Genomic DNA, 72089 nt, shown 5'->3' with positions numbered 1-72089 from the left:
AAATTTGAAAGCGAATATTTTTCAAGGAGCAGAATGGGAAAATGTTAAAAATAAAAAACGTGCATTGTCACTTTCCATACGACTTGAACAACAACACTCAGAAGGGAAGAATTTGTCTTTAAATGGGGACCCAAAGACGTAACGAACCTGACAAAACCACCAATTGGATATAATAGATAATATATCATCAAAATACCAGCTTAAATAATAAACTCGTGGTTATAAACCACCATCATCATCATACCACCGTTACTTCATTCAAACGCCACCTACTTCCAGTAATTAGTATATTACTGCTACTGTACGCCACTGTCAGCTCTATACTAACCTACGCACCATCAACTGTTCTTATCCTACGCACTACTTCATCCGTCATGAGGACGAATCGGACGGTGAAAATCATTCCGTTTCAGCACTCGTACGGTGACGTGGACGCCACGACGGCGGTGACGTCATCGTCGTTGTTGTGGAGATGGCGGGAGAAGTTTGACCGGATGAAGGCCGTTGTCTGGATTGAGATGCTCGGTGGATTCGGACATACAATTGGCGCGAGTATTTGCAGCCGGATGTAGTCTCCGGCGTCACCGTCGGAATTATGCTCGTTCCGCAGGTATTGTTAGTTTAACGGTTTTCGGTTCGTTTTATTTGGTTAGTTTCTCGGTTTTTCGGTATAATTACATAAAATGAAGGTGTGAGATATATGAAAATATTAATGGTTCGGTTATATGAAAATATTAATGATTCTGTTCGGTTCGGTTCAGTTAAATGGTTTTCGGTCAATTCCGGATGTTGTCTCCGGCGTTACCCTTGGAATTATCTTTTAGTTCGGCAGGTATAATTGAGAGATTAAATTATTATTATTGATATTTGTTAGATAGAGTACAAAGAGTTTCAGAAGCTGCCTAAATTTGTAGCGTCTTTGACTTGAAAACTATGCACATATTATTTGTTTGGCTAGATAGATGTTATTAGTTACCTAACTGTACTTGATTGTTTGCTTTGGACTATGGTATTATTACCACTCTTGTCATCTACAATTTTCAATTTCACTATGCACGGTTCGGTTATTAGCCTCACTTAATCTAGTTTAATAACCAATCGGTTTTCGGTTAGGTCGTTGCCTTGTCGGTTTCCTGTATTAATACATGAAAATAAAGCTATAAAACATGAAATGATTGTATATTAGCTAGAAATATATGAAGGTATGAATTGTTTGGTTCGGTTAACCGAGGGTACACAGAAAAACAAATGACCAATTTTTGGTCAATTCGGTTTTTGGTTAATTTCAGTTCGGTTTTGTTGGTTTTCGGTTAAGGGTTCGACTATTGTTCGCCCCTGAAATTTAGTATAGATTAGAATATTAGATGAATCTGGACTTGAAACTAGTCTTGTTACATTTCAAAATCAAAGTATATTTCAGTTTTGTTGGTTTTCGTTATAATACATGAAATGAAATGGAGGTATAAAAGCTAGAAATATATGAAAATATGAATGATTCGGTTCGGTTAGTTTAGGTTAACCAAGGGTACACAGGAAAACAATAACCGAAAAGGTTAATTTCGTTTTGGTTTTGTTGGTTTCAATTTGGTTTTGGTTAAGGGTTCGACTATTGTTCACCCCTAAAATTTAGTATAGATTATAATATTAGATGAATCTGGACTTGAAGCTAGTCATGTTACATTCCAGAAATCAAAGTATAACTCGGTTAATCTGTCGGTGTTCGGTATAATTAAAAAGGGGTTGCAGCGCAACTTGTTGGCCGTTTACCTATCTCTCTACTGTAATTGGATTCTTTTGATAACTTACTTATAATGAAAAATAAAAAATAAAAATATAATAATACATGAAATGAAGGTATACATACATGAAATGAAGTATAAAAGCTAGAAATATATAATATAAATATGAATGATTCGGTTCGGTTAATTTTGGTTAACCGAGGTACAAAGGAAAACCGATAACCGAAAAGGTTATTTTTATTTCAGTTTTGTTGGGTTTTCGGTTAACGGTTTGACTATTGTTCACCGCTAGCGTTTAGTATAGGTTAGAGTATTAGATGAATCTGGACTTGAAACTAGTCCAGTTACATTTCAGAAATCAAAGTATATATCCTTAAACTTATATAGTAATGAATTAATTTTGGGGATTTCATGAATCATGACTATGGATCCTTTGCAATGATTAGTGATGGATTTTTCTTTTTCTATAGATTTTTTGATCTCACACTGAACATATTATATTTCTATTTTTGTTTCTATGTGGCAGTCTATGTCATATGCAAAGCTAGCTGGACTTCAACCAATATATGGACTTTGTAAGTTGAATTTTGACTCTAACATTAAATCTATTTAGTAAACTAACTGTAGTATTTTGTTTGCTCTTTTTTACTGCAGATACTGGATTAGTGCCTATATTTGTGTATGCTGTATTCGGTTCATCACGCCAGCTTGCTGTTGGTCCAGTAGCATTGGTTTCTCTACTGGTATCTAATGTTCTAGGCAATTTCGATTCATCCGGTGAATTGTATACAGAACTTGCTATATTATTGTCACTCATGGTTGGAATTCTAGAATGTACAATGGGTCTCTTAAGGTACTCATAACTTCTATTTAATTAATGTATTTTATCTGCAACGGTTATTAATAAGAGGATCCATCTTATCCATTGTAGGTTAGGATGGATCATAAGATTTATCAGCCACTCTGTGATTTCTGGTTTTACAACTGCTTCAGCCATTGTTATTGCATTGTCTCAAGCAAAGTATTTCTTGGGATATAGTGTAGAAAGAAGCAGTGAAATAATTCCACTTGTTAAGAGTATAATATCAGGTGCAGATAAGGTAAAACTTTATTAATCAGATATATATTTTATTAATCTTTTAATACTTCATTGGCATAAATATGACATTGGCAATGGTTTTTTGTTTGTAGTTCTCATGGCCACCTTTTGTTATGGGGTCTACTATTCTTGCAATTATGTTGATCATGAAACATTTGGTACGGTATTTGGGTTTCTTCCAAATAAATTAAACTCATGTCCTTTTTGAGCTCATTAAATATTTTAACGGTTCAATTTACAGGGTAAAACAAGAAAGAGTTTGCGGTTTTTGAGAGCGGGTGGGCCCCTCACTGCAGTTGTTCTGGGCACAGCTTTTGTGAAAATATTTCATCCATCTTCCATTTCTTTGGTGAGAATACTGAAATAAAACTTATTCTGCAGTAATAGCACCAAATTCCAAATAATATAATTTTTTAAACATTATAATTCAGGTGGGAAATATACCTCAAGGACTTCCCTCGTTTTCCATCCCTAAAGAATTTAGGCATGTGAAGTCTTTAATCCCTACCACATTTCTAAACACTGGAGTGGCTATACTGGTAAGAACATAATTCTATCATAAGCTAGAAAGTTGATGGTTTTCATAACGCTTAAAGCCATGAAAAGGTCACTAACTTTACAAACATAAACAAATAACCAAACTTACAAAAAACTTGATTTTAGTTAACGGGTCAAAATGATGAGGCAGCTGGCGTGCTAGTAACTTTTGACCATGTTGACCTTTTCTTTCGCATAACGAGAACTTGTTTATATTAGGCATTTGCCTTGAACCAAAATTTTACTTAATGTTTTTTTTGGCATAAAATAAGTTGGATTACCAAAACTGAAACCAGATCACAGTTTACATTTAACGCAACTAGCGCTTTACATACTATTAATTATTAGCTGTCCATTCACTTCACTTATGCAATCAGGAATCTGTTGGAATAGCCAAAGCCCTGGCTGCAAAGAACGGTTATGAATTGGATTCAAATCAAGAGGTATATTGTATTATGTTTTATTTTTAGGTGTTACATTGTCATATAGAGGCTAACACATTGATTGCCTTTCCCCAGTTGTTTGGCCTTGGAGTAGCCAATATATTTGGGTCGTTTTTCTCAGCGTATCCTGCAACCGGTGAGGTTTCTTTGTTTCTTTCAATGCATGCATATATTGTTAGGAACAAAGCGGCGCGCGGAAGCGAAACAGCACACACATGCACAACGATAAACACGCATAAACGAAAATATAAACGACACAAGAATTTAACGTGGTTCGGTCCCCGCGAGGGGACCTACGTCCACGGGCTGCAACTAGGTTTTCTTATTAGCTCAGAACCAAGATTACAATTACATGATGGGATATATATAATAAACAAGATTAGGGTTAAACATAATTAGGAGCCAAAACCGGGCCTCCTAATAAAACCGGCCCAAAGGCCTTCATAACCCAACAATCTCCCACTTGAAGGCCTTGCGATAAATTCCAGCCTGCCATCCAAGTAAATATAACAATCTCATTCATCCAGTAACTCTAGTAATCTTCAGTAATAGAAATCTACCAAGCCTCCAGTTCGAAGAACAAGCTAAAACTTCAACAAAAGAAGTTCTCCAAGCCTCCAGTTCTCTAGGAACAAACTAAGATTTCTACCAATCCACACCCTGGTTGCATCCGCCCTTCTCATCAGTTACCTGAAAGGCCTATTGAAGCTCCCGAGAACTCCAATCCGGTCATCCCAGACCCAGCCATGACAAAACTCGCCAATGACTCATCCTCAATCTTAACCGACCCTCACTTACTCACACAACCGGCTTCAAAGACTTCCAGAGGATAAACACTCTCCAAATCAGCAGACTATACCAGGAGAGATTTTCACATTCGGATTCCTGGTCCTCCGAACCCAACGTCCCTTTGGAAACAAACCTAGAACACACCTGCGTGCTCCCACTGTTACCAAAACCCCGAACATGTTCAGACCTCCTCCGAATACGCTCAAACTAACATCACTGTGGCTCCAGGCTTCATGTCTGCAAACTGAAACCCCTTAGCTCTACCCGATTCAGCGAGCCAAGACCTTATAACTCGGAAGTTGGTTCACTTCTTCCGACGATACAAAAAAAAACTCGTATCTTCCAAAAGTCTTTAATTAAAAGATTACAATGCTTCATTGAAGTGAGTAACAAATAAAGCATACCATAATCTTGAACCCAAGAGTCGTCACCGCCTTCACTGAGTCCCAATGCATCAACCCCAGATACATTCTCAAAAGCAGAATTCCAAACCTTTCGACATCGACCCTTAAAATGTCTCACCTCTACGCAACCTACCAAGTCGACTATGCCCAGCTCCCACTGTTTCTGTTATCCCAACCCATGCCACACCAACACTCCATGAGATGAACCCCACTCGTACTATCCCGGCAAATAACTTTACCCAACACGAGATTATGAACCTCTCAAATGGTGTACCACTGATCACCACCAAACAAGATATAACTTCACAATTCCAAACGTTACAGAAGACACCGAATCTGTTTTTTGGTGATTAGGGTTGGGTAGGTCCGTCACCGTGAATAACTCTTGGAGATCGCAGGGTTAATTTCTGGTTCGTGTTCATCAGTGATCGACAGTCAAGATTGGTGGCTGTCAGGCTGAGTTAGGGTTTGACTATTTATTATCAACCGTAAATTAGGGAACCGGGATTTGTGAAGACCATTTAGGTTCGGGTTCAGATTTGTTTGCAAGAGATTAGTCTGAGGTAACTTTATATAGTTTATTTACAGTTAGTTGATTTATCGGTTATTGCAAGAGCAAATCGGTTTATTTGGCAGTGTTCTGTTGAACAATCGTCAAGTTTAGGCCCGTGCCCTTGTTGTGTCTGTTCACTGTTTTCGATTTGTTCTCGTTTGTTATTGTTATAACTGAAGACGAGGTGGTTATGATCGGAATGTTGACGGTTATGGATTTTGGTTGACTTGTTAGGAACAAAGCGGCGCGCGGAAGCGAAACAGCACACACATGCACAACGATAAACACGCATAAACGAAAATATAAACGACACAAGAATTTAACGTGGTTCGGTCCCCGCGAGGGGACCTACGTCCACGGGCTGCAACTAGGTTTTCTTATTAGCTCAGAACCAAGATTACAATTACATGATGGGATATATATAATAAACAAGATTAGGGTTAAACATAATTAGGAGCCAAAACCGGGCCTCCTAATAAAACCGGCCCAAAGGCCTTCATAACCCAACATATATATACTTATGCATATATATAATTATGAAATATGTTGGTTAGGTTCCTTTTCAAGGTCAGCTGTTAATCATGAAAGTGGAGCAAAAACTGGTTTATCAGGAATCATCATGGGCATTATTATATGTTCTGCTCTGTTATTCATGACACCGTTGTTTGAATACATACCACAGGTATATCTATATTTTGTACTCAATTCTCTTGAAAACAGTATTAGCTTTTTAAACTGTTTTCTACAACCTGTTTAATAAATGGGTCGTGTTCGGGTTGACCTGTTCAACCCATTTTAGCCACCCATTGTTTACAACCCATCAACCTGATTAACATGTATACAACTTGATCACTACACGTCAACCTGTTTGACAAATTTAGATAATCAGGCTAAACAAGTTGTGTTCAGGTTAACACGAAACTAATTTGGATTTTATCATCTTTGCAGTGTGCTCTGGCTGCTATTGTAATCTCTGCTGTAATTGGGCTGGTGAGTTTATTACTCTCTCTCACCAGAAATTCAGAATATTTATGTCATTGCCATACAGCTCAATCTCTAAAAATATATTTTATATCCCATGATTTAAATACTTTTAAAAAAGCTTGAATAATTACTATTCAACTGTGTAACCTTGTAATTCGTTACAGGTTGACTATGAAGAAGCAATTTTTTTATGGCGCGTAGATAAAAAAGATTTCTTTCTTTGGGCCGTCACTGCTGCAACAACATTGTTCTTTGGTATAGAGATCGGTGTCCTCGTTGGGGTATGCATTTATTTATTTTTCTCTTATATATGCTTTATGTCCATATATTACATTTTGTAAATTACTGGTTTGAGTTTCGGATCGTTATATTACAGGTCGGGTTTTCGCTAGCTTTTGTCATCCACGAGTCGGCAAATCCACACATTGGTGAGCAATTTTGTTTGTACAAAATATAAATCACTATTTATTTATATATTATGTTTACAAATCGTTTGTATTTTAGCCGTATTGGGGCGTCTACCTGGCACTACCGTGTACAGAAACACCCAACAGTATCCAGAAGCATATACATACAATGGCATTGTTGTTGTTCGTATAGATGCGCCTATCTATTTTGCAAATACAAGTTTTATAAAAGACAGGTAAATAAATACTAGTGATCGTGTTTTGTCGTGTTTCGTTAAAATCATGTTTTTAAATTGTCTTATTGTATGTGTTTCAGGCTGCGAGAGTATGAAATTGCGGTTGACCAATGCTCTAGTAGACGTGGACCAGAAGTTGAACAGATATCCTTTGTAATCCTAGAGATGGCACGTATGTACTCGTCGTCTCAACCTTTATATCAATCCTTAATAAATAATAATCTAGTTAAATGTCGTTTTCTGCTGTTACTTATGTGGACTCCAGTGCGGTTCAAGCTTTAAAAGAGTTGTACCAAGAGTACAAATCAAGAAACATCCAGGTACATTAACATTATAACATAACCGTGTTCACCAAAAAGTTACTCGTTTTGACACAATATGTAACGCAGATAGCGATTGCTAATCCAAACCGAGACGTTTTTGCAACTCTATCGAAATCTGGATTCATCGATCTGGTTGGTAAAGAATGGTGTTTTGTAAGAGTGCATGATGCTGTTCAAGTTTGTCTACAATACGTTCAGACCTCGATTCCTTCCCCTAAAACTCCACGAATACCTCATCATAACAGTACGAGCTTTTCAGAAAGACTGAACGAAAGACTGAACCGTAAAGAGGAGTTATCGGCGTCTGAAATGGAAGCTGGTGAACGAGAACGGTTAATAATATCCACCGATGCAGACCCGATCACACAGCCGTTGTTGGGGAGAAAATATCATAAATGATGTAGTTTTGTAGATAATTTTGTATGTTGTTACTGTTTCATAAACCCCCATAGCCCTAACAATTTTTTCAGGGTTTAATGTAAAATACTGTTTAGGCTGGATACTTTGTATGTATGTAATGAAATCTTGTTGTACTTGTATCCATGTTTAATGGGAACATGTTGGGAACCGAACCATGTTTTGAACCGATCCAACATGATTTGGAAACCGGTTTGGTTGGACCCGAACCTAACCATACTGCTGAAATTGGATTGTAAGCTTATGCTTTGAAACCGGTCAAACCACAACCTTTCCCACTCAAGAAACAGCTTCAATCTTGACCGGTTTGGATAAAAACTGATTTGACCATCATTGACCTAACCCAAACCGGTTAGAGGCACGGACCCGATTTGTACATCTCTACTTAAAGCTAACATCATAACCCCTTAAAGCTTCATACACTTTGATTATGATCTTTTGACTGGAACCCTCCACGACAAAATCATCGTTTGACTCTTCAAAAGTAACAACAAAGGAGTCACCAAAGACATGGAACCTATCTTTGCGGCTAATTAAAAGAGCTAAGCTAGCCGCGCTTGACTCAGTTCGCTGTAGCTTTCTAGTTAGGCTCGTTTCAAGCTTTATCGAAAATTCTAAGTTCACCTAGTTTCTGTTTACTAATTATTTAGTTCTTTTTATCTTAATTATATTGTTATTTTGTTATGTAATATATATTTAAATAAATAATAGGATCGCTTAGACAAGCAATACGAAGTTAGGGCTTGAGTTCATTTATTACAAATAGAAAATTTTGTAAAATAGCCTAATATCTAATTTCATATTAAACAAAACTTCTGTGTAACAAATTTCAAGACTAAAATAGTGTGCATATTAGAAAGCAAGCACATTTCAATTGCACTTTGGAATTGTTGGTGTCTTTTCAATCACCATTGCTCTCTCCAAACCATCCATCATTTTAAGAGCACCCACAACAACATTGTTATTCGCTTTTCGTGGCTAACCATTCACAATCCGTGTTTAATAATATGTTAATTTTTTGCTATATCAAGTTAGTCTCATCCGAAAACTAGAACCGGAGGGTAAACCCTTCATTTATCTTAAACGAATCCCTTTGTGTTCAAATCTAATATATATTTCCTTGATCCTATTTCTATTCTTTGCATATAAAGCTTTGAACTCGATATAGTCATCTCCACACTAACAAGACTCAACCCTTCAAATGCAAGTAATTAAGTACCATCACAATGCACGTTTATGCACCACTAAAACTATAGTTTGGAACAACTTCATGCGTTATTAACCTTTGGCGCCCATCCAGCAATCATGTATTCTTCTTTAGCCGGTTTCGTTTTCTCAAACGACTCCCTAGAGAAGAGCGACTGCATCAACATAATCACCATCATCATAAGTTGGAAACAAATAAAGTAATGTCTATACATATATAATCATAGTCACTATTAGCCACAACAAAGGGGTTGCAAGAGATGGTGTTTGGATTATGACAATCAAAGCATGTTTGACAAATTATAATTATATCATCAGAATCAATTTTGTCACATTTGCCACTAAACTGGTTATCTAGCCCATGAATAATAAGATCCTTAATTAGACATACCTTGATATAGTTATGCACATGTGTTAGACTCCCGGGAATGGTCCACTTCTTAAAATGACCAAGAGCAACCTCAAGATGATTAAGTTTTGGTGCCAAACTCAAATCAACGGCGCTGATCTTTTCTCCGTTAACATAAGGCCCCTGATACATTGACAGATTAACTTATTAACAAATTATCATCTTTCCACCATATATACAAAAACACACACTTCGTACTTACTAACAATACTCATCTTGTTCATTAAGCGCACCTTCGGTTTGTATCCTTTTGAAGAAATTGGAGTTCATCAAATCAAAAGAATTAAAATTTGAAATAAAAAAACTCGTTTGACTCGTTTACTAGAAAAACTATGAATGAATTCATTTCGATTCGAGTTCAATTCCCTTTTCTCCAGCCAAACATGTTCAAATACCAATTTTAATTCCAATACTTTTGAATTCCAAATTTCCAATGATCTAGTGTTTAGCTCGCTAGGGGTTATCGTCCCCACCGACTAGCGATTAATATGGATTAATCGAATTGGAATTTTTATGTGTAATCATTCAAAATAATTATAATTTTTTAAATACTTCAAAGATTTTACCGAGTAACGACTAGTTGCCAATCTGATTTTTACAACACAGAATTATCCAAACACCACCTAAGAGTATAAAACATACATTGTTCTTGAGGTGTTCTTCTAATGCATTCAATTCATCAAGCAAAGCTTGTTCGGTCCCATCATTCTCATCCTTGCTCTTCAAGAATCCCACAAACTTTGGGAAAATCTTTGACCCTCTACAATTTCCCAATTCCAAGAGTCAAATTTTAATAATATAAAATATTATTAAATTATACAAAAATTTATGCAACAACATGCAGAATATTAAGAGATGACATACACAGAAGCTAGTTCAGGTGGAGTAACAAGAGAAGGTTCTGGAAACTTCTCTTCAATCAAACCCACAATAACATCAGAATCAGGAACCCATTTATCATCAAACTTAATCAAAGGTACTTTCCCATCTGGGTTCACTTCAAGAAACCTAAACAAACAAAAAAACAAAGAAACACAAAAGTTGTCATAAAAAACTGGTTGCAAAAGTTGCTAAGTGCTGCAAGGTTGGTCGACTGGGAATTGCGAGTACTCGGTCTAGGCAATTAATAGTCGAGTACTCGGCGGCTCGGGCGCCTAGACCGATTTTTACAATACTTTAAAAAACACAAAAAGTGAGTAAATTTAAGATCATCAAACAATGATAGGGCCATCTCCGAGGATCGTGAAAATATTTTGGGGCGGAAGACGGAAAAAAATTTGGACCTTAAGTTAAATGGTTAATTGGGTTTAAACATTAAGAATACATATTTTTTTTTCATGAAAAATATATATAATTTAAAAAATATAAAAATTCAGGCCTAGCTTGTTGTCGTTAAGCGCTACAAAGTTGGTCGACGGTGGAGTTGCTGAGTACAGCCTAGTCAAAAAGTATTCAGTAATTACTCGTTGAGTATTCGGCCTTGACAGGAAGTAGCTGGGATTACTCGGCGCCTAGACCGACTTTCACAACACTTTAAAATACATAAAAGTAAGTAAATTTAAGATCATCAAACAAAGATGATCACCATTTTGGTTTGCTATCCAGATTAATAAGATGGGTTTTGTAAGGAACTTTCTTTTCTTCCAGAGTCAAAGTAACTCTTTGGCAAAATGGACCTGAAATAATAATAATAATAATAATATTAATAGATAAAACATAAAAAATTGAAGGTGATGGAATGTTGATTAAAATGAGATATTTGAGAGATTAATAATAATAATGATATTACAGTCTCCAAGTTCATCAGGGGCACCAGTAGCAGCCTTGACACAGATCTCAATTGCCATTAAACTCCCTGAAACTTTTAGTTTGTTGAGAGAATGAGAGAGATGATGTTTTGTTCTTAATTAATTGGAGTGAGGAGATAACAAGTGTATGTAGACGGATTATGGAGTGTATACGTTTCAATGTTTTTAGACACACATCAAATCTACCCGCATAAAGAATCAATGATTAGGATATAAAGTATAAATTATTAAAGTGTCTTTGTGAAAAAGAAGTGGTTTGTTACGGTTTATTCGAGACAACCGTCAATCTCCCAAGGACATAAGAGAAGAAGAGAAAATAGACCCAAATAATAATTTTTTTTATTCTTTTTTCTTAAACAAAGATTACTATATATAGGAAAATCAAAGACTTAATAATAAGAAAAGATAAACAATATAAGGAAACACAATTAGAGTATAATAAGGAAACTAAATGATATATAAAACTTAAATAATCATATTAAATATAATTAATATTAATGATCGTATCAATTCCCGACCCCTTGAAAGCGTCCTTGTCCTCAAGGACGGAATGCCGTTGCCAAGGCGGTCGCCACTCGAGTAGTACGACGACAAGTGGAGCGGTCTCAACGTAGCACCATGGTGGCCGCCACTCGAGTCTTCCGGTGTTATTCGGGCCAATGTCAACGGACCACAACAAGGGGCGCAACACGGGTCGCCTTATTGCACCTTTTAACGGTGTCGGCGCCAACAAGCTAATTGTATTGTTGTAAATTTGATTGGCATCTTTATTAACCATCAAATTACTACTTTGTTGCTTCTATTTACCGGTTACATGCCCACCTGATGTCATATCCCCCAATCATTGAGTAACTTCCTCATTAGCAATGGTTTCATGATCAGACTTGGCAACTGCATTGACGGAACTAGCGTGGAATTGAGTAAGCAATGCTGTAGTGAAATCATCCCATGTGAGAAAGTCTGAACTCCGAAGCCAACCATTCAACCACCAGAATGGTTCATCATCAAAGGATTCGATGACATAGGGAAAATGCTAGTCGCCATAGATCGCGTAAAAGAGAAAATACCGTTCAGCTTCAGAGATCCATAGAGTGATATTAGATCCAGTAAAACAAGGTAATAGTGGATGCTCCCACAAGAGTTCTTCCAAAGCCATCTAGGCAATGGCTCAATGAAAGCACCAATTGTTACGGTTTATTCGAGACAACCGTCAATCTCCTAAGAACACAAGAGAAGAAGAGAAAATAACCCAAGATAATAATTCTTTCTTATTCTTTTTTCTCAAACAAAGATTACAATATATAGGAAAATCAAAGACATAATAATAGGGAAATATAAACAATATAAGGAAACACAATTAGAGTATAATAAGGAAACTAAATGATATCTAAAACTTAAATAATCATATTAAATATAATTAATATTAATGATCGTATCATGGTTCAAAACTAACGTTCAAGACGGAGATTATTAGACCATCCTTTATGGTGAGGGGCTTCAAAGCCCACCCCAAAGATGTCCCTCTATGGTGTGGGGGTTTCGAAACCCCTTAAATTTATTTTTTTTATAAATTTATATAAATAACTCCATGCCTTTCATACCATACCCTCTCTCAAACACAACACAACTGATTCATGCCGAGCTAGTGGTTATAGTCGGCCGGAAGTTGCACAGACGGCCTTTCATACCATACCCTCTTTCATACCATACTCCATGCCGACGGCCACCTCTAAAACCCTCTCTCACTTCCCGCCCCTCGCCGGCCGCCTCACCACCGACTCTGACGGCCACCTCCACATCCTCTGCAACGACCCCGTCATCGAATTCTGTCACGCCACCATCACCCAATACCACGTTGACCATATTCTACTCTCCACTAGTTTCTCTTGTAATTGTATGTTCGGATTAGGTGTGCCGGAGCTCATGGTTACCGCCGGCCGGAACTTTGGAAAGGTATACATATGTATGTGTGTTTGAGAGATAGAGAGAGAGGGCCCACATGATTTCCCCATCCGCGCCGGCCGTTGCAACAATCTCACCCACCGCGCCCAACCCTCAATGGCGCCCCACGACAGTGTTTGCCGCCCACCGCGCCCCAAAAAAGACCCCATTCGCGCCCCATAGCGGATGGTCTTAGGGTCAGGTAGTGAAAAACGTCTCGGTCGTATTGTTGTTACGTAGGTGAAAAACGTCTTATAAATGATTTTACCAATCAAATATAATTAATATAATATTTAAATAAGTTTAACTAATTAAAGGAGTGGGGTGATTTATGTGATGGATATTGGTTGATTAAAATTAAACTGATGGGAAAATTACTGTTTGTGTTCCTGTGGTTTCAGGGTGGAGGCATATTGAGTCTCCAAAATTTTTTTTAAACTGGTTGAGTCCTTATGGTTTCAAAAATGAACCATTTGAGTCCCTGCCAAATGTGGAATTACTAGTTTACCTTTATTTATGATCCATATGAGTTCTTGTGATTAAGTGATTGCTCAGTTTTAGTCCATCTTTAAAAATCACCTCCAAATTACATAATTAACCTCCAAACTATAACCAATCAAGCCATAATCAACTAACCAAACCATAATCAACCAAAAATAAATGAACCGAACTTTTTTTTAACAAAAATAAAAAAAAACCAAAATTTTTTTTAACAAAAATAAACGAACTGGACTAATTTTTTTTAACAAAAATAGACGAACTAGACTTTTTTTAAAAGAAATACGAACTGAACTACTTTTTAATAAAAATAAACGAACCAGACTACTTTTATAACAAAAATAAACGATCGAACTACCTTTTTAATGAAAATAAACGAACTATTTTTTTACTAAACTAAACGAACGTAACTACATCTAAAATAAGCAATCAAATCGCACTCCACCTTGGCACAAACTACGACGATATTTTTGTTAAAAATAAGTTTGGTTAGCTTATTTTTGTTTAAAAAAAATTGGTTCATTTATTTTTGTTAAAAAAAAAGTAGTTCAATTTGTTTTTTTATTTTTGTTAAAAATAAGTTTGGTTCGTTTATTTTTTTTAAAAGTAATTATACGTTTGTTTTTATTAAAGCGCATTGTCTAGTTCGTTTAATTTAGTGAAAAAAGTAGTTCGTTTTATTTATTTGTATTATAAAAAGGAGAAATTCTCAAAATGACCATTTTTAAGAGAAAGAGTGTGGAAAATAGCCCTAAATTTCAACATATTTCCAAAATGGCCCATCAAATTTGGACTGAGGAGACGAGATCTGGAAAAATCCTTAGGCCAATAAAATTCTGACAAGTGTCAAAATCCGACGGTTTTTTTTTTAAATATTGGGGGACCACTCCATATTTTCCATTAAAAGTTCTTCTTAAAATACAGTCTTTTCCGACAGTATTTTAATGTTTCCTAAAGGGTCCCCTCAACTTCCAAAAACATGGGAAATTGTGCAATCAAATTCAGTCTTTCAAGACGCATTTATGGTGAATTTGTACCAAGAAGACGAGTTAGTAATTTATTTCCTATGTGTTGAAATCTAGTCCACACCTTCAAATTTATTACTAATCCGTCTACACCTACAATATATTATGCGATTTCGTCTATTCCGACATGATCATCCAAATAATATACATGAGTTATCTTCATCATCTTCCCATTCATACAACGTGCGGAACTGAACAATGTACTCGTTTCCGAACGTTGAGATTATGTTGCTGTCATACCCCGGCTTAGGGCATAGGCGTATGACCAGTAGTTGGTACTTGTTTTGTAAATACATCAGAATTACGTTTGTTTTAGCGGAAGACTTTGGTTATAATAAAATATTAATTTATTTGAAAACTTTTCGGATAATAAACACCCGAGAGTTTGATTTACAAATCATGTTTAAATCTTGATTATAATCTTTTAATAATTTAAAATTGAGCCATCTCTACCTTGCGAGTGTCTATCTTCATGAATGGACTATGTTCCTTGCTACCTGTGCTAATATGTTTCCCTAAAATGTGAGAAAAATACATCAGCTATATGCTGGTGAACACGTATGACTCTATAAAACATTTGAATGACAATTACAATACAATTATAGTTTCTTTAACACTCAGCAGATGCACGACCATATATGGGCTTTGTACCACTCCCCTACACACACACAATTGTTCCCCCGAGCTATATGCGTATAGCCCCGACAAGGAGAACTAGTTATGGCCATTAGCCCGCGGCCTCCCTGGCCATTGATTGATGGACTGAACAGTTATGTTTGGATCTAGACACATGTGTACTCGGTCTGAGTTGCCTTTATTTTCTGTATTGTATTATAATGTTTTAGAGAACATATAATCTCATGAAAACACTGACTGAATCGTTAGACAAACACCCGTTCATCTTATCGAGTCTAAAATATATTTTGATTGATTTGAAAAGGTTAACGTATTCACCTGTGATTGTCTGTTCTGAATGATTGGTGATCTCGTTTGAAACCTTGACTGTGATTGATTGATTGATTGATTGATGATTGACATATTATAAAATAGGTTTATATAAATATCCGGATCATCTTTTGATCCGGTTACAGACCCTTAGTCTAGTTTTGATAGCTTTAAACCTTGATTGATCATATGTTTGAATAAAATATTGAGACCTGTAGTCTTTCTGTTTATTTATTAAATCATATGATGAGTATATTCTTCATGAAGAAACATCTATTGAAGAAGAAAAATTCATTGACTGCTAGTATTGAATGTAATATCTTATGTTTCTTAATCATAAAGAAACAATGTTTTTACTAGATTCCTTGTGTATGAAATGCTATGTTTCTTAATCGTTAAGAAACTATATTTGAACTATATCCTTATGAATGAAAAGTATGTGTTTCTTAATTGTAAGGAAACATTACTATAATCTTTGTACGTTTAAAGCTTATGTAAATATATTTATGATCAAGGTTTGGGCTATAACCCTGACTATGGTCCAAGCCATATATTATAATTATAAAATAATGACTTAGGAAGAACCCCTACCTTACACGGGTATTTGGAGTTTGATTACTAAGATTGATTGAGCAGCACTTCTACTCTCTAACGCGTACTAGAGTTTAAACTGTCGGAACCTTAGAGCTTGGCACGCACTACGATGTTGTGCACGTACTTCGAGATAGATTGTCGGTTTATCTTCGGGTGGCACGCACTTCGAGGTTTCATCGGTGTATGGCACGGATTACGAGGTGACGATTGTCGGGTCGGGGCACGGAAACAGAGGTAGAGAGAGTATTTCTAGAAAGAGAAATGATTTAGGTGTGAGGAATGAATGTGCCGTAAACCCCCCTTTTGCGATGACCTGCGTTCTGGGCTCATCGCGTATCGCGATGGGTCCCTGAACACAAATTTTCACTTTTAGTCCCTTGTCTTTTGTTAGCTTGTCACTTCCGGGTCTAACTGCCATTGTCCAAAAATACTAAGGCGGCTCGCGGCGATGCGAGCATGCTAAGTGCAAAGTGCGCCATCAAAGCGCCACATTGCACCCATCGCCCTTCGCCCGAGCCCGTGCGCGTCGGGTGCTTTGCACCCTCCGCTAGGACCACTGGGTGCATACTAGGCGTATAAGAATATTATTATGGAAAATCTCTTCCTTATAAAGAGCTTCCATTTCTTTCCCACTTTCCATGTGGGATGGGTTTTAACTTCGTTATTTATACCCATGTGGAATGCTTCCATTTTCTTACATCTTTCAATGTGGGATGGATTTTTCTTATTCCACATCCTTAACATAAGATAACTTTATTTATGAGACATTTTTATTTCCTTACAGTATGATCTTGTTTTCTTTATTTAAATTTTCCCAACACTTATTTTAGGGAATTTTGATCCTTCAACTTTACTTAGTTGTCAAATATGAATCGAAATTTTGTGGATGTTACAGTTGCCGTCATAATAGGATCCAACAAACCCGGGACCCATATCCATAACCTCCACTTGATCACCCCTCTTAAACTTCATGATTTAATTCGAGATTAGAGTTTGATGAACATATGTAAATGAATTATTGAGGATTGAGGAAGATGATAGATATAATGTAAATATGGACGGACAAGTAAGAATATCCTACATACTCGTCTCCATCGTACAAATTTTAAAGATTCGTGTCTTGAAAGACAAATTTGTAATGCACATTTTTTCATGAGTTCAAAATTTGTACGGTCGAGATAAGAATCTTTAATAAACTGTCTGGCATGACAACTTTTTAATATTAAGATTTCATGAAGAATATAGACGGGTACCTCAGTCTTTTCAAAAATATGATCCCCTTAGTTCAAATTTATCAAGTAAGTGTCTTAAAAGACAAAATGAAATGACACATTTTTCCATGTCTTTAAATTTGTAGGGGTTAGATAAGAAATTTAAATAATCCGCCTGGGAAGAAAGCTTTGGAAAATAAATTTTAGTCTAAAAATATGGACGGGTCCCTTAATATTTATAAATCTATAGTTTTCTTGGTACAAATTCACCCTAAATGCGTCTTGAAAGACTGAATTTGATTGCACAATTTCCCATGTTTTTGGAAGTTGAGGGGACCCGTTAGGAAACATTAAAATACCGTCGGAAAAGACTGTATTTTAATAAGAACTTTTAATGCAAAATATGGACTGGTCCCCCAATATTTTTAAAAAACCCATCGGATTTTGGCACTTGTCAGAATTTTATTGGCCTAAGGATTTTTTCAGATCTCGTCTCCTCAGTCCAAATTTGATGGGCCATTTTGGGAATACGTTGAAATTTAGGGCTATTTTCCACACTCTCTTGTAAGGCCCCGTTACCGGTGCCTCACATTTGGGCATTGGATTTACTCATAAACACAGTTCTTAATATCAGAGTTAATTAAAACTTGCGCGGAATATAAAACATTCATAAAACATTACACAATAATTCATAACTTGTCTTAATCAAACATTTTTGTCTTTCAAAATCAAAAAATTAAACATAAAACATCTTGAGTCTTCAGATGTCAGACTCTTATTCTTCTGCCATGTGCCCTGCTCAAGCCAGCTGCCTCATTCTACTCACCTGCGTGCATACTAAAAGTCAGCTACGCTGAGTGAGTTCTAGTTAATCATACACATACAATACTTTCACCTCCTTATCTATATGCATCCGAAGATACATATATACGTACTTAACCTGCTCATATTTCTTTCAAATAAATATATATACATTCTTTCTTCCATTCATTCTTTCTTTTATTCTTTCTTTACATACATTACATCTAGCAATACTTTGCATACTCATACGTTTTAAAAAGCATTATGCCCTACTGCCTCGAGTATTATTAGGGCTCGGTCCCTTATTCTGCATTGAGTATTATTAGGGCTCAGTCCCTTTCTGCCTTGAGTATTGTTAGGGCTCAGTCCCTTTCTGCCTTGAGTATTATTAGGGCTCAGTCCCTTTCTTCTGTACCTGGCTACCTCTTATATACATTCATAAAATACGTACATATCGTTCATATATTATACACAACATTATATCCATAATCATAACTTGCCGATACATGCAATATCCGAAGATCTTTCACGCACCGACAAACAATCATTCACACCTTTCACATAATACATATATGGCATACACTTATCTCTTAGGATAAGGGTATTAACTAATCACATCGTGTATGGACACAGCCCCGAAAACATAACAAGGAATGGGCTAGAACTCACCTGAATGCGGTTACGTTCACCATTAATAGTTATTCATTTCTTGAGTTGTGCACGGCTAACTGTAGGACAATTACACTTATCAATTAACTATTACTACCCATGTCGTATTTCTATTTTATTATAATCCACAACGAACGGGGGTCCGGGGACAGCGCCCCTGGCAGCGCGGTCTAGGGGCGGCAGCCCCTAGCAGGGTCCAAGGGGCAGAGCCCCTGGCTGGGGTCGAGCTGCCAGGTCAGCTTGGAAAATTTTTATTTCCATTAACTGTCGTAACACATTATCCACTAGGATTTTGAATTATTAATTAATTTGCTAACTTAAACGTTCAAGGGCTTCTTTGTAATTAAATCATTCTTTTCTAAGCCCAGGGACTGTTCTGTCATTCTTTCAAAGTTTTAATTCGTTATTCAGTCTTTAACGAATGGGAGTTCATAACGAATTAACTATTATAACGAGTCTGCCTTTGTAACGAATCAACATTATAACGAACTGGTCCTTATAGCGAATTGGACCTTAACGAACTGAGCTAGTTCGTCATTCTTTTCCTTAACGAATTAGATAACGAATCAAGGCTAATTCGTCAGATTCCCGTTAACGAATTAGGGTTAGGTCAGGGAATGTCAGAACATTCCCTGACATCCTCCTTAACCTCGTACCTACTTTTCCAGCCGTCGCCGGAAAAACGCGGTTTCGCCGGAAAAACGAGACCCGGCTCGTTTTCCCACCGTTTTTCATCGTTTTTCATCCCGTTCGATCCAGATCTGAGTTAGTATGAACCCTAAACTCATCTTAGGTTCGGTTTATACCCGACTCTACCCGGATCTCATAACTTAACGGTTTAACGGTGTCGGCTCGTCGTTTCGTGACTAAATCTAACGGGTTTAAGTTCATAAACATTATACTATTATTACCTCGGGTCGGTGCTCGTTTCCTTGGTGATTTCGGCTTCAGAGAGAAAGAGAAACTAGAGAGAGATCTTAAGTGTGTGTTTTGGTGGTGTATGAAATATGTGTGAAATTAATTAAATGGGTGATTTAAGGTTTATATAATTATGGTCATGAGCTTAAGCCCATGGTCTTTCCTTCTTTCTTTTATAACCCAAGTCCATACCCATATCCATTTAACCCAACACTAGCCCGACTCATAATAACTCATATTTTCATTTATTAACCGAAACTAGAAAACGGGATGTTACATCTCCCTCTCTTAAAAAGGGTCATTTTGGGAATTTTCCCTTATAAAAAGTATTTCGATGTTTTCTTTTTTGTTAAAAAAGTTGTTCATTTAGTTTATTTTTGTTTAAAAATAAGTTTGATTTGTTTTTTTTTTGTTTTGTTCAAATGTAGTTGGATCTGTTTATTTTTGTTAAATGAAATGAACTAAACTGCTTGTTAAAAAATGTCACATCCCGACCAAATGCGGCAGAACATGCCGAGGTGTAACGATTGCCCATAAGCGCATGACACTATTTAAAGCGACAATATTTAACAAACTCATTTCATTTCACAACATCGAAAATGTCACATAACCAAATATTCATAAGTCAAATACAACAAAATATAGCAAAATATAGCAAATCGAATATTGTTCATTTTTGCTAATATCCTAACGGTATTTGTGTAATTTTCTTCACCGAACTCCATAATCAACCTAGATGCAAACCTGTAACATTTCATAAAATAAAGTTGTCAACACAAAGGTTGGTGAGCAATTCATAAATTTGAACAATAGATATATAGTATGAAAAGCCACAAAACTAGTATACAAAACCATAAATAATAGCTATAAACTTGGATAAATTGACAATCGCTAATAGAATTACGTTAGCGCCACCTAGCTACAAGGGATTGCCAAGTAGTCTAGGATTTAATAGAATATCGTTAATTGCATTACGTTAACGACACCTTGCTACAAGGGGATTCCATGTAGTCTAGGATTTATAGATTCCACCAACTGAAAGCGATAAACACATAGGCATATAAGCATAGAATACCAAATCGAGCAATTATTCAAGTAAAGTATACAACAACGTTTGTGGTTTAAGACTCAAGTATAAAGCATTTGATTTGAATAAGTATGAAATGTCACCCCAAAACAAAAGATAGAAAACGGGGTATGAAGTTACTCACGTTCAAGTATAAAATTTGATCGGTAAAAGATGAATAACCGGATGGATGAAGTTAATGAAAATAAAATCTTGGATTTAGAATGGCTGTCTTGAAGATCTTTAAATAAAATAATTGTTGCAAAAAGTAAACAATTAAAGTTCAAGGTTTAAAATGTAACTATTTAAGAATTTATAATAACAATCCTTTAAAAATGTAAGTTTGCTCGAAACCGGGTTAAAGTATCTAACCTTAATATTTACTTAACCAATGTTAAGTAATAAGGTGGGAAAAATGCTAAAATGCAAGTTCCTTTGGGACAAAGATACTAAAACGGGTTTTTAACGAGTGTTCGGGTTGTCGATTCGGGTCTTGACAAATGGTCAAACCCAAAGTCAACTTTCCAACATATTAATTGTTATGAGATAACTCATTAAAATATACTAACACTTAACCAAGTATGTAGATCAATTGTTTAGAACTAACAACGCACGTTAAGCGAGTGTTCGGTTTTGTCGGTCCAAACTATGTGATGAGATAAAGTTGGATCCAACAATTCCAAGTACTTAAGAAAATAATTAAAATCAGTTTGTAAACTATTTTTAAAGAAATATACAAGTCTTGATAGCTAAAAACACACGTGTGTGTCTTAAGCGAGTAAAAGTCGGTATAGTTCGGTCTCCATCTCACAAATAGTTCATAGATGGTTTCTACATGCCCAAATATCATAGAACTTGTATATTGGTTTATAAATGAAGAAAACTTAAATTTTACAACTAAAAAGTTAACTACAAGTCTTTTAAGCAAAAGTTTCGGTTTAGTTCGGTTTCCATCTCCCAACGAGTTCATAGATGGATTCCATATGCTTAATATCAAAGAACTTGTAAAAATGATTTTTGAAACTCAAATCTAACAATAAACATGTTTAAACAACTATTTTAACAAAACTAGTAAACAAAAGTTCGGTTTCCGGTTTGGACTAGTTTCGGTTAAACCGAGGTTAGTCTTATACAAACCCACACCATGGAACTTGTAAATAAGATGAACAAACTAAAAGGGTTAGAAGTTAGTCATAAGTGATATGTATAATAAGTTATGTGTGTGTATATATATATCAAGAACACGAAGTCCTCCATGAAGCCTTGCCTTATGACATTCGAAACTTAACCAACCGGAGTCGGTGAATTAACAAATAAAGGAAACAAGGGGTGTGTATTATATATATGTTGTACCTCAATATTCAAGTGTTAGTAATATTAGATGAACAAGTTAAAATGAAAGACTATAGTTAGTTGACCTTAAGAAATCAAAAACAAAATGTTGAAGATGAATACTTGGATTTGAGAGAGATTTTGAAGAAGATGAACAACCAAAATGGTGTATGGAGCCTTGCTTTTATAATGGTAAGAGTATGGTTCATACAAATAGGGTAAAGATGCATGTGATGGTCGAAATGGTCAAACAAGTTTTTGGTAAATGGCAATAATAGTCTCCAAAGTTTGGTTTAAATCATTTTAAGGAGTTTTAAGGACCAAAAAGAATGTTTTCAAGACCCAACAAGTGTAAAACAATATTGTAACATAAAATCCATCATTTTGATTATATCATAAGCTTTGGTTTACAAAATGGGTCGGTTTACATGATAAACGAATACAAAAACGAATACAAATGAGACCCGAAATTGACGAATGTCACAAAAAAGTGTCTCGGTTCGTTTAGTTTAGTAGAAAAAAATGTAGTTCGATTCCTTTATTTTTGTTAAAAGATAAGTTTGGTTAGTTTATTTTTGTTAAAAAACAAGTTTGGTTCGTTTATTGTTGTTAGAAAGATAGTTTGATTCGTTTAATTTTGTTAAAAAAAATTCGGGTCGCTTATTTTTGTTAAAAAAGGAGTTTGATTCATTTATTTTTGTTGAAAAAATGAACTACTTGTTAAAAAAAAGTGATTCGGTTCGTTTAGTTTGCTTAAAAAATTAGTTTGGTCCATTTATGTTTATTAAAAAGTAGTTCAATCGTTAATTTTTGTTGAAAAGGTGGTTCGATTTGCTTATTTTTGTTAAAAAAATTGGTCAAGTTTATTTATATTTGTTAAAAGGTGAAGGGGACTCAAGGTGACTAATTATGAAAGTAATGTATATATATAGAAGTGAAATATCGAATCTACCCTTGAAGCTAACATAGTTAAGTAACAGCAAGAACTCAAATAATACAATTTTGAAACCACAAGGACTCAACCAGTTCAAAATTTCTTTTTGGGGACTCATTGTGACTCCACCCCAAAACTACAGGGACGCAAACATTAATTTTCTCTAAACTGATTAAAGAAATTGGTTTAACCTTTCTTTTTCTGTGCTCAATATTGTGCCTAAAAGTAAAAACATCACAACTTTTTTTCTTTGAAACACACAAGTTCATGATGGTGTTAGGCGTTTTGAACAACAAAGGTGGAAAAAACGCTCCACTACGGACATGGGCAGACTTGCATAGTGGGTATGGGTTGACTGGAATCCACTAAGTTTCGAAATTTTAATAGAATGACTATTGTTTACTGGAATCCACTGAGTTTTGAAACTTTAAAAGAACGGAAATATAAAAAAACTGGAGTGAACCTTTACTAAGATAAGTAGTTAAGGACATGGTCTTGAGTTTAAATATGCTCGATGACGTTTTTTTAACTATTTCTTCTAACATGTATGGTTTCTTTCACTTATCACTTATCAACGACATTGCCTACAAAGTTAAAAAAAAACACGTCATAGAGAGGCAAACTAACAGGGAGGCGACCGTCGCCCTTCATTCACGGCTTCACGACCATTGTCGCTTTGCCGGACGTCGCTCACCTCCACAACTCTACCAGACCACCTCTGTTTCAGTCTATCGCCGCCACAAACCTAAAATTTCGATTAAGGTAAACTTATTTTCCACTCGGTATTTGCAATTTCTTAACTCAGAGCACCGGGTCAGTGTTCATTTGCGTATTTTTTTTACTGTTTTTACAATTATTCATAGTTTCTTCATAATGGATTGAAATCAATCTTGATTGGAGTACATAATCCCCAATTTATTTACGCAATAATTGATGAAATTTTGGCTAGTTTTTCGTGGGTGGTTGATCCACCGTTATTGGTCTTTGTCGAGCTCGCTTGTAGGTCACTAGAGCTGATACCTTTGATTCTAACCCACTGTTCTTGGCTATATGAATATTCATTTAGGTTAAACGATTAATCGGGATTTTTATCCCCTTTTCTTGATCAAACAATATCGATAATGTAAGAAGGGTTCAAATGACAATTGTAGTTGACTGCCAATCGTCAGCTTCTTTGATAGTCCATCAGTCGGGGACTTCTCTCTTGTTATTGATTGCTGATACTTGATAGACAATAATAGATGATCGATGGTTCACGGTTTCAATGAGTTTTTGGATATTGACTTTGATACCAATTCAAGATATGGATCGTTATTTAAATTGGTTGGCAAAACACCTACACCTAAACTATTATTGCATTAGAACTTACTCAAAACTCAATACTGTACGATAAATCCAACATAATTTATGTAGGCTAAACCTGAAAATATTCATATTTAACTAGGATTCTTTAAAAACATATAAATTATTATTTAAAATAAACCTAATAACCAAAACAAACATGCATTTGAGCTAACAATTTGCTTTGCACTCCAAGGCTAATTCCGAAATTGCCAATTATATAAAGGTGGCTACAGATTATTATTATTTTTATTATTATTATTGGAACGGCTAGTGGCTATAGATGTGTACTTAATACATATGCATTAAAATTATATATATCAATGAAATAAATAAGTTTTTATTATTGTGTATATATTTTAATTGAGGAAAAGGTTTTTGTTCGGTTAAAAGTACAATTTATTTTTGTCGCATATCGTCATATGCCTAATTTCCCATGACTTGAAATTTTGTTGGAGACTTCATTTGTACAGTTACATGTTTGTGGCGCCAATTCGCAAATAGCGCCAAATTATATCGGTCGTTGACCAACCAAATAAATATATATATTTGTGGGCACTTAAAAGTGATGCAACTAGAATCTACGAACCCTTATTTTATATAATGGGAAAATTTCCAGAATATCCTACTAATTATTAGGGGAAGATTAATGTATAAATGAAATTAACGTGTGAAAATCAAATATAGTAATTATATATACAAGTAGAATAGTTATGTAATTACATAATTATTTTATAATACAATTACATAATTACTCTACTTGATTCTCACGTTTAGCACGTTGTTTTCATTTGTATTTGATCCAAACCCCCAACTATTAATGGGGAAAGATTTTATTTTTGTTTTCATAAATAAAAGTTTTCAGAAATGTCTCTTACAAAAACATCTTTGACGATGTGTTAGGCCTCAACGTGTCTTTCATGACTTGTTAGCCTTTAACGCGTCTTTCAAGACATGTTTGCCCTATTAACTATTATTATTTAATATTACATTATTATAATTAATTTTACTCATATTTGGTTTATTAATAACTTGAAATACATAAAGTTTTATAAAGTTTCAAATATACCATTGAGACGTGCTTATTTTTATCAACGTGTTGGCAAACACTTTACTTAAAACGAGCCTTGTCAAACTTTATTAAACATTTATTAAACATTTTGATATTACTTTAACACTCGGTTTTGAATAAAATTTATGACAACATGTAGAAAAAATAAACATGTCTCAGCGACATATTCAAAATTATATATTACAGGTTATAAAAGAAAAACCAAATACGGATAGAATTAATTATAACAATGTAATATTAAAAAAAAACAATTAATAAGCCAAAATTGTCATGAAAGACGCGTTAGAGGCTAACATGTTGTAAAAGACACGCGTTGGAGGCTAACATGCCGTGAAAAACGCGTTTGGCGGCTAAACAGGTTGTGCAAAAACGCTTTGAGACCTAACACGTCGTCAAAGAGGTATTTCTAGGGGACCTTTTTGTAAAGTTTTATTTATGGGGACAAAAATTGGATCTCTCTTTATTAAGGAAACATTTTAAAAATGTTTCCTTATATAATTAATATCAATTTAATTGCTTGCAAAAAGGGATATGCTAGTTGTAACTTGGTGTACTTCTCGTCTTGGTTTTAAAAAGCGAGAGGTGAACAAAAGTGATGAGGTCTAAAGCCGAAGCGCGAAGGCCAAAAAGCGAAAGCTTTTCGTATATGAGGCGTAAGGTTATTATATAATTTTTTTAAATATATATTTTATGTTTTTAGCATCCCAACTCTAAATGTAGCAATAAATAGGTTTTATATATGATTCAATATATAAATTATCTACATGTGCAACCTAAAAAACATGTTTTACAACATTTTGATGCATAAAAACGACATCTATACGAAAGGCGCTCGCTTCGGGTTCGCCTCGGCTTCGCCTCATGCCGCTTTTTGCCTAAAAATAGCGCCTCACTCTCGCCTTTTGAACATTGCTCGTCTTGAGTAGGCAAAAGCGATGAAGCTCTCGCCTTAGGTCGCCTCTCGCCTCAGGCGCGCTTTTTTAAACCAAGCTTCTCGTATAGGTGGTTGTGTGTTTAGATACCGCAAAGTGAATGTACAGTGATTTAAGAATAGAGTGGATGGTATACGTCCGCTGAAAAATAATTAATTTAATTAGACTCAGTGACGTAGCCAGATACTTTAATCTATGATTTTAGAAAATTTCAATGGACGGCGACCGATTGTCTATCACTTTTGTTTGGGCTTTCTACGGGTTCAATGTTGAAATTTCTACAGATACGATGTCAAAACACTTGAATATAACTCTAAAAAGAAGTTTGTATGCGTTCGGTCGATTCTGCTCCCAAAAGCTTCCTACGCCCCTGATTAGATCGTTGTCATCATGGGCGAAGCTTATACATGGATTCGAGGCTCCCCCTTATCTCAGTAGTATAAATTTACACGTTTTTGTTTGAAAATTGTGATCCCCTTTCCCTTCTTTTTTCGTACAACCTTCGCTAATTGCGTTATTATAAATTCCAGTGTTTCTTTTCATAATTCTGTTAATCTCTAATTATCATAAAACTTCCAAACTTAAGGAGACTCAAATCAATAATCTTTTGTTTGATAAATCCTCAGGAGTAATGTTTGTTTTATATCGCAGTTGAATACGGGATAAAAAAACATAGATGATCACATATTCAGTCCATTTAGTTCGATTAAGAAGCGGAATTGTCCACTTACGAACCTCTTCTTCTTTGTTTTGCTTTTTTATCGATATGATTTTGTTTCGAGCTCTTGATCTTGAAAAACATGGTACGGGTGAAATCTATTGGCCCAAATCTTGATTAACACACACCTAATACTAGATTGATACTAAACATAACTATTGACCTTTTTTATTAATAAACTTATAAAACTCGATACATAGATGAATATACCACTAGACCTATATTTATATTATATTCTAACTCAAGCTCTATTAAATCACTAAACAAACCACATCGATAACCCTAACCATAAATTAAAATTATATTTAATATATTTATTTTCAAACATCTGTAATCTTTCTAAGACATGTTTCAACTAAGAATTGTTCGCATAGACAAAACTCGTCTTGATGAAGAAGCTTTCCACCCATTAATAAGGAATACTTTGTTCTCTCTCAACCGATGTGAGACTTGCAAATATGTTCATATATTGCTTTTGTGTTGGTAAGTTTTTAGGTGTATATTACTAAAAAACCTAGATTGTGTAACATATATATGGATGCCATTTATTATAAGAGCATCCATAATGGTTGGAGTCGTTTACTAATCTTAACAACTTCACATCAACACCACTTTATTCTCTCTCATATTCTCTTTTCCTTTCTCTCTCACAATAGAGTTTGCAATTGTTCGTCAATCCAAACAGTTTGTTTTCTTTCTTCCATGTGACCACCTCCAATAGTGAACATCAGTTTACGGGTTTCGTTTGCAATCCAAATGGTAGCTACATCAACACAATTGAAGATGCTCTAAGTGTACAAAATGATATTTTTAGAGATGTGTAACGCAAATGGTATATATCATAACACGATTCGTGTACCATACATTACACACAAATATAAAAAAGATACGCAAATACAAACAATCCATCCTCAAATATGATTCGTATATCATGTATTATTAGAGTATGAGAAAAAAAACTTCTAACAATAAAAACGTATTAAAAACAGCTTGTTGAATTTATAATTTTACGTATCATTTAATTCTTACATGTTTCTACATATTGTTACTGCACAAAACTCTTGTTATATGAGTTTAAATATATATATATATATATATAGCATGTATGTAACTTTATATATATCTAGAACATATTATCATATCATAAAGGTTTATAGAAGCCATATAAGATGATAATAACTACTTTAACTAACTTGTAACTCTTGCACGATTTACGCGGGTGTCTACTTTATAAACGTCACCTTGTATTCATTTCTTAATTAAATGAAACTTGGTTTCTACTTTCTACAGTTATCAAGCTCTTTGACCAACACAACAGAAACAGAAAGAATATTATTATACATACCTTTTGGGCAAAACAGCCTACAGTCATTTCATCATTTAACCCCATCATATTAACAACCCTAATTTCTCTTTCTCACTAATATCCAATTCAATTCAATTCAATTCAATTACGCCGCCACATCATTCAATTCCACTGTTAATTCATAATTCAATTAATCTTCTGTTTGATTAATACTTAATTAATCACGCTTCATTACGGGATCATAATTGGATTAGGAAGCCGAAGAATCATTCCACTTACGGTTTGTTTTTTTTTAATATATTTTTATCAATTTAATTTCATTTAATTTACTTTCAAGTTCTTGAAGAACATGTGAAATTGATTAAGTTTGATCATCATATTGCTTAATTGGTGTGACTCTGTTTTGCTTTCGTGTTCGTCAAGTGACTATTGAATCATTATGTGTTTATTCAATTATTCATGATGATGTTATTAAATTAGGTTACATTATTATTATTATTATTAATTTCTGGAAAAATTATTATTCGTATTTCATTTAGGGCTCAAATTCATATTAACAATTCAATTCTCATGAATTTAGGTTTTATATTGTTGATGATGATGTCAACTGAACACAATAATCGAGGTGTAATTGCAAAATTGATGCGTTTTGACACGTCACCGCCACGTCAGCAGAAGCAAGTTTACGGTCGGTCACGAGTATTTACTGAGAATTATCTACAGAAGTCTGCTTCTATAGGTTCACATGAGAGGAAATCAAGAATAATTAGGCAAAAGCTAAGAAACGAGAAGAAATCAAAACGTATTGAAGAAAGAAAAGATTTGGTTTTGAGACCGAATTTAGGGAATGTTAAACAGGAATCTCGACCGTTGTTTTTACAAGATTCGCATACGGGGTGGGAATATAAGAAGCGGCTTCTAGAAAGATCCAAAAGGACCAAAGTTTGTCAAGAAAATTGGTTTAGTAAACCGGTTTGTAATCTTGAATCAAAGCAAAGATTAGAGATGGTAACACGTGTTAATATCGGCAGTTATGATGGTTGGAGAGAGAACTCGGTTACCAAATTACCAGTATCCAAACAGTCTAAATCTGTTAATAGATCAGCTGGTACCAACACGAAGTTAAAGAACATGTCCTATGGTGATTTGGGACTGAGCTCTGTGGATCCTGATAAAAACGCGTCTGCGAACTCACAGGCTGCTGAGTTTTCGTGTTCTTTTGACATGTCATATGAAAAGGTAATACACGTTTTGCTGTTATTCTATCATGTTAATTAGGGGCGTTCATTATTCGGTATAAACTGAATAAACCAAAAGGCGAGCCAAACCAAATTCCTATTTAATTATGAAATTTTGACTTCGGTTATAACTGAATGACCTGAATTAACCGATTAACCGGATATCCATGATAATTTGTATATATGATATATCTAGTATTTCACAAGCTTTTCTCAGCCATATGTTTCAAAATCCAACTCCAATTTTTTTATACTATCATAATTAATCTTTGTATAATACTTTAAGTTAGTTATATAAGTTGATTAAAAAGTTATACCACATTAACTTGTCATTATATAATAATTAATTACACTAGTAACTTAATAAGAATATTATTCAAAATTAACTTATCTTTATATATTATTAATGCATTTTAATAAAAACTAAAGAAGTAAAAAATTAGTTAGAAAAATCAATTTGGTGGAAATCAGTTGATTTAGTTTTTGATCAAACGAACCGAATTCTTATCTGGTTTGGTTTCACAAGTATCTTATTTGGTTTGGTTCGGTTTTCGTTTACGATCGAATAAAATTCCATAACCGAATAAACTAAACCAATATTGTTATTTGGTCAATGGTCAATTTTGACTTCATATTTCACATAATCTTTACAGGAATTGCCACGTGAAGAGGGAGATACGGGTGAAGCTTATCAGCCGAGTCCAAATTCAGTTTTGGAACAGGACAATTCATCAAGCTCTGAAAATGGTGAGAGTGTGTGCGCCGATCTTAATGGTTAGTTTGTTTAAAACAATTATTGTATGTTCAAAATCTTTGTATGCATTTGTATAATAATCTAATATTATTATTAAATACCTTAGGTTTATGGATGAAGCTTCAACTTCTAAAGTCTGAATCAGAAGAAAACCAGTCTAACAATTCAGAATCGGTGGTTTCAATTAGTCAAAACACGAAACCTGTTAGATTCCTCGGACCGAAAGAAAGTCAACAGTTTGCGTATCTAGTTGACGTGCTAAATGAAATGGGATTGCAAGGTGACAATGTAGAGTTAAATTTTGAAACATGCATGCCAGACCCTGTAATATTCAAAACATTAGAGAAGAAATATGAGAACCAAAACTCATGGAGTAAAGCCGATAGACGGCTCTTGTTTGACTGGATAAACTTAGGGTTGACTGAGGTTGTTCGGTCAAAGTCTTTGAGGAGAAGAATGCATAATGGTTTGAGGAGAGATGTGGTTGAAGAAGAACTGTGGAATATGTTACTTAGTCAAGAGAAAAAAGTCAATGTTGACTTATCTAAGAACGCGCGTTGGGCGGAACCGTGGTTAGATTTGCAGGATGAAGTGGATTCAATTGTTGTAGAGATTGAAGATTTTTTATTTAATGAGCTTGCAGCAGAGTTTATTACTGTTTGATGATTGTTTAGAATTCTTTTTGTAAAAATAGGTAATGAGTTGGGCACCCGGGCTCGCCCTTTTGTTGAACCATGGTTCAGTGTGGTCCGGGTATATAGGCTATGGTTATAGACTATAGAGATTGTTTGCTTGTAATATAAGGGTGTATAGAAGCATATATGTTTTGTCATTCTTTTAGATATGAGTGAATAAAAGTGAAGTTTGGTTTGATTGACTTAATAGTACCGGTTTTGGTCCATTTTGTTTTATATTTTTTTTACTTTTCGGGAAAAGCTGGATCTAAACCGGGTAAAATTTATATGCCAAAATGGGTTTGGATCAAACCGGGTTCGGTTAAAATGGGTGAGTAAAATAAGTTTGAGTCAAAATGGGACGTTTTAGAAAGTAACAATTTGGTTCGCACCAAAATGGTTGTGACAAATGAGTTGTTTAAAAAGAAAATTCAGAATGGGTTCTACGCGCAGGCAACTAGTGGCAATAGGTGGAAGTGACAGTTGCATGACGGTAATGATGATGGTGGTGGCAATACAATGGTGCGGATGGCATTTGCTCTACACCTTTGTACCATAGGCAAATCCCACATCATTGTGTTATGTTTTGTCTACAAGGGAGATATTGGGCCATAAATAATGTCCCGCCTCAATATCACAAATGCATATGGGGGGGGGATGCTTTTGGATAAGAACAGGTGTGCTCGAGTAGGAGTAGTACGAGGATTGGTAACCCATGGAAGTCATCACAACACCAAAAAACAAATTTGTAATTTTTGTAGGCAAAACGGACAATATTGATTAGTTTGAGAAGCTAAATATTACAGCTGGTGGTGTAGGAAAAAAAACATATCTAAGTTATAACTAAATCACTATGGACTCCAAGACCATTGAGTCAATATCCTAACTGCACCACTGTTGGCCAGCATAACATATGATGCACACATTAAATATTAAATCCATTCTTGAAGTTTCTACCAATGGGAACCTTAGTCAAATTAAGTGTTTACATACTGATCAATCTAGCTCCTTGGCTGCACCAATCTCTACACAACCTGAACCACACCACACCCTAGTGTTTTACATGCATGAAGTCCTAGGCAGACCCAACCCCTCGGCTCGAGCCGTGACAGGCATAGTCAACAACCCAACGGTCAAAGGTCTACTCCCATTCCCCAAGCCCAATGGTGTTGTCCTCCCGGTTCAACCAACCAATGACGAAAACATAAACATCCCTTTCTTCATTGGTCTTGTGTGGGCCCATAACTAATGTGTTTCAAACCAGGACCCGAGGGATCCAAATGACCTTCGGCCCTAGCCTTCGACATCTCATGTTTGGGACCATCACGGTCTTTGATGATGAGTTGACCGAAGGGCATGAGTCTGGGTCCAACTTGATTGGGAAGGCACAGGGGTTTTATGTGGCTAGCTCTATAGATGGTAATAGCCAATGTGTCTTGTTTACGGTTATGTTTAAGAGTGGAAATTACATAGATAGCCTTAGCTTTTTCGGTGTTCATAGGACAGGGGTGTCCGAGTCTCAACTAGCCATCATGGGTGGAACTGGGAAGTATGTGAACGCGAATGGTTATGCGACAGTTAAGAATGTTCGACTGGTCAATGAGCAGGCCACTTATGGAGGGGAGATCGTGCTTGAAATTTTAATTTATGTTACATATTAATTAAACCATACTATATATTTCATTAATGTTATTTAAGATACAACGAAACTCAATATTCTTATTTGGCACGAGATTGATTTCATAAATAACATTTTCCATCATCATATATATATTACATGCATAATATATGGTTGGTAATGTAGGGATTTTTTTATAAGATATGTTTAGTTTGTTTAAGTCGAATCATGCATTGTGAACCAGACTGGACCGGAAACAAGGGAATGCACCGACCGAGGACTGGACCTCTAGGGGTCGGTCTAGTTTGGGCTAGACCGCTTTTGTTTGGGCTGCATTTCTTGGGTTGGAAATTCAGTCTCATAAACTATACAAATATATTCATGATTCGGTGTGTGAAATCACTATGCCGTTGTAAGCCAAAACCGTGAAATCATTTAAACTGCCAGTAACCATTTGGTTTGGTTGGGTTTTATTTTTAAAGGTTTGGTTGGCTTACATTGGTAAAAGACCGTTACTAATGATTTGACTTATTATTCGACATGAAAACTATTTTAACTTATTTTGATCTTCAAACTCGTATCTACTAAGAGTGCCAAATTATTAATGAGGCCGACAGACACCCTGGGTAGTCGGTTTTTCTTTATTTTATCAGTAAGTGATCATTCAAGAACACACAAGCGAAAAATGTCACCTAAAAAAATTATTAATGTTAACACCGTAGTCATAATCTTTACCCAACTCATATGGTATCTTATATAGAAAGAAACCAATATTATAAGTTTTAAAAATACACAAGTAACACCTTTTGATTACAGATCACTTCTAAGTACAAAAAAAGAAAGTACTAAAACCACAAACAAAACCACATGACACGCACAAACCTAGTGGAACATGTCTATGGTGTGGTGAGGTAGACATTAACATGAACAATGGTCTCAACACCATCAGTGGTGTGTTCATCAACTTGAGGCAGACTCTCAATAGTGGCATACCCTTTAGCCTCCTCATACTTCCCAGTCCCACCAATCACCGCGATATGTGATATCTCTGAAGCTGTCCTATGAACCCCGAAAAAGCTAATTGTATCATCCACCTCGTGATCACTACCGTGAAATAATGTCGTTAGCGCAAACGTGTGGCTACTCCCGTCTAACGAGCTTGAAAGGTAGAAACCCTGCCCTCGGCCTAGCACACCGGTTCCTAGTTCGTGCCCCTCGGTTAATTCATTGTCGATGACGGTTATTGAACCGAACATGAGTTGTTGGAGTGTTATGCCGGCTGGGAGTTGACCGGCTGCAACAAATGGTAGGTTCTTTCCACCGTTGACAACGTTGTTGTTCCCCGTGTTTTGGAGGATGGTGTTGGAGTTAGGGTTGCTTGGGTTGTTACCGTTGAAACCGGCTAAGAATGGGAGGTTATTGTTGTTAACTATACCGTTAATGTTGTTTAATGGGACACCGCCGGTGATGGGGAACACTTGGCTATTAGGAGTTGAGAAAGGTACAACGTTAGCGTCTGAATTCGCTACGATACCTGTAACCACTCTACTTGTAGCGTGAGACCCTCCTAGGACATCATGCATAAAGAAACTTAAAGTCGGGTGGTCCCCACCTGCAACAACACCACTGCCGGCGGCAAGAGTACTTGCCCCTCCTGTAGGTGTAGCACCTACAGGGGTAGTTACTGGTGCCCCCTTGGTTGTGGGTGCGGCTACAGTAGGTGCTACTGTAGTTGGTACCGGGGTGGTCAGACCTGTCACTGGTGCTTCTGCACCAGTGGTAGGAGTTTGACCATTTGGTGTTGTAGGTGTCAAATCTTCCACGGGTGTGTCAGTCTCATCTACTGGACCAGTTGTATCTGGCTCGCTGGTTGGTAGTGGGGCCACTGGGGTTACATCGTTTGTCGTATCAAGTAAGATGCGGGTCCCATTGGAGCATCCTAGAGATATGGCTAGCAAAAAGATGCAAATTGTGGTTTTGAAAATGGTGGAAGTGATATTAGCCATTTGGTGTGGTATGTTTTTGATGGCAAAGGGATGATGTGTGTGTTTTGATGTTGAAGGGGGCTAGGCATATATAGTGGTGGTGTGATGATACAATATAGAGTTGATGAAGTTGATGGAGTTGTTTGGTGCATAGATGATGGGGTGTTTTGGTTAAACAACTACTTTATGGATTTATTTGGTTTATATGAACTGCCCAATATAGATTATGGATTTATGGCTTACTTTATTTTTATACATTTCGAATTATATAACTGGACTCTTTTGTCCGTAAGTATATTTTACAATAATAAATAATAATGAAGTTTATGAATGGTCTGCATTAGACTTCAGGGGATGTGAAGACGGACAATTTGACAAAAGTAATGTTGGCATCCATACAAAGTCTAAACATCGGTGACAAGTTATAGTTAGTATTGGTTTAAAACTAGAAATACTAGTATGATTATCAAGCTATATATAAGTAGATATTTATGGTTAAAATGTGAAAATAAACCTGTATTTAAAACTTTTTGCTCTATTTGATAAGTTGAGACATGAGATCTATTCTCGTTTTTGGGGTTTCATCTTTATCTTTATATATTTATCTTAAAAAATTATATATTATAATGTAGATTTACACTATACATTATAATGTGACACATCCTATGATACGATAATAGTGTGTAACAAATGTGACAAAGGTAATATAATACATCAGAACAATTAAAAAAATGTTATTTGTTTAATTAAATAGATTGTATTCATGCATGTATTGTTACGTAGCTTTATGAATCATACAAAGAACTGTGGGGCAAATCTTTTCCAAATAACGTGAACTACTATATAACCTTATAAATGATTTTACTTATAAGATTTTATTGATATGGTTGGACAAAGTTACGAGAAAAGTTAACCAAAGAAATTGATACATCACTTGTTATTGATACTGAATAAAAGTTATGAACCAGTCTGATTTTGTACTTTATATAATTGACAAGTTAAACATAAAAGAAATATAATAATAAGTTACATTTACAGTATAATTGTAACATTATGTTTGATGATAAATAAAAATACAGAACTATCCATTTTACGCTCAAACGCATGTTCACTTAGCTTGACCCGCTTCAATTCGGTCTTCAGATGGCAACATGGCATTATGCCAATTCATATACGCTCTTTTGGTTAGGCAATTCCATATCTCAACCTAGGTAAACATCTACCAAAAGAAAACTATCCGATCCTCCATGTTTCTGTACACTTTTGGATCTAAGTTTAATTGTGCGAATGAATAGTCCGCTTTGTACTTATATATACCTCAACCTAGGTAAACATCTACCAAAAGAAAACTATCCGATCCTCCATGTTTCTGAACACTTTTGGATCTAAGTTTAATAGGCTTTATCGTCGCATATCCATTGGCGCCTTCGTACTTCCCTGAGCCCCCAATGATCGAGACATGTGACACCGAATTTATATGTGCTTGATGCAAACCAAAAAACCTTAATTCATCTTTAAACTCATTATCAACAAAGCTTGTTGTCATTGCCATCATTTGGCTGCTTCCATTTTCCAAACTAGCAACATACATTCCTTTGGCTTTGCCCAATAATGTCATGCCATAGAGATTTGTTTTGTCTAGTAAATCAACATCAATGGTGTTGACCATACCAAACTCTAATTCTTCATGGAGGATATCCGATGCAGAAAAGGATATCCTAGTTCCAGTTCCAATTCCAGCCAATCCAAATGGTTGGCTCGGGATGGAATTGGAATCAGAAACTGGGATTCCGCCTACAGGAGGAAAAAGACCTAAAGGTTTAGAGAAGGGAATTGGTTGTGTGTTGATTTGGTTTGTTGGAGGGGTGGTTGGAGGGTGGTATATGGTGGAGTTGAGTATATTTGGCATGTAGAAAGTCATTGTTTTGGGGTGGTGGTGGTGGCGACGCCTTGGTGGTGGTGGTGGTGGTGGGATGCCGCCAAGGGTTCGGGCGTAAGGCGATCGGATAATGGTGGTGAATAGCAACAAGAAGAAACAAGCTAGAGGGGTTAGCTTGAAAGGGGGTTTGGGCAGGTCCATAGAGAATCTAAGAGGGCTTTGTACACTGTTTTTAGATGCATAAATAGGTGAAAATTAGAAGGAATATTATGGTGGCTTTGGTTTCATAGTGGGGTGGTTGTTGAATGTTGATGCAAGATTATGAAAATATGTCAAGCATGCATTATTTGTATATTTATTTGTATACTTGCTCCTTTAATAACACTATTACCATCAAGTGTATTTTCTTTATTTATTCAATAACCAATTTTAGAAGAAATAATTGGTGGGAAAATAAACCAAACCAACTACTTCACATTTTATTTATAAATTGTAATTTTATATGTTTGATTTTTTTGTAAATTATATATTGATTTAGAAATTATACCTTTAAAGGATGAAATTATTGTGTTTGTCACAGGGAAAAAAAGGTGATCGGAAAAATATGATCTGAACCTACCTGATATGAACCCATATACATAAAGAGAAAAATAAAATATTATTTAGCGGGTGCTGCTAAACGTACCTCCGTTACTCTAACTTTACTAAATATACCCCCCTCTTTTAGTGTTTAGGAAATACAATTCAAACATCTTATTTTCCTTTTTTATAATTTATATACCATATTATTTTGTGACGTTAATATCTTTCAAAAAAAATACAATAGAATATATGATTGGGAAAATATGCATCATATATATCTTTCAAAATAATACATATATATGATACATCTTTTACAATATTAAGTTTGCTTTAATGATATACAATATTTTCTTATACTTTTGGTAATATACTAACTTGTTAAGCAATCACAATATTCTCTAAATATATGTATATTGTTCACCATTTATATGAACACAAGAGCTCCAGTTCAGTATTTTACAAAATCATTCTAGTGTACAACAAGGAGAATTCATGCTTTTAGACAATTCATTGGTTTATTGAGACTAAAGGATATAACATTTTCTACAGACGAGGTATATTTTTTTTCACGCCGAAATTATTGTTATTAGTTTGGTTTATTTTCTTTTGTTGGTGTTGAAATTGGGGAAAGTGAATACGGTACGTATAACCTTAGATGCCAAACCCAACGACGTAGTTTTGATTAAATACTAAAATCAATTTTATTTCATGTTTTCCTCTCTTCTTCCTCCCATCGATCCATAAATCTTGCGGGTTTTCTCCAGGGTCGTAATCTACGAGGATATTCAATAAGGCATCGACCTAACTTGAAAAGCCTTATTAAAAAGAATTGCTTATGCAGTTTCTATCACGAAGCAAAATAAAAGCACAAAAATCTTCTTCCCAATTCCCATCTCAAAGCACAATAATAAATTAATAATCGCACCCTCATAGTATTAATTGATATGTTATGTGAAATTCAAAATCATAATTACTTATGATTATGAACCGTGAGGTTTCCTATTTCATTACCACAATTAAAATTACTCACAATGTCATACCCTCAAAATCCACTAACGGAGTTTTACCGTCAGAGGGTGTGAACTAACAGGATCGGATTCATTAGTTATAATCAAACCATAAAACAAAGTTTCAAAACCATGAAAACGTTTACGAGTATTTAAATGCGGAAGCGTAAAAACCATAAAAAAAATGTTGCGTCACGCAGGACGACATAAACCCAATGATAACAGTTTTCAAATAGTTTGCATAACAAAAGCGTTTTCAAGCAATACATGATCCTATACCGCGCGCCCGCCTCGGCTACCTGAGAATAACATACTAAAAGTGTCAACACGGGGTTGGTGAGTTCACAAGCTTATATCAATAAAGCGTTACGTTTGCGTTCAGCGTTTTGCGTTTAGCGTTCAGGGTTTTGCGTTTAGCGTTGCGTTTAGCGTTCAGCGTTACCAGATAGTGTTATGTCAATTATATATTTATAGGTAGCTAGCCTATAAAACAAGTATTACTAAGTGTTCGACACCGAAGCTGACTGTTTATCATTTGCCTTGCCACCAGGTCTATCCCGACCATGGTATGTGTTTAGCCAAGATTACACCCACTCGACCTCCAGTCGAGTTTAGCGTTGGGTGGGGTTTGTCAAACCCAGTAGTACTACTCAACAATGACTCGCTATTATCCAATATTAAACGGTTCGATGTGAATGAAGGACTTTAGTTATTGCGTTTGTCACTTAGTCTTTACAAGTGATATATAATTTATATTAACAAAATCTTAAATGCGTTTTCGGAGTATGTTATCTCCCCAAGTGAAAAGCGTTTGAAAATAGTTTAGAGGGGTAAGTGAACTCACTGTTTGCGAATAATTCCCAAAATAAATCACCAAAGGATGCGCGTCACAGAAAAACTCTCGCTAGCGTTCTAAAACAACAAAGAGATTTTTCTAAGTGTCGGAACTATTATCGAGTCTCTAGACTCGGCACATAATACCTATGCACACAATGTGTTTCGTGTTTCGTTTGTGAATAGCGTGTGACTTTAACAAGTACATTCGTGATACATTACATGTGTGAGCAATTATTTACGTGTCATGTATTAATAATGTACATCACTAGCAATTACTCCCCGTAAGGGCAATTTGGTCACACATAACAATTAACTAGCAATTATTCCCCGCAAGGGCAATTTGGTCAAAACACGACAACTATTTAGCAAGTATTCCCCACAGGGGCAATTTAATCAAAACACGACAACTATTTAGCAAGTATTCCCCACAGGGGCAATTTGGTCAAAACATAACAATTATATAGCAAGTATTCCCCACAGGGGCAATTTGGTCAAAACATAACAATTAACTAGCAATTATCATGTTTCATGCATTTTCACAAAATTCAGCAGCTAGTTTCACCGAGACAGAAATTCCACTTGAAAGATTGTACTATTCCACCGATCATAGCATCTCAATTAATTTACCAAAAATCATCACAAAAGCATATATGTGTTAGGTTTCCAGAACATATTTTGTTGTATTTTTATTCCATATATATTTCTCATAATGATCAATTTACCACAGCAAACTCATAACAGTCAAATTTATGCGCAACAGAAAGTTATTTGCAATTCCCGTTAAATGAAAAATCCAAAAAATGCAAGACCACTTGGGTTAGGTTCCTAACTCAACAAGTCAACTTCCAGAAGTGGAACCAACCCAATTGGTCTTGTAGTTCATGAGATATAACATTTACAAAACAACCTAACAGCAGGTCAAACAACTCAGCTTTGCACAATGTTTTTGTAAAATCATAAAGGTTAACTTTTACACGTTCAAAAATTGCAAATTTACATTCTTTAGAAACTAGACTCATCCTAGTTTACTGTAGTATCAATAATCTCAACCAATTTTCACATTTACACCACGTTACAGTCAATTAAACATCAGCAACATAATCTGTCCAGAAATTGTTTGCATCCAAACTCAATATATTAACTATCTATGGACCATAATCCGTTCATATAACATTCTAGACACCATAACCATCATCCATGAATATCAATTACACCATACATACATGGTTAGGGTTTTAGTTGATCTCAAAATCAAAGACACAACAATTAACATGTAATAATATCAATTCTAGTTATCAAATCATCATCAATACATCATCAAATCAAACAAAGATCATATGAACACAATATATGAAATTTCCAGATTTTAGGGTTTATAATTATACCTTCAAAAGCACAAAAATAAGCAAGAGGAAGGTAGAAGATGACTAGAATCGGGTGTAGGAGGCTTCAATTGTGAAAAACAAGATCAAAAACCAAAAGATATGTGTGTGTGTGTGAGCCGATCGTGAGGAGGGGGAAGGGGGGCTGGCCGTCGGTTTTGGGAAGAGGGAGAGGGAGGAGAGGTTAGGGTTTATATTTATTAATAATAATAACATGTTACACTTTAGTCCCTCAACTTCTAGTTTGTACTTTTCTAGCTTAAATAACTAGTTCTAGCACATTGAGTTAACGTTTATAACAATGTTATCACATAACACATAAGTCTAACACATAATTATCACATAATTATTGTTTTGACGTTTTTCGTTTATTCACCAATTGTTTGCGTCAACTCGTTTGCGTTTCGGTGCAATTCCCGAAAGACTACACATATAGTAAGTGTCAAGCGTCATTTAAACCCTAGTTTAAATGTAATGAGGTGTGCGTTATAGATTCAGTGATCTTTAAGTTTAAATTGAGGGAGTTGAGTTAACGGAGTTAACCTGAAATTGACGATTGTCACAACATTCCCATGTTAAAGAATTTTCGTCCCGAAAATTTGAGTCAAGTCGTGATGAGTGTCTGAAAAAGTAAGAAAAATTTTCAGTTTGTCATATCATCCCCTAGTAGAAAGAAATTTCGTCCCGAAATTTAATTCATACCTCCGGTGATTTCTGACGGTTTGCCGGGTTTCGCGGTTTTCGGTGTTTGGTCAGCCCTTCAAAAAGGTGAGGATACTTTTTCATCATTTGATCCTCGCGTTCCCACGTGAACTCCGGTCCACGTCTCGAGTTCCAACGAACCTTAACGATTGGAATCTTGCTGTGCTTGAGTGTTTTGGTTTCCCAATCCAAAACTTCAACTGGTTCTTCAATGAAGCGTAGCTGTTCATCAACTTGCAGTTCGTCCAAAGGGACTACTTGGGTTTCATCAGATAGGCATTTCTTCAAATTGGATACGTGAAAAACATTGTGTACACTGCTGAGTTCCGCTGGTAAGTCCAGCCGGTACGCCACCGGACCAACGCGTTCCGTTATCCGGTAAGGACCAACATATCGGGGGTTGAGTTTGTTTCGCTTTCCAAAGCGAACCACACCTTTCCACGGTGAGACTTTGAGTAACACTTGATCGTTCACTTGAAATTCGAGAGGTTTTCGGCGCTTGTCAGCATAACTCTTTTGGCGATCTCGTGCTGCTGCCATGCGGTTTCGGATTTGAACAATCTTTTCCGAAGTTTCGAGTACCAGTTCTGGACCAGTGATTTGGCTGTCACCCACCTCTGCCCAGCAGAGAGGTGATCGACACTTCCGTCCGTACAGTGCTTCAAACGGCGCTGCTTTAATACTTGCGTGGTAGCTGTTATTATACGAAAACTCTACCAAAGGTAACTGAGGTTCCCAACTTTTTCCGAAATCCAATACACATGCACGCAACATGTCCTCTAAGGTCTGAATAGTTCGTTCACTTTGTCCATCCGTCTGAGGATGGTATGCTGTGCTCATATCAAGGCGTGTGCCTAGGGCACTCTATAGCGACTTCCAAAAGTGCGAAGTGAAACGGGAATCTCGATCAGAAATAATTGAGACAGGCACTCCGTGTCTAGACACTACTTCCTTCATGTAGACGCGAGTCAGTCTTTCCATTTTGTCCGATTCCTTAATCGCTATAAAGTGTGCCGACTTAGTCAACCGGTCAACAATCACCCAGATGGTATCGCATCCCGTCGTTGTCTTAGGTAAACCCGTGATAAAATCCATTGAGATGTGTTCCCATTTCCATATTGGAAGTTCCGGTTGTTGCAGCAAACCAGATGGTTTCTGGTATTCTATTTTGACTCTGGCACAAGTCAAGCATTTGCTCATGTAGATGGCAATGTCGGCTTTCATGTTTGGCCACCAGTAAAGCGCCTTTAAGTCGTGATACATTTTATCTGAGCCAGGATGGATAGAATATCGGGACTTGTGTGCTTCGTCCATCACCAGAGTTCTCAACTCTCCATACCGTGGAACCCAAATCCGGTTCTCAAAATATCGGACCCCGTCCGATTTGGTTTCAAGTTGCCTGTTCATGCCCCGCATGAGTTCCGATGGAAGATTATCATCTTTCAGAGCTTCAAGTTGTGCATCGCGAATCTGATCGGGCAAGTTGGTATGAATCGTGAGTTGCAATGCTCGCACTCGCCTGGGTTTATCGGTTTCTTTTCTGCTGAGAGCGTCGGCCACTACATTGGCCTTGCCAGGGTGGTACTTGATGGCACAATCATAATCTTTAAGCAGCTCGACCCAACGACGCTGTCGCATGTTCAGCTCCTTCTGATCGTAGATATGTTGGAGACTCTTGTGGTCGGTGTAAATGGTAAACTTGGTACCGTACAAGTAATGCCTCCATATCTTAAGGGCAAACACCACAGCTCCGAGTTCCAAATCATGGGTCGTGTAGTTCTTCTCGTGAACCCGTAGTTGCCGAGAGGCATAGGCTATAACCTTCTCGAGTTGCATCAGCACACAACCGAGACCTTGTATCGATGCGTCACAGTGTACCTCAAAATTCTCCGTTCCCTCGGGTAGGGCTAGAATAGGGGCGCTGCAGAGTTTGGTTTTCAACAGTTGAAAAGCGGATTCTTGCGCGTCACCCCAATTGTACTTAGTACCCTTGTGAGTCAAAGCGGTGAGAGGTTGAGCAATCTTTGAAAATCCTTCGATGAAACGCCGGTAGTAGCCGGCCAGTCCTAGGAATTGCCGCACCTCAGTCGGAGTCTTAGGTGCTTCCCAGTTTTTGATGGCCTCTACCTTACCGGGATCGACATGGATACCATTCTCGTTGATCACATGTCCTAAAAAGTGAACCTCGCGAAGCCAAAATTCGCATTTCGAGAGTTTTGCGTACAGTTGTTCCTTCTTCAACAGTTCCAGAATTACCCTTAAGTGTTCCTCATGATCAGCCTTGTCCTTGGAGTAGACGAGAATATCATCAATAAACACAATCACAAACTTGTCGACGTACGCCTTGCATACTCGATTCATGAGATCCATAAATACGGCTGGTGCATTGGTTAGGCCAAAAGGCATAACCGAAAACTCGTAGTGACCATACCGTGTTCTGAAAGCCGTCTTTGAGATATCTTCTTCGCGCACTCTTAATTGATGGTAACCAGATCGCAGATCGATCTTCGAGTAATAACTCGATCCTTGAAGCTGGTCAAACAGATCATCAATTCGGGGTAAAGGATAACGGTTCTTGACCGTCACCTTGTTCAACTCCCGGTAGTCGATACACATTCGGAAAGTCCCGTCCTTCTTTCTGACAAATAAGACAGGGGCACCCCATGGCGATGAGCTAGGTCGGATAAAACCCTTATCCAACAAATCTTGCAACTGAGTGGACAGTTCTTGAAGCTCCGCCGGTGCGAGCCGATACGGGGCTCGTGCTATGGGTGCTGCACCGGGTGTCAACTCGATTTGGAATTCGACTTGTCGAATAGGAGGGAGTCCAGGCAAATCCTCCGGGAATACTTCCGGAAAATCTCGCACGATCGGTATATCTTCGATTCGTTTCTCCTCCGCTGGTTTCTCGACAATATGCGCTAAAATTGCCGGATGACCCTTTCGTAGATACTTCTGCGCCTTCATGAGGGTGATGACGCTAGTTGTCATGCCGCTTCTCTCGCCCCGGATTGAAAAGATCTCGCCGGAAGGGGTAGTAATGTGGACTATCTTGTCGTGACATATAATCTCTGCTCGGTTCTCGGATAACCAGTCCATACCGACAACGACATCGAAACTACCAAGCGTAAAAGGTATGAGGTCGATATCAAAAATATGACCTGACAGTTTTAACTTACATCCCGCAAGTACATGAGTCGTTACTATAGTCTTACCGTCAGCTAATTTAACAGAAAATTTAGCATCTAACGGGGTTGGAGTTAAGTCTAAGAGTTGACTAAAGGCTTTCGACACAAAACTCCTATCAGCTCCAGTGTCAAACAAAACAGAAGCAAAATAATCGTTCACAGGGAACTTACCAGTCACCACGTACGGATCATTGCGGGCTTGACCCGACCCAATAACAAAAGCTCTTCCTTTACCATTGTTTCCACCACCACTGCCACTTCCATTACCTCCATTGTTGTCGTTCTGTTTCAGCTTGGGGCAGTCTTTCTTAAAATGTCCCTCTTGTCCACACTCAAAACATCCCTTGGTTGTCATGGGTGGTTTAGGAGCACCCTTTGCCGCGAGGTCTCCTCTACATTCCTTTGCCTGGTGACCCATCTTTCCGCATCTCTGACACTTGACACGGTCACACGGGCCAGCATGATGATAGTTGCACCTGTTGCACTTTGGATATTTCCCAGCATATCCGCTCGAACCCTGCCCGCTACCGTTGTTATTGTTGTTGTGACCCTGATTATTGAAGCTCCGAGTGAATTCGGGCTTGCGGTAGGGTTGTTGTTGCTGTGGGGGATTCGAGGATGAGGATCTGGTGTTGTCAAACTTTCTTTTTCCGCTGCTCGGGTTGCTGTGGCTGTTGTTGTCAGTGCTTGGGTTGTCACGGGCTTTGATGGTTGAACCCCTAGGTGGTAGCGCACCTTGGGTCACTGCTTGATCCGTCAGTTTGTGAGCTAACCGGATCGCTTGTTGAATCGTGGCTGGTCTAGAAGACATCACCATGCCCTGAATTTGCGGTGCTAACCCATCAATATACATTTCAATCATCTTACTCGGCGGGTCTACCATCCGTGGACACATCACGGCCAACTCGTGAGAACGGGTAGTGTAGGCTTCGATTTCTGAACCCACAATCTTCAATGACCAAAACTCTGATTCCAACTTTGCAATCTTCTCTCTCGGACAGTACTCTTCTCGCATCATGTTCTTGAACTCCTCCCAGTTCATAGCATTAGCCAGTTCCAACCCAAGGATCTGCACGTTGAATTCCACCAAGTGATGGCAGAATCTTCAAGTGTTCTAGTGGCAAATTTGACCCTACTGGCAGGGGGGCAATTACACATCTCAAACGCCGATTCGGCCTTCTCAGCCCAACGCAGGAAGCCTATAGCTCCCTCAGTGCCCTTAAACGAATTGGGCTTGCAATCCAGGTAGTTCTTGAAAGTACACGTTCCAGTCGGACCTCCAGCTTGATTCTGAACATGTACAGCTAGAGCTGCCGCCGCATGGTCATTCAATAAGGTCTGAAGTTCTGCTGCGGTTAAGTTGATGTTACCGTGCCCATGACCAGCGTTTCTTCCAGACATCTAGGTGTTATCATCCTTAGATGTCATCGTCTGAGGACACCTCTGAGTGTGCCTCTGGCTCAGCCGGTTCTTCCTCCGGTTCTTCTTCAGGTTCCTTCTCGGGATCTTCCTCGAGATCCTCCTCAGGCTCTTCTTCGGGATCTTCTTCGGGTTCCTCTTCAGGCTCTGCCTCAGGTTCGGCTGCGTTCTGAGCAATCTGCATTTGTAAGACATCGCAACGTTCTAAAGCTATCTCGGTTCGGGTCCTTGCTACTTGGAGTTGCTCTTGCAAGTCTATCATCTCGGCTTGCATCTTTCTCATAATCTTCATCTGTTGATCACTAGCCTCTTGCATTTCCTTCATTGCCGCTGTCATGCGGGAAATTTCCTCTTTAGTCTCGGTTCCATCTTTTAACAGTCCGGATACGTTCGCTCTCGTATAGCGCATGTAACCAACATCACGCTCTAAGCAAGAAACAAAAGCTGCATGTACACGCTCTACAGGTTCGGTTATGGGTGGTAGGGTGTTGGGGTAAGCAGGATGGTTCGGGTGAGGTAATGGGGGAACTTGTTCACGATAGACCATATGTCTGATCATATTAGGGTACCAATCCCAGCTAACTTCGTTTTCGTACATGCCTCCGGATAAGCGGTACCTCTTCGGTGCAGGAGCTTCGAGTTCCGGGACTACTCGGGGTGGCGATGCGGTAGGTAACTGCGGTTCCTTCCCATGAGCATGAGTCATCGGATCAGATGATGATGAGGGTGGCGTCGACATCCCTACAGGTAAGCCGTGTATGCGCGCGTATGAGTGAATGAGGTAAATAGATGAGATAACAAAGATTACACAAATATATGCAGTGCGTATCATTATAACTAATGGGTCGTCGCGGTTATAGTCTAGTATGCATGCAATTTCTAGTTCGCTATAACCAATGGATCTGATACCAATCTGTCACACCCTCAAAATCCACTAACGGAGTTTTACCGTCAGAGGGTGTGAACTAACAGGATCGGATTCATTAGTTATAATCAAACCATAAAACAAAGTTTCAAAACCATGAAAACGTTTACGAGTATTTAAATGCGGAGGCGTAAAAACCATAAAAAAAAATGTTGCGTCACGCAGGACGACATAAACCCAATGATAACAGTTTTAAAATAGTTTCAATAACAAAAGCGTTTTCAAGCAATGCATGACCTATACCGCGCGCCCGCCTCGGCTACCTGAGAATAACATACTAAAAGTGTCAACACGGGGTTGGTGAGTTCACAAGCTTATATCAATAAAGCGTTACGTTTGCGTTCAGCGTTTTGCGTTTAGCGTTCAGGGTTTTGCGTTTAGCATTCAGCGTTTTGCGTTACCAGATAGTGTTATGTCAATTATATATCTATAGGTAGCTAGCCTATAAAACAAGTATTACTAAGTGTTCGACACCGAAGCTGACTGTTTATCATTTGCCTTGCCACCAGGTCTATCCCGACCATGGTATGTGTTTAGCCAAGATTACACCCACTCGACCTCCAGTCGAGTTTAGCGTTGGGTGAGGTTTGTCAAACCCAGTAGTACTACTCAACAATGACTCGCTATTATCCAATATTAAACGGTTCGATGTGAATGAAGGACTTTAGTTATTGCGTTTGTCACTTAGTCTTTACAAGTGATATATAATTTATATTAACAAAATCTTAAATGCGTTTTCGGAGTATGTTATCTCCCCAAGTGAAAAGCGTTTGAAAATAGTTTAGAGGGGTAAGTGAACTCACTGTTTGCGAATAATTCCCAAAATAAATCACCAAAGGATGCGCGTCACAGAAAAACTCTCGCTAGCGTTCTAAAACAACAAAGAGATTTTTCTAAGTGTCGGAACTATTATCGAGTCTCTAGACTCGGCACATAATACCTATGCACACAATGTGTTTCGTGTTTCGTTTGTGAATAGCGTGTGACTTTAACAAGTACATTCGTGATACATTACATGTGTGAGCAATTATTTACGTGTCATGTATTAATAATGTACATCACTAGCAATTACTCCCCGTAAGGGCAATTTGGTCACACATAACAATTAACTAGCAATTATTCTCCGCAAGGGCAATTTGGTCAAAACACGACAACTATTTAGCAAGTATTCCCCACAGGGGCAATTTAATCAAAACACGACAACTATTTAGCAAGTATTCCCCACATGGGCAATTTGGTCAAAACATAACAATTATATAGCAAGTATTCCCCACAGGGGCAATTTGGTCAAAACATAACAATTAACTAGCAATTATCATGTTTCATGCATTTTCACAAAATTCAGCAGCTAGTTTCACCGAGACAGAAATTCCACTTGAAAGATTGTACTATTCCACCGATCATAGCATCTCAATTAATTTACCAAAAATCATCACAAAAGCATATATGTGTTAGGTTTCCAGAACATATTTTGTTGTATTTTTATTCCATATATATTTCTCATAATGATCAATTTACCACAGCAAACTCATAACAGTCAAATTTATGCGCAACAGAAAGTTATTTGCAATTCCCGTTAAATGAAAAATCCAACAAATGTAAGACCACTTGGGTTAGGTTCCTAACTCAACAAGTCAACTTCCAGAAGTGGAACCAACCCAATTGGTCTTGTAGTTCATGAGATATAACATTTACAAAACAACCTAACAGCAGGTCAAACAACTCAGCTTTGCACAATGTTTTTGTAAAATCATAAAGGTTAACTTTTACACGTCCAAAAATTGCAAATTTACATTCTTTAGAAACTAGACTCATCCTAGTTTACTGTAGTATCAATAATCTCAACCAATTTTCACATTTACACCCCGTTACAGTCAATTGAACATCAGCAACACAATCTGTCCAGAAACTGTTTGCATCCAAACTCAATATATTAACTATCTATGGACCATAATCCGTTCATATAACATTCTAGACACCATAACCATCATCCATGCATATCAATTACACCATACATACATGGTTAGGGTTTTATTTGATCTCAAAATCAAAGACACAACAATTAACATGTAATAATATCAATTCTAGTTATCAAATCATCATCAATACATCATCAAATCAAACAAAGATCATATGAACACAATATATGAAATTTCCAGATTTTAGGGTTTATAATTATACCTTCAAAAGCACAAAAATAAGCAAGAGGAAGGTAGAAGATGACTAGAATCGGGTGTAGGAGGCTTCAATTGTGAAAAACAAGATCAAAAACCAAAAGATATGTGTGTGTGTGTGAGCCGATCGTGAGGAGGGGGAAGGGGGGCTGGCCGTCGGTTTTGGGAAGAGGGAGAGGGAGGAGAGGTTAGGGTTTATATTTATTAATAATAATAACATGTTACACTTTAGTCCCTCAACTTCTAGTTTGTACATTTCTAGCTTAAATAACTAGTTCTAGCACATTGAGTTAACGTTTATAACAATGTTATCACATAACACATAAGTCTAACACATAATTATCACATAATTATTGTTTTGACGTTTTTCGTTTATTCACCAATTGTTTGCGTCAACCCGTTTGCGTTTCGGTGCAATTCCCGAAAGACTACACATATAGTAAGTGTCAAGCGTCATTTAAACCCTAGTTTAAATGTAATGAGGTGTGCGTTATAGATTCAGTGATCTTTAAGTTTAAATTGACGGAGTTGAGTTAACGGAGTTAACCTGAAATTGACGATTGTCACACACAAACCCTAGGTTATATTGTCGAATGATTATGTTACTATGGATCAATTACTTCTAATTAATCACATGATGAACCTGCAAGATTGATGGATTGATGGGAGGAAGAAGAGAGGAAAACAGGGAATAAAATTGATTTTAATAGTTTTTAATCTAAACTAGGTCGTTTTGATGGGTTTGGCGTATAAGGTTAGACGCCTTACAATACCGTATTCACTTTCCTCGTTGAAATTTAGGTTTGTTACACAGTAAATACAGAACTGAATGATTCACACTTTCATTTCTAGGTGTTCAAGTTTCATGAGGATTTGGTGGAATGGGTTCAAAACACCGGACACACTCTTGGTTACGTTATTATCACTAAAAAATCAAAAAACAAGACCAATATGTGTCTAAAGTGACAATGATGTGTGATCGTGGTGGCGTGTATAAAGCAAATAAAAATACAAGTAAAACAACCGACACCAAAAAAAACTAATTGTCCGTTTGAATTGGTAGGAAAATATACGAAAGAAGATGATTATTGGTCGTTACGTGTGACACACGATGAACATAAGCATCCATTTGCAGAACGATTGTCAGATGAGGAGTTTCAGTCGGTGGCAGAATTGACAAGGAAACATGTGGCACCAAAAGATATTCTTGGTATTTGAAAGGAGCTGGATGAAAAGAATACGTCTACGCTTAAAACCATATACAATGCGCGCAATAAAATCGACAAGCAGATCAAAAAGGGAAAACTCTAATGCAGGTTCTTACGTCTTATTTAACTGATAATGGTTATATTTTTTTATAGTCAGACTAATTGTATTTCAAAAAAGTTGAAATCCTTATTCTTTGCTCATCGGACACCACTAATTAGTCTGACTATTAAAAATATAACCATGAATTGTAACATGAGATAGAGATATATGTGAAAATAAATAATTATAATTTTTTATTTTTTTCTATAAAACTACAAACTTTTAGCTACCCACGATACGAAATAACACAAAATATCAACATAACTAATTCTTGAACTAACTTGCTGCCAAGAATGGGTTCATTAGGCTTTTTAGCATCCGTTTTTAATCTTGAATCTCATAGGTTCACTATTTTGAGCTTCTGGTCGGTTTGATAATAAAAATTATAATTATTTATTTCCACATATATCTCTATCTCATGTTACAATTCATAGTTATATATTTTATAGTCAAACTAATTAGTAATGGTCGATGAGCGAAGAATAAAGATTCCAACTTTTTTGAAATACAATTAGTCTGACTATAAAAAATATAACCATTATCATTTAAATGAGACATAAGAACCTGCATTAGAGTTTTCCCTTTTTGATTTGCTTGTCGAATTTTAGTGCGCGCATTGCATATGGTTTTAATCGTGGATGCATTCTTTTCATCCAGCTCCTTTCAAATACCTAGAATATCTTTTGGCGCCACATGTTTCCTTGTCAATTCTGCCACCAACTGAAACTCCTCATCTAACAATCGTTGCAAATGGATGCCCCTCCATAAATTCTGCGGGTGGATGATTATGTTCATCGTGTGTCACACATAACGACCAATAATCATCTTCTTTCGTATATTTTACTACCAAATCAAACGAACAATTAGTTTTTTTTGGGTGCCGGTTGCTTTACTTGTATTTTTATCTGCTTTATACACACCACCACAATCACACATCAGTGTCACTTTAGACACGTAGCCACTTGGTCTTGTTTTTGATCTTTTAGTGATAATAATGTAACCAAGAGTGTGCCCGATGTTTTGAACCCATTCCATCAAATCCTCATGAGACTTGAACACCTAAAAATGAAAGTGTGAATCATTCAGTTCTATAGTTACTGTGTAACAAACCTAAATCTCAACACCTACAATAGAAAATAAACAAAACTAATAACAATAATTTCGGGGTGAAAAAAAAATATACCTTGTCTGTAGAAAATGCCGACATTTTATCCTTTAGTCTTAATAAACCAATGAATTGTCTAAAAGCATGAATTCTTCTTGTTGTACATCAAAATGATTTTGTAAAATACTGAACTGGAGCTCTCTTTGTGTACATATGAATGTTGAACAATATACAGAGAATATTGTGGTTGCTTAACAAGTTAGTATATTACAAAAAATATAAGAAAATATAGTATATCATTAAAGCAAACTTAATATTGTAAAAAGATGTATCATATATATGTATTATTTTGGAAGATATATATGATACGTATTTTCCCAATCATATATTTTCTCAATCATATATTCTATTCATATATTCTATTGTATTCTTTTGGAAGATATTAACATCACAAAATAATATGGTATATATATTATAAAAAGGAAAATAAGAGGTTTGAATTGTATTTTTTAAATACTAGAAGGGGGAATGTTAAGTAAAACTAGAGCAAGAGGGGTACATTTAGTAACACCCTTAAAAAAAGTGTGTAATAACATGAGCAATTGCACATAAGGTAATGAATAGCGTGACTCTTTTATCCCCCAAATTTACCAAAAATACGACACAAAGATTTGCAATGAGATATTGTTTGACGCAAATTCCTTTAGAAAGTTAATAATTAACAACAAAATGCTTTAGACTTTCCGAAACTTTACAGATTATCTTTCTCTTATATATGCTAGTCACATGTCACATCAATTTTTTCACTTATTCTGTTCACGTGCTCATTTTACCCCAAAAGCTACCATACTCATATTTCGTACGTGCTACCTTATTATTTCCTCATCACCAAAGTTTCATTTATTTAAGAAATAGAATATATAACTAAAATACTAACAACTATTTTTTATTACATCTATTATTCTAACAACTAAATTTAACGGCTAATTCTATCATAACCATCCTCATATAAGCACCTCATTTATTTCCACATCACCCTATTTTGAATTTCATAAACATTTCATAAAATTGATAATAAAATTACATAATTCAAAAACATCACCAATTCATAATTTGAAAGGGTTCACATTAAAAATATATTATAATAATTTTACCATCACACAAAGAAATAACGTTACGTACTTTGATTAAGGTTCCCCGATTATTGTCCTTTTTAACTGGCGTCTTCGCTTGTGTGCATGCCTTTAACACTGCCTGCCAGACATCCGGACATGCACCTCCACATCACGTGCAGTGTTTTCTTTTCTTTGCCCGTGGATCATCTATGTGGTAAATCTGTTGTTCCCTAAACCATGTTTTCTCTACAACCACTTATTTTCGAAGTTTAAGCTTGGAGGAACAAGGAATGTCAAATACTCATCCACTAATTTTAAAGGTGGGTTAAACGGGTACATCTTAGGTTGGGTGGGTCGTGGGTTGATGTATTGGGTACTGATGTTTTGTTTTTTGTATTAAATTTAAACACTTTTTTTTCTATTATTATTATTATTATTATTATTATTATTATAAAATTCAATGTAATAACGCTAATTGGAAATCATTATTTAATTATCATCCTTCTAATCTTGGATGTATTTGCGTTAGGTTAGGTATTTTTATAATTTTATTCTTTCTATTACTCAGATTCATTTGAAGGATTAATCTTGAATTATTAGTAAAGTTAATGATTTATTTAATTATATTTTAATTTAGGTATTTGAATTATAATAGATTTAAGAAAGGTATGTCTTGGAGAGCAAGTTTAATAAGTTTATAAATAGGGTCTAGATTATTAGTTGTTTTTGTGAGAGTTGAGATAGAGAGTTAAGAGAGAGTCAAGGAGTCTCATCTCCATGTACGTTTGTTAAGTCCGTGAAGTTCGTTTGGTATGTTCGTTTGATTATATGAAAAGAGTCGAGGGTTGTCACCCCAATATCTCGTGTTAGTTTGTTTGATAAGTTCGTTTGATATGATTGTTTGATCCGTCTGGGCAATAATTGGTATCAGAGCTTAGGCTCGTTCAAAGAAGAGAGTTTGTTTATCCGTTTTGTTTTGTTCGATCGGCGGGTCCTTCTGTTTGCCGTTTGCTGTTTGCTAGATAAAAGGGAAGTTGCGTAATATAATATATGTCACAATTGTGTTTGTGTTTGGGAATAACACAACTGACAACATAAATAATATTATTTGTGTTTGATATTTTTATTCCTTACGTGGAAGGTAGCCACCATATTGGTGTTATTATTGTTCATCAATTAAATAGTTTATTAAGATATATTCTTGATAAACTAAGAAAAGTTAGTGGTGTTTGGTTATTTATTAGAGATTGATTTTGGATCGGGGATCAATTCCAACTGAAAGAGCAAACCAGAGACGAAAGTAAAGATAGGAAAGACACAATGATGAAGATTGGAGGACTTCCAGTATTGACGAAATCGAACTACAAGGTATGGTCAACCAAGATGGAGGGGTTTCTGAAAGAGTATGGTTTTTGGGATGTTATTGAACCTACAGTCGGCGTAGCTGTAGATGAAGGGAGATGTACACAGCGTTGGGGTTCACATGTCAAACCCTACCGGAAGATATCTTGGTACAAGTTGGCATACTCATGAATGCAAAGGAAGTATGGCGTGCTTTGAAGATTCGATTTCTCGGAATTGATTATGTACGAAAGGAGGAAGATGAAAAAGCAGCTCAAGAAGCCGCTGAGAAGGAAAGATTGGATGCTATTGTTCAAGAAGAACAAGCACGTAATAATGAAGCTCAGAAAGCTACAGAGAATGAAGAAGCTTTGCAAGCTGTTTTGAGAAGTAAAGGAAAAGAAAGGTTGAATGAAGAAAAAGAAAGAATTTCTTCAGAAGAAGAGAAAATGGAGATTCTTAAGGTATATTTTCATGACTCAAACAACCTTGAAGATGAGAAAGTTGTTAAGATAAGTGAGCAGAAACAAAGATCTGCTAGTGATGATGATGAGAGAAAGGTTATGGAATTGAATGAAAAGAATGATGTAGCTAACAAGACTGCAGATTTAGAAGTGCGTGTGAAAGTCAACAATCGAGCATTCGTTGATGAAAAATCAGAACCGAATGAAAGGTTGAGAAGAATTGCCAGAATGGAAGGTCCAGTAGGGTCTGATAAAGAAGCAATTGATAGCTCATCTGCAAGTTTTGATGAGCAAATAAAGAAAAGAAAAGCGAGAAAGAAGAACGTATAAAATGAAGTGGTATGTGAGATCAATGCGGATGGTATGAATGATGAATGTGAAGAACTTGTTAAACAAGTTTGTTACAAACAACTGAAAAGAAATGGTAAAGATGAACCAATGATTAAAATTGAAGAGTTGAGAGCGTTATTGGGATTTCAAGACCTTGGTGGTACAATTCAAAATTAATGGGGTGAATGAAGGATTAATCTTGAATTATTAGTAAAGTTAATGGTTTATTTAATTATGTTTTAATTTAGGTATTTGAATTATAATAGGTTTAAGAAAGGTATGTCTTGGAGAGCAAGTTTAATAAGTTTATAAATAGGGTCTAGATTATTAGTTGTTTTTGTGAGAGTTGAGATAGAGAGTTAAGAGAGAGTCAAGGAGTCTCATTTCCATGTACGCTTGTTAAGTCCGTGAAGTTCGTTTGATTATATGAAAGAGTCGAGGGTTGTCACCCCAATATCTCGTGTTAGTTTGTTTGATAAGTTCGTTTGATATGATTGTTTGATCCGTCTGGGCCAACATCCTTCATCGTTTATGAATTAAACAATTCAAAGTCTTGAAGTTGGGAGAGACATCACAAATTCACGTCCAATACGTATTTAAAAAACTCTATTATATAAAATTCAATAAGTAATATAAATGTTGAATGATTCAAGTAAAAAACATGAAAGCCTTAAAGCTTCCATAACAAGTTCTATTTCAGATTTTCATTAGCTTCCATGGCAAGCTACAACCCAACTTAAATACACATTTTCTTGACCATGATCATCAAATCACTTGAAAAATGGTGAACAAAAGAACAAAAATCAAGAAAACTCAAAAACCCCTCAACAACGAGGCAGAGTCCACGCACTGTGGAGCTATAGTTGGTTCCAACGATGATCTTTTAACCGAAATTCTTTGTCAGCTTCCTTTCACCTCTGTGCTTCGCTTCAAATCTGTATCTAAACACTGGCAATTGCTTTTGGGTCACCAACGTTTCACCCTCTTGTATGACAATGTTTCTGTTTCTCATGGTCTTTTTCTTCGGGATTTGTATATTCCATTTGATGTTGAAAATCCAACCCCTCCTCCTTTTAGTAGTCTTAACTTTTACCCCGATTGTTCTGGTATCAAAATTGTGCAGTCTTGTAACGGGTTACTTCTTTGTTGTAGCAATCGAGGGAAGGAACATACACGAAAGTACTACGTGTTTAATCCTACCACCAAGCAATTTGCAATCATCCCATCTATCATTGGTGGTTTGAGTGCTAGTAGAACTATTCGCTTTATGGGTCTAGTGTTTCATAGAGCAGATTGTGTGCATTACAAAGTTGTTTGTATTTGTAATGTAAAGCGTTATGAGAACACATTTCAAATCCAAGTCTACTCATCTGATACCGGGAATTGGAGAATTTTACAAGAATCTCTCTATGCGTCTGATTTTACATCTTTCAGTTATGAGGTTAACTATGGAGTTTACTGGAATGGTGCGGTGCACTGGATTCCATATGGTTGTAATCTCGTATACTTTAAGCTCGATGTAGAAAAGTTGCAAACGATGTTGTTGCCTAAGAGGCCATCTTGGTCGGGTGGAGAGAGGCAACATTACTTTCGGGAATTTGGCTCCCATCAGGATTTGGTGGAGATAGAGGATGAGATGGAGGAAATGCCATCTTGGTCTGATGGAGCAAGGCAACATTACTTTGGGGAATCTGGAGGCCATCTGCATTTGGTGGAGGACGCGAGCAATGGAAACCCTCTACATCTTAATGTGTATGAAATGTTGAGCGACTATTCAGGGTGGGTTGTCAAATATCAAGTAGAGCTTGATGATCTTCCGACTTCTTACCCTTATACGGTCTATGAGAGTCATGGTCTGTCGGAATATCAATTTAGAGTCATTGATGTGGTTAGAGGTGAAGAAGAGGAATCTATCTTTATGGTGGCGAGGACTCGAGATAAGATCATAAAGTATAATGTACCTAACAAGAGTTTCAACCTGTTGTTTGAACTGCCTAGCCTCTGTCAAAGATACTCTTGCAACGATTTTCATCATTATACTCAATTCTTGTCTTCCTTCTAGAGTTCAAATCTTGGGTCATGACAAGAACTACCCCATCTTTTAAGGGGTTTAAAGCGAGATGAAAATTTATATATATTTTTTTTGTATTTCATTATGGTATAATAAGATCTTTTAATATTGTTTACAATTTATTTATTAGATGTTTGACAACACAAAAAATGACAAAACAAATACAAATGAATTCTACTTAAAACCTTTTTCATGCGACCTTAGGAGTTACCTACAGGAAACATTTTTCTTTTTATTCGGTGTTTAAGTAATTATTATATGTTTATATCCTACTAATTTACTTGTATTCTAAAAAAAATTAGAAATTGGTTATTAAAAATGGAGTTGTAATTAAAATAAAATACATTTTTTTATATAATTGCTTACTTTGACTATCCGGTGACGATAAAAGTAGATTTCTTTTTGTTTGTTTATATTTATGCTTACAAAATATTAATTTGTTTGAACTGTTAATATTATTTTTTAAAAAAACTTAAAAAGATAAAGGTTATTAAAACAAAGTTGTATTGAAAGTATATTTTTATCGTAAACTATTTTAACATTTTTTTTATTAATAAACCAGTACACTATCAAACCGGTACGGTATTCACTATTATGCTTTTTCGTTTTTGGCAGTTTACACTACTGGCGAACATGTGTGGCTGTCTTTTATTTAGTAAGGTAGTATGGTAAAGGATAATACAATAATCTTTTATCGTACAATAGGTACGCGAATGTCTGGAATGTCGATCTTCAATAACCACGCTAACCCTAAAATCACAACTACGCAAGCCGGTCTCCGTCCACCTCTTCTCCCGTCTATTCCGTCCACCTTCACCATTACCGTTCAACGATTCCGTCCACCATCCACCGTCACGACCATCGTCTACCGTCGTGACCGCCATCTTCTTCCGACACAACCATTAATTGTCGCTCACAGGCCAGCTGTCAAATTGAGCAATTGAAATTGAAATTGAAATTGAAATTGTTGAGCCTAATTGATCAATTAACCTTGAAATCGATCCAATTAATCATCAACTTGAAGCTTCAATCGATCAATTTTGATAAACTTTAAACCTGAACGTTTAAAGGTTTAACCTTTGAACGTTTAAAGGTTGTGAATTGTTGAACGTTTTAGTGTTTTTAAACTTGAACGTTTAAAGTTTTGTGAATTTTGCTTGAACGTTTTAGTTGAACGTATTTCGCGTACGTAATGTACGTCAATTAAGCGATTATTGTACGTTAACTCACCCGTATATTATCACAATCATAATGTTAAAAGTCACAAAAATACGTTAACATGATAGTAAAGACTAAAATAGGAAATCAAGAAGTTAAACAACACAGACTAAAAAAAAGTTAACAACAAAGTCTAACAAAGAAACAATACCCGTCGCATAAATCAAATTATTTAAAGTTATAGTACTAGAATGAATCTAATTTTCTTTCTTTGGAGCAAGGAGGCCATGTTCTTGAATTTGTCCATATGTTTTGCAATCTTCTTCTCCTCCAGCCGAGCTCTCTTCCACTTACCCACTCAACACCACAGACATTATGACGACACCAATCAAACAATGTAACAGAATCAGCGACCCACTCGTTCCCCCAACCGACCACTATATAAGACACCGCCATAAAAGCAACCGAAGTGCACACATAAACTAACCACATTAACTTATTAACCACCTCACCCACTTTTCTTCTTTTGGCTTTCGCCTCACCTCTAACTCTCAGCATCATATGGATCACCATCACCGCTAAAGACGTATAAAGAGCAACCGCACTAAAAACATGAAAGATTCCAAACTTCTTCCCATCATCATACTCCCCACCGGGAACCATAAAGCTAGCAGCAAATGCAACGGCTGCAAATAGCACCGCCACAATAACAGAGTATGTGTGGCTATTGATTCCATGACGGTTAAGTTTATTTAACCTCCATAGTGATTGTATTGACTCCACATTTGATCTGGGTCATGGTGTTTATTAACTCAGCTCGTGGCTGGTTCAGTTGATTGGTTTAGACTGCACCATGGTGGAACAGACAGGCTCGTATGTCAGTTGACTTTTCTGATGGAGAAAGCCCGTTAGCAATGACGAGGTTTTGTTGTCATTGGTTAGTGCATTGACTTTCAATTTGATATCAGGGAGACAAAGTAGAAACTTAACCGCCTCACTGCTAGCGCCTTTTACAGCCACATGTAATACAGTTTGGCCCTTTTGGTCAGTCCTTCGAACCAATTGCGGTGGTCCTTTTCAATCAAACTTTTTACAGTCTTGAGATGCCCTGATCTTGCTGCCAGATAAAATGCTTTTTTAAGTTCGTGTTTGGGAATAGTTAACAAGATCGGAACCTTTGAAAGTAGCTTGTTAACAACAACAGTGTGGCCTTTTGAAGCTATTGTTATAAGTGGAGTTGCATTGCCTTTTGATCTGATTTGGCATAATGATACATCATGGTCAAGTAGTAGTTTTACTATGGCTGCAATAAGAGTCAATAACAATATGTTGGCATATTTTAATAAACAAATGAATTATTAATGCTAGACTGTCGTTATCTAGTAAAAAACAATTAAAATCAATTTTCTAATCACCTAAGCAAGCTAAGGTAAGTAGGGTTTCGAACCGTTGAGATTTAACTTTACTAAAGCAATTAAACAAAGCAAAGTTCAATCAATAAACAAAATAAATCACACCCGAGGTTCAAGCAAGTAAATAAATAGTCATCTCATGTTAACTTAACAAATTAATTGACAAAGATCAAATTAGATTGATTAACGAGTTAAACCTTAGGCATCAACAATCACTAACACACGACACTGATTATCAAACAGTCATTGCCAGTGTGACTCAACTAAGGGCAATTGTATGCTTCATCATATTCAACTAATAAAAACAACCATATAAGCAATTATTTTAGCAACTGGCAAACTAATCGTTCTGATCGAAATAAACCTAAACCGACCGAGTGCACAGTAATACCAAACATCAATACTCATAGATTAATCAATAATTAAAAATCATTCGTTCTTAACACACGGGAAAAATTGTAAATTACAAACTCTACATCCCGGGTATGATTCGAGAAGATTAGTCGCGTCTCGACATCACAAGATCTTTAATTTTGCTGATATAAACCATGTAGATGACCTCAGGACGAGTCGGAATGATGGAAATGGTCTTCTAAGCCTCTGGAACTGCCCTGGAAAGTGTTGGATGAGAATAGGGTCGTGAAACATGTTTTTTAAATCAAAAACCCTAATTTTCCCGTCTTTGGCATCCATCGCGGTACGCGATGGGGCCTTCATGACCCATCGCGTATCGTGTTTGACCAAAAGTCAACGAAGCCTAAAACTAAGTCCATCGCATAACGCGATGGACTAATATCCACCTTGTTGTGTATCTCGGCGAGTCTTCTCACCAGCAAAACTTGTTTTATGTCTCGTAACGCGTCCTGGATGTCTCGGGTCCTCATCTCGTGCTCCTACAGGTCCAAAATAACTGCTTTAATCACCTGTGACCTGAAATACAACAAACACTTATGAAGTACCAAAGTTCATGCATTAAACGATTAAAACTAATAAATTAATGAACTAATATATGTACAAACTGACAAACCATCAATTATGCAAACCAATCAAATACATTTACCATGATGTCCTTGACTAGCAGCTATATGTAAAGTGTCAAATCCATATGGGTTCTTCTAGTAAGTGTTTATATATTCGAGTACATCAAGAGTTCTTTTACAACTTCAAGATGTCCATTTTTCAGCAACTATATACAACGTGGTTTCTCCTGGTTTGTTCACTTCATTCACCACCATTTGAGAACTTATATAACCAAGGATATGCTTCACACAATGTTGTAAAAGTAGGTCTCCAAGGCCGAGTAATCCGTGAGTACTTGCTACAAGGTATGGCGTCAAGGAGAGTTTCTTCGACTTTGTCTAGTTACTAAGAATCAATCAAATGTGGTCAACCTCAACTAGAATTACATCTAGTTGGCCAACGTGGGCCGGTTTTGACTTAAAATATAAAACATCTTTCATATTTATATCACCTTTTTAATTAATGATTAGCAAATTTTAGAATAATTTAGTATTTAAAAATGTATTTTTCTTATTTATATTAATATATTTTTTTTGCTATAAATATTAGTATACTTATGAAATTTGGCATAGATATAATATCTAAAAATTAATTTTCTTTATATTTATCAATTCTGAGTACTCCCCAAGTACTCCGAGAGTCCGAGTACACTCAACTCCCTAGTCGGCCGCCTAAGGTCCGCTAGCGACTATTGAAACCTTGGCTTCACATATGCATAATCACCTTGGTGGGTTGCTAGATGTAGAAGGTTTGATGGGGTCATGAGTTTCCATGTCTCTAAATCTACAGCTCATTAAGTAGCAATTGTTAGTATATTTTAACTTATCAAATCAAATGAAATGAGTGTTTTTAGCATATTTGTTCTAAGTTTATAACAGATGCAATATGTATAGAGCACTCAAGCAAGCAACCAGAAAACTAATTATGATGATATACATATTAAAATAGCATGTTTAGATCGAACACCAGCGATTACATAAAAATCTAACTCAAAAACAAAATTCATTAATCAAAGAAGTTTGGAACATCAGACGATTTGTCTTAGCTGAATCAAAGAATTATAAGAATCAAAGCATAAAGATCGTTCGCTTTTGTTGGTTGGTTTATAATAGAACAACTTAATTTAGATTTTCGTTAATCTTAATAGTACAAGCACTTCAAGCTTCATTTCCATAATAATAATAATAGATTTAAAACCCAATACATATACAGACAAACAGATTTTGGCCTGATCAAAAAATTAGAAAGAAACATAAACCAAATTAAGAATATTTATCGATTTAGTGCACAATTAGACACGAAATGCATTATTCTTCATCTCACTAGCATTTCAAACTTAAATTTTACACATTCAAGCTGATAACTGACACGCGCGTGCGCACACATATCTAAGAGTTAGAAGAGTACCTTCTTTAATGACTGAACCTACTAGCTCCATTGGAGAGATAAAACTGATAATATGATAACATGTATATATACAATTGTTACACAAAGGATGGAAGTGAGGTATAAGGAATGGATTAAAGGTCACATGCCCATTTTACTAGTTCGAATTAAAGTAAAACATATTTAAAATGCATTACGTAGAGGAAGCTCCCCACTTGAGAATACCAATAAAGGTTATATATCTATGTATATATATATATATATATATAAATAGTTTATTTACTTAATATGTTTAATACATAAATTGCAAACAAAGATCATCTATTCTGATATGCAAGGCCGTCTCCGAGAATCCTTTAAAACTTTTGGGCCTGAGGCTCATAAAAAAGTGTGCGCCACTTAAATATGAACTCAATAATTCATATATAATTTAAATGATTGTGAAAACGCTAAACAAAATAAAAGTATTATAGCAAAATGATTTAGTTTAATAAGCTTGTGTGTTTGGGGCTAAATGGGGCCTACTTTTGTTTTTCCTTTAGCTTGCAATATGATAAAAGAAAAAAAAACAGTTACAAAAATGGGTGGGTGTTATAATAATAGCCCTAACTATAACAAGATTATAGGGTAATGTGATAACTTGAAGATAACAAAGAAGTCACCACTATTTGTAACAATATTATTTATGTAATCTTTGAAGATAAGAGAAGATGGAATATATGATTCAGTAACTTTGTTGATATAACCATTATTGTTACATACGTTGATATTTATAGTACAAACGTTACTATTGCAAACTACTATTGAGGTTGATATATCCATTATTGTTACATACGTTGATATTTATAGTACAAACTTTACTATTGCAAACTACTATTGAGGTGACTATTTGGGGAACAAACGTATATGATTGCGTTGAAAAAATGGTCATCCAAAAACATGGATAAAATCATACGTTGAAAAAGTGGTCATCCAAAAACATGGATAAAATCATAACACTCCCCCTGGATAACACTTTTCAATACTTTCAAGATTTGCAGTACTGCCTCATTAAAAAACTTGCTAAAGAAAAACCCAATGGAAAAAAGCTTTAACTAAGGGGAAAAAGAGTGCAGTAGATAGCTCCCCCTCAAGTTGCAGCTCGTTACATTGTCCGTACATGACGCATGCCAATATCATGGACATGTTTTCTGAATGTTGCTGTGGGAATGTGGGAAGTGCTTTTGTGAAAAGATCAGCTGAGTTGTTGCTCGATTGGACATATCTCATCTCAACCTGATTGTCTTTAATAAGGTCCCGAGTATACTCAAAGTATCTTGGTGGTATATGCTTTGTTCTGTCACTTTTGATATACACTTCCTTCATTTGGGAGACACAAGCTGCATTATCTTCATAGGTAGGAGTTGGAATTCGATCTTTCTCTAGTCCACAAGAAATCAATACGTGTCGTGACATAGATCTCAACCATACACATTCTCTTGAAGCTTCATGCAATGCAATGACTTCAACATGATTTGAAGATGTTGCAATGAGTGTTTGTTTCTGAGAACGCCATGAAATCGCAGTTCCTCCATTCTTAAATACATATCCAGTTTGAGATTTTGCTTTATGGGGATCAAATAAATAACCTGCATCTGCATAACCAACTAACCCTTCTTTTGAATCGTTAGGATAAAATAAACCTAAATCAGCAGTTCCATTTAGATACCGAAAAATATGTTTAATGCCATTCCAATGTCTTTTAGTAGGGGATGAACTGAATCTTGCCAATAAATTAACTGCAAAAGAAATGTCAGGTCTTGTACAGTTAGTAAGATACATTAGTGCTCCAATTGCACAGAGGTATGATACTTCGGGACCAAGAATCTCTTCATTATCTTCGCAAGGACGAAATGGATCATTGTCAACATTGAGTGATCTAACAACCATAGGTGTGCTTAAAGGATTTGCTTTGTCCATATTGAAACGTTTTAAGAGTTTCTCATTATAAGTTGACTAATGCACAAGTATCCCATTATGCATATGCTCAATTTGTAAACCAAGACAATATTTGGTTTTTCCAAGGTCTTTTATTTTAAATTCTTTCTTTAAAAGAGCAATCGCTTCATTAATTTCTTTTGGTGTCCCAATTAAATTGAGATCATCAACATACACAACTATGATCACATATCCTGATGTTGTCTTCTTGATGAAGACGCATGGACAAATAAGATTATTTGTGTATCCTTTTCTTATCAAATAATCACTCAAACGATTGTACCCCATCCTTCCAGATTGTTTCAGTCCATACAAGGATCTTTGTAGCTTAATGGAATACATTTCCTTAGGCTTTGAGCTTAATGCTTCTGGGAGTTTAAATCCTTCGGGAATTTTCATAAAGATGTCACTGTCTAGTGATCCATACAAGTAAGCTGTGACAACATCCATAAGACGCATCTCTAAATTTTTAGAGACGGCTAAGCTGATTAAATATCTAAATGTAATAGCATCCATAACATGAGAATACGTTTCTTCATAGTCAATTCCTGGCCTCTGAGAAAAACCTTGAGCTACAAGTCTTGCTTTATATCTTGTAACCTCATTTTTCTCATTTCGTTTTCTCACAAAAACCCATTTATATCCTACAGGTTTCATTGACTTTGGTGTAATGACAATAGGTCCAAAAATCTTTTGTTTGTTTGGTGAGTTTAATTCAGCTTGCATCGCGTCTTTCCATTTGTTCCAATCTTGTCGATTTTTACAATCATCTACAGATTTTTGTTCAGGGTCATCATTTTCTTCCATGATATCACTTGCCATAGAATAAGAAAATATATCATCAATAGTTTCCATTTCATCTCGTTCCCACATTATATGTGATTGACCATAGTTGATTGACAATTCCTTATTAGAATCACTTATTTCTTCCTGAGAGAATGTTATATTATTTAGTCGTTCCTGATGGAAGGTTCTGTCAATCATTCCATCCTTAGGGTCAGTATCCTTTTCAGAGCCCTTTATTTTTCGAGGATTTTTATCCTTTGAACCGATTGGCCTTCCACGTTTTAAACGTTTTTGGGATTCATGAGGTGCATCATTATTATTTTGCTTGCTTGGAATCTCAACTCGAGCTGGAGCATTAGCAGCTGGTATATGAGATTTAGTGACCCTGTTTATATCAGTAAATGCATTAGGTAACTGATTTGCAATTTCTTGTAGATGTATTATTTTTTGAACCTCTGTCTCACTTTTTTTTGATCTTGGGTCTAGGTGTAACAATGATGGCACACACCATGATATATCTCTTTCTTGCCTTTTCATTTCTCCCCTAATGCCGGGAACATTGTCTCGTTAAAATGGCAATCAACAAAACGTGCTGTAAAAATACATCACCTGTTAAAGGTTCAAGGTATCTTATGATGGAAGACGTTTCATATCCAACATATATTCCCAACCTTCTTTGGGGACCCATTTTTGTGCGTTGTGGTGGTGCAATAGGAACATACACAGCACACCCAAAAATTCTAAGGTGAGAAATATTTGGCTCATTTCCGGAAACAAGTTATGTGGGAGAGTATTTATGATTTGCACTTGGTCTCACACGAATTAATGATCCAGCATGCATAATTGCATGACCCCAAATAGAAACAGGGAGTTTTGTCCTCATTATTATTGGTCTAGCTATTAGCTGTAGGCGTTTGATCAACGACTCGGCTAAGCCATTTTGTGTGTGTACATGAGCAACAGGGTGTTCTACAACAATCCCCACAGACATGCAATAATCATCAAAAGCATGTGATGTAAATTCTCCCGCATTATCAAGCCTTACTCTCTTAATAGTATAATCTGGAAAATGTGCACGTAATTTGATAATTTGAGCAAGAAATTTTGCAAAAGCAACATTTCGAGTTGATAATAAAGAGATATTAGACCATCTGCTAGATACGTCTATTAAGACCATGAAGTATCTAAATGGTCCGCATGGTGGATGAATTGGTCCACATATGTCACCTTGAATTGGTCAGCATTTTCTATTTTGAGCTTTGTACCATTTGGTAATGCTAAATTAGCTTTTCCCACTCCTTCTATCAAGTTTGTAGGACCTGATATTGTATTGATGATTCCTTTTGTTGGTTTCAGTTTATAAAAATATTTTTTAGATCTAAGTATAGTATGTGTGGGTCCACTATCCGCTATACATATATCTTCTTCATTTGTTTGATCTTGTGCTCCAGTGATTTTCATTTTAAATCTTGAAAGTATTAAGAAAAATAATAAGTGTATAACGAAGACATTATGATATTTAAATAAGAACTTTATTTAATTGAAAATCAAACAGTACATGAAGGAAACACATAACTAAATATAATAAGAAACACACTTAATTATTGCATATAATTATTCTTGTGAAGCAACATTTGTTTTAGAGATCCATATCAAAGTTTGCAATGCTCAGATCAGCATTGAGATCATCAAAGTTATCAACATGGTTCATTTCTTTCTCTTTTCCTTTAAGAGAGGCTTGGTACAGTTCACACAGATGTGGAGCTGTGCGACAAGCCCTTGCCCAGTGGTTTGTACTTCCACATCTAAAACAGGGTGTGCCATTGTTTTCGGACCTACCAGCTTCATTCCATTTATTGTGGTGGTTGGAATTGGTATTCTGTGGAACATGATAATTATTGGCTCTCTGGTTACGACCACGGCCACGGCCACGACCGTAAGAATTAGTGTTCCATTTAAATGAATGCTTACGATCATTAAAATGCCTTTTGTCAAAATGACCACGGCCACGTCCATGGCCTCGTCCACGACCTGTTAAATTTGTCTTGCTCCATTGTGTCACCATACAATCTGACCTCCAATACCGCATCTTCTACGCACAACACGTCTCCGTCACCGAGGGTAACTTACACGACGAGATGTCGTGTGGCGCCGAACTCCAACTTGAAACCAAACGTAATGACTTACTCTATTATTTGGACCGTTTATGGGTTCCCGATCGTGACGGTATTCACATGTTCGTCCTCGATGAAGCTCATAAGTTACGATACTCTATTCATCCCGGTGCGAATAAAATGTATGCCGATCTTCGTACCATGTTTTGGTGGCCGGGAATGAAGAAAGATATTGCGGTGTATGTATCTAAATGCCTCATGATGTGTTGTAAAACATACTTACTTTCCTTATGATTTTATCATGGTTTTTATGCTTAATTGTTTATTTTATGAAAGTATTGGGGGTTAAGTGTAATAATTTACAAAGTTTAAATGTTAATAGTAGGTTTATGAAAGATGGTGAAAAAAAGAGTTAAGATGGAAGACTTTAGGGGCCTTTTTGGTCAAGTTTCAAAGCTACAACTCGAGGCCCGACCCAAGCCCATAAGTTAGAAGCCTTACATGATATTATATTAAGTTAATTAACTTAGTTTTCAGCCATAATCCAGCCCTAAATCCCGAAAATAAAAAAAACCCTAACTTCTGCCATAGTGTCGATCGGTAGCAGCAAAGGAGAAGGAAAAAAAGAACTTGTGGCAGCTGTGGTGGCTGTTGTGACGGCTTGAGAGGAAGAAGAACACCAAGGAGAGTCTTGTGAAGCTGCTAGCATCATAAACATTGATAAACTCAGCTCATAAACCTTAAGTAATCATTCATAAACTTTACTTTTTGTTCAAGAACCCTAACTAGTTGATTTGATCTTTTATGTTGGATTGTTTTGCAAGTAACTTAAAGATTGACTTATGTTTGATTTTTATTGAATCTTGAATGAGTTTACTTACGTTTATATTGATGTTTATGATGTTTAACTTAAGTATTAGCTGATGTCCAAAAATCATGTTAGGCTAAACTAGTTAGTTCTACCAAGGTTTGATGATTATTGTTAGGTTTTAGTAAGTAGTTTGGATTGTTGATGATCATGGCTTGAATTGTTAATGAAAAGTTTGTTTTAACATTGAATTAGGTTGTGTTTAGTGGCTGTGAATTTGTTAATTACACTATTTTACCTCTTGCTTGATTAATTGAATGTGTTTGAGTCATTCGTCATGAACTACAACATGAACGGATGGGACAAAAGCATTGGTCAGCTTCACGCAATGCTTAAGACAGCCGAAGCCGGCATGGGTAAAAAGGTTTTACCAGTTCTTGCGATCAATGAGGGTGGCTCAAAGAAAAGGCATCACCCGGAACCAAAGGCAAGGGTTGCCGTTGGCAAAGTATGTTTAAATCCGTGAATAATTTGTATTATTCTAAACGTCCGTAGTCGTTCATAGTCGTGGGAACAAATGTGAAAGTAAGACTATTATGAACTTGGATTGGTAGATTGATTGTTGCTTGTTAGGACTCTTTACTTGGTGTTTAGGGTTTGTTTACGGGAAGTACAACCGTAGGTTTTAAGTGAGTGTATTAATTGAATATAATAAGTGGGTAGACACCTTCTTAGAGACCGAGAGGTGATAGGAAGTAAACTCGTCTCATAGCTTTTACTTGTTAGGATTAGGATCGCGCGAGAGCGGGTTCGGTTCTTGTCGGGTTTGGTTTGTGAGCGATTTGTTGAGCTAGTTTAAGTTAATCTAAATTGTTCCTCTATCCTTGGTTGCATAGTATTCGTCTCCATTAGGGTAGTGTATCGGTGAGACCGAGAGGAGAGTCGACATTAGAGCACTTTAACAATTCGTCACCCGGTTTTGTTCTTAAAATCAACTAAGTGTAGGTTAGGGTTTGTTAGTGAGATCGAGAGGTAATCTAGCTTCCTGAGTGAACCTTAGTTGTGTCATTCCTTAGGAACCGGTTTCGTGAGATTCTACAATCCATTAGCTTATTATACCTTCAATAGGATTCTTACCTAGGTAGACGTTTTTCCCATTGATAAATCGTATTTTCACAATTTCGTTTAGTCTTCTTAAATTAAGTCTCTTAAGCTAATTAAATTAAGTTAGGTTAAGTAGTTAATAATATAAAAATCATTTAAAAAAATATATTATTCTTAGGTGAGTCTTATTTAGGGTTAAGTATTAAGTACGTTTTCAAGTGTCCTTGTGTTCGATACTCGGACTTCCTTAGTGCTATGCTATTAATGATCGGTACACTTGCCGGTTTTGTGTGGTTTCTTTAGGAATTTCGTTTAATAAATTTAAAGCTTAGTTGTGAGAGCATCATTATACACACATCAAGTTTTTGGCGCCGTTGCCGGGGACACGGTTAGAGGCGTATTGAGAACGACCCGAGTTAGAATTTACCAATTGTATTTTCGTATATTTAGATTAGATTAGTTATTTTAATTAGTTTACTTTTAGTTTAATTTATTTTAAGTATTTTTATCTGGTGCCCGTGATCCTTTTTCTTTTGGGTGTTCTTTAAAGGAAATATGTTCGGACGACACGTTGAAACGCCATGGTGCAAAGTGTGTGGCGGAGATCACTGGGTACATGATGCTTATGAGCGAAGGAGGATAGAAACCGAGACACAAAAGGCTAACTTCGAATCACTTTGGGTAGAACCTCCATACCGTTTCACATATGATCTGATGGGGAACTTCTTAGGGTATAGGGATTCATTGGGAAATATATTTAAGCCCACCCCGGGATTGGAGGCAATAATGGACGATGTACTGCATGCTATTGTGAATGACTCGGTATATGTTCCACCTCCGAGTCAAACACTTATCGAATCCCTAAATGAGATTGAGGATTCAAGAGTATGGGAAGAGATAGAGGAGGAGCATTTGTCCTCATTGGATGAAGAATGTGAGAATCCACCCGGCCATGAAACAGATCCATTTGATGCATCATACTTGTCTTGTGAGAATGATATGATTGAGGATTTAGAAAGAGAACATCAATAGTCTGAACTGATTAAAGAAGCGAATGTGGTTGTATTGGATATTGAGGGTTGTCATGAAGAGCTTATGGAGGATACCTCCATGGAAGTAGATGATATGCAATTTGACCCGAGAGGTGACATTGAAGGAATAGAAAGATTAATTTTCTGAGAGACCACAGAAGAGAGAACATGTATACTTGGATCAAACGAACTTGAAGGTGAGTATACGACATACGAAACAACATAAAAAGTTGACACACAGCAAAGATGACATCCTCCTTCATTACACGACTCGTATAAAGTTTGGTCCGGGTAAATATAAGTATTGGTGGTCCGACCTGTTTCAGTTTTTCAAAATCTCTCTAATTTTTTCTGTTGAGTATTTCCCAACTAATAGTAAACGAATAAAACGAAACGGTTCGAGTGGGAAACGGATAAAGGAGAAGCCACCTGATTAAAATTGAGATTTGGGGTCAGGCTGAGGACCAGTTAAACTAAGCGCTCTCGGGAAATAGCCCGAGTTGTAGAGTTTGTATTATGATTTTCTTTATTATCTGTTTTTATTTTTTTTTATTTTTGTTATTTATAAAAAAATTAAAAATACAAAAAAAAATAAATATTTAAAAAAATCAAAAAAATTAAAAAAGTCAAAAACACAAAAATATGTTTATTTCTTATGTTTTTGTTTTCTGTTTTGTACGCCGCTACATGCGAGCGAGTTTGATTATGTTTATGTTGATGTTTATGATGTTTTACTTGAATGTTAATGGCTGTCCAAACTTAATGAGTAGCTAATTTTTTTGTTCTATCTAGGTTTGATGAATATTGTTAGGTTTTGACTAGTAATATGGATTGTTAATGATCATGGTTTAAATTGTTAATGTAAAGTTTTATTTAATAGTAAATTAGATTGTGTTTAGTGGCTGTGTTTTGTTTGATTATACCTAATAACCTCGTGCTTTAATTAATTGAATCGGTTTTGATTAGTTGTTGCATGTTTAAGGCTCTTACTTTTTGTTTAGGGTTTATTTGCGGGAAGTACAACCGTAGGGATAAGTGGGTAAATTAATTAGATAAAATCAGTTGTGAAACACCTTCTTAGAGACCGAGAGGTGATAAGAAGTAAACTCGTCTCATTACTTTTACTTGTTAGAATTAAGATCGCGCGAGAGCGGGTTTTGTTCTTGTCGGGTTTAGATGTTTGAGCGATTAGTTGGTCTAGTTTAAGTTAAGTTGAATTGTTCCTCTATCCTTGGTTGCGTAGTATTCGTTTCCATTAGGCTAGTGTGTCGGTGAGACCGAGAGGTGAGTTGGCATTAGAACACGTTAATAATTTGTTTTCCCGGTTTGTTCTTAAAATCAACTAAGATAAGTTAGAGTTTGTTAGTGAGACCGAGAGGTGATCTGACCTTCTTGAGCGAACCTTAGTTGTGTCATCCTTTAGAACCGGTGTCGTGAGAGTTTTCAATTCATTGTCTTGTCATCTCCTTCAATATGATTCTTACCTAGGTAGACGTTTTTATCACTGCAGTCAGAGTTTTCGAAGTTTTGTCAAAAGTTTTCATTTAGTTAAGCTAAGTAGTTAAATCAAATCTAATTAAATTAAAAATCATTTAAATATTATTAGGTGAGTCTTGGTTAGAGTTTAGTGATTATAAACGTTTTCACGTGTCTTCGAGTTCGATATCCGGACTTTCCTTATCTGTGCTATTCGCGACCGGTACACTTGCCGTTTGTGTGAACTAGGATAGATTGTTTGGTTTTTAAAGCTTAGTTGCGACTTGTGTTTTATATATATATATATATATATATATATATATATATATATATATTCGCACATCACCTCACTTTCTCTAAGGTTAAAGCCGAGCATCAAAAACCGTTTGGTTTGCTCGAGCAACCTCCAATCCCCGTTTGGAAATGGGAAGACATAGCCATGGATTTCGTTACCAAACTTCCCACTACTCAAAGTCGCAATGATAGTATTTGGGTGATTGTTGATCGTTTGACCAAGTCAGCTCATTTCATACCGTTCCGAGAAAAATTCTCCGTAAGCGAATTAGCCCGACTCTATGTCAAGAACATCATTTGCCACCATGGAACGCCTTTGACCATTATTTCTGATCGTGATGGTCGGTTTACCTCTCATTTTTGGAGATCGTTGCAAATCGCCTTGGGTACCTGTATTAATCTAAGCACCGCTTATCACCCGCAAACCGATGGTCAATCCGAGAGAACAATTCAAACTCTCGAAGATATGCTCCGCTCTTGCGTATTAGATTTTGGTGGAAATTGGGATACTCACCTACCACTTGTAGAGTTTTCCTACAATAATAGCTTTCACACTAGTATTGGCATGACACCCTTTAAAGCTCTCTAAGGCCGAAAATGTCGTTCCCCGATTAGTTGGAACGAGGTTGGTGAATCACAACTCACTGGTCCCGAGCTTGTTCAAAAGACTTCCGATCGAATCGCTCTTATTCGTCAAAATCTTCTTGCCGCACGTAGCCGTCAAAAGAGCTACGCCGATAAGCGCCGTAAACCTCTCGAGTTCAATGT

At 36.2% G+C, this 72089-nt stretch overlaps 4 protein-coding genes and 4 pseudogenes across 7 annotated transcripts in view; 4 read left to right on the top strand and 4 right to left on the bottom strand.

Moving 5' to 3' along the window:
* The window catches only part of LOC143538909 (sulfate transporter 4.1, chloroplastic-like), an 8246-nt pseudogene extending 199 nt beyond the window's left edge, over positions 1–8047 (top strand). The window contains exons 2-18 of the transcript XR_013136334.1: positions 200–610; positions 2266–2314; positions 2394–2592; positions 2671–2839; positions 2931–2996; positions 3080–3187; positions 3270–3377; positions 3753–3818; positions 3894–3954; positions 6119–6246; positions 6513–6554; positions 6713–6829; positions 6925–6976; positions 7053–7191; positions 7272–7363; positions 7435–7511; positions 7581–8047. The product of XR_013136334.1 is annotated as a sulfate transporter 4.1, chloroplastic-like (transcript). The remainder of the gene's footprint in view (positions 1–199; positions 611–2265; positions 2315–2393; positions 2593–2670; positions 2840–2930; positions 2997–3079; positions 3188–3269; positions 3378–3752; positions 3819–3893; positions 3955–6118; positions 6247–6512; positions 6555–6712; positions 6830–6924; positions 6977–7052; positions 7192–7271; positions 7364–7434; positions 7512–7580) is intronic.
* Positions 8048–9175: 1128 nt separating this feature from the next.
* Positions 9176–11537, bottom strand: LOC143538897 (glutathione S-transferase DHAR2-like). The gene is made up of 6 exons (XM_077032340.1): positions 11336–11537; positions 11132–11222; positions 10411–10554; positions 10189–10306; positions 9529–9669; positions 9176–9292 (listed from the first exon to the last, which is right to left on the bottom strand). Exons 1-6 carry the CDS (start codon positions 11391–11393, stop codon positions 9200–9202), a joined length of 645 nt encoding a protein of 214 aa, XP_076888455.1. The 5' UTR covers positions 11394–11537; the 3' UTR covers positions 9176–9199.
* Positions 11538–28791: 17254 nt separating this feature from the next.
* Positions 28792–32679, top strand: LOC143538895 (uncharacterized). Of its 3 annotated transcripts, none has more exons than XM_077032339.1 (4): positions 28792–28941; positions 29238–29896; positions 30549–30669; positions 30756–31698. In XM_077032339.1, the coding sequence occupies exons 2-4, from the start codon at positions 29252–29254 to the stop codon at positions 31310–31312; spliced, it is 1323 nt and encodes a 440-aa protein (XP_076888454.1). In that variant the 5' UTR covers positions 28792–28941; positions 29238–29251; the 3' UTR covers positions 31313–31698. The 3 variants fall into 3 exon arrangements, 2 of the variants coding, with proteins under 2 accessions (XP_076888454.1, XP_076888453.1); XR_013136331.1 differs by lacking the exon at positions 28792–28941 and adding an exon at positions 32397–32679 and having other exon boundaries at positions 29185–29896; positions 30756–31472; XM_077032338.1 differs by lacking the exon at positions 28792–28941 and having other exon boundaries at positions 29185–29896.
* On the top strand, positions 32257–32984 carry LOC143538896 (dirigent protein 25 pseudogene; annotated as a pseudogene).
* Positions 32985–33823: 839 nt separating this feature from the next.
* On the bottom strand, positions 33824–35221 carry LOC143538893 (dirigent protein 24 pseudogene; annotated as a pseudogene).
* Positions 35222–36244: 1023 nt separating this feature from the next.
* LOC143538908 (dirigent protein 16-like) lies at positions 36245–36847 on the bottom strand. Its single transcript, XM_077032348.1, has one exon. The coding sequence runs from the start codon at positions 36845–36847 to the stop codon at positions 36245–36247; it is 603 nt and encodes a 200-aa protein (XP_076888463.1).
* Positions 36848–55266: 18419 nt separating this feature from the next.
* Positions 55267–56746, top strand: LOC143538907 (F-box protein At5g07610-like). Its single transcript, XM_077032347.1, has one exon. The coding sequence runs from the start codon at positions 55466–55468 to the stop codon at positions 56744–56746; it is 1281 nt and encodes a 426-aa protein (XP_076888462.1). The 5' UTR covers positions 55267–55465.
* An 861-nt stretch (positions 56747–57607) lies between these two features.
* LOC143538906 (ankyrin repeat-containing protein ITN1 pseudogene) lies at positions 57608–60560 on the bottom strand (annotated as a pseudogene).
* Positions 60561–72089: the final 11529 nt, after the last annotated feature.

Source organism: Bidens hawaiensis, unplaced genomic scaffold (genome assembly GCF_021521415.1).
Source record: "Bidens hawaiensis isolate Kalapana, Puna unplaced genomic scaffold, B.hawaiensis_p1.1 tig00011760_1, whole genome shotgun sequence".
In the NCBI taxonomy this organism is placed as follows: Eukaryota; Viridiplantae; Streptophyta; class Magnoliopsida; order Asterales; family Asteraceae; genus Bidens; species Bidens hawaiensis.
This window is presented reverse-complemented; position numbering and strand designations above follow the sequence as displayed.

Bases quoted from the DNA above. Each gene is read 5' to 3' on its own strand.
- LOC143538908 (XM_077032348.1), bottom strand. From the start codon at position 36,847: ATGACTTTCTACATGCCAAATATACTCAACTCCACCATATACCACCCT.
- LOC143538897 (XM_077032340.1), bottom strand. From the start codon at position 11,393: ATGGCAATTGAGATCTGTGTCAAGGCTGCTACTGGTGCCCCTGATGAA. The intron at 11,223-11,335 runs GTAATATCATTA...TTATTATTTCAG, and splicing joins CCCTGATGAACTTGGAGACT to GTCCATTTTGCCAAAGAGTT. The intron at 10,307-10,410 runs GTATGTCATCTC...GGGAAATTGTAG, and splicing joins CCACCTGAACTAGCTTCTGT to AGGGTCAAAGATTTTCCCAA.
- LOC143538895 (XM_077032338.1), top strand. From the start codon at position 29,228: ATGAATTTAGGTTTTATATTGTTGATGATGATGTCAACTGAACACAAT. The intron at 29,897-30,548 runs GTAATACACGTT...TAATCTTTACAG, and splicing joins TTGACATGTCATATGAAAAG to GAATTGCCACGTGAAGAGGG. The intron at 30,670-30,755 runs GTTAGTTTGTTT...TAAATACCTTAG, and splicing joins TGTGTGCGCCGATCTTAATG to GTTTATGGATGAAGCTTCAA.
- LOC143538907 (XM_077032347.1), top strand. From the start codon at position 55,466: ATGGTGAACAAAAGAACAAAAATCAAGAAAACTCAAAAACCCCTCAAC.